Raw genomic sequence first — 72,089 nt, 5'->3', positions numbered from 1 at the left:
AGGTTTTTCCAGGATTCCAGGTAAAGTGACAACCCTGCAAATAGTCTTGGCTACAAAAACCAATTGCTTATTTAGAAATAAATTCACAACTGAATCATATATTTAAAGTAAAACACACTGATTTTGAATCTTTTTTTCTAATTTTCTGCATTTTTTCTGTTTTTCTATTTATTTTTGTTAAAATACTAAGAAATTTTTTTTCATATATAATGTTATGATAACATCAAGCAAAATTTCAAAATTTGAAAACATACAGTAGACTTTATTTTATTTTATTTATCTTAAAAATTAAAAAAAAATCCTGAATTTCTATTTGACTTTTAATTAAAATTAACATTGAAAATTCCTAAAATCATATTAAAAAATAGGACTAAGAACCTTTAAAAATTTCTAAATAAATTAAACTAATAGAAAAATCTTAAGATTAACTAATTCTTAATTGAAAGCTACCTTTTTGTAATAGAATTCATTTATTTAGTTCCAAAGTGATGGATACTAAAGTTTTGTTTGGTAGCTTGTTTTGCTTACAAATGCAAATGCAATTTGATAAAAGCTTTTCTGTCTTATGTACTTTTTAACATTTAAAAAAGGGGTAGCTTGAGAAATATGCAAATATTTTCATAAATTTAGGAAATCATTTGCATATTTTCTGAGTACGAGTGTGAAGTTGGCTTGGTAACGTTTTTCAAGATTTTTTTTAAATGTCCAATCTTTGAACCCAATTATTTTCCTTATCTTAATAGCTAATTAATTATTTTTTTGTGTTCTAGAGAACGGTCCTTTGCTTTTGATTAAAAAAAAACATTGGGTTGGGGACTGGGGTTTGAATTTTAGTTTGAGAAAAATAGAAAAAAATAGTTTTGTTATAAATTTTTACTTATCTCGAATTTAAGAATAACATTTTCAAAGTTTTATTTTATTTAAACCCTTATCCCTAAGAGTCTAGATCAGACATGTTAAAATGCTAAGAGTTACTATGGTAATTTAGCAATGAAGCGTATAAACTTTGGTTTGTATTAAGTTAGTAATTTCACACTCGATTACACAAAGCACTGCTATTTAACATGTTTGGTCTAGATAGACCCTTACCATCCTTGCCCAAACATAAATAAAAAATATTAAAAAAATAAAGTTTTATAAATTAAATGAAAAATAACATGAAAAAGGTTTTTTTAGTTGACTCAGAAAATATGACTTGCTACTTTTATTACATTTAACCTTTTTTATAGCAAAGACAATCTATATACATAAATTATTATTTTTAATCTATCCAAGACTTAATTAATTTTGTTTTCAAAGTTTAGTCTGTCTAAGTTTATTTTATTAGTATTATTAGTAAACTTATTAAAGTAAAATTATTACAAAATTAAATTGTATTTACTAAGTATAAAAGTTAACTTGATAGTTAATACTTAAAAACGATGCTCGAAATAAATATGGAGTAAGACTCAAGAGTCAAGAGTCTTCCTTTATCAAATAAAAGTCAAAAACTAAAATTTTAAAAACACCCTACTCAATTGTTTATAACGTCTTTGAATTACGATAAAAAACAGATTAAATGATAAGTATTTAAAGAATATATACAAAATTTATAGCACATTAATAGTCTACAAGTCTGCAACAGCGTTTTTTGGAGTTTTATTTCGTGATCAAAATACTAATTAGCCAAAAAATACTAATAAAATAAACTTAGACAGACTAAACTTTGAAAACAAAACTAATTAAGTCTTGGATAGATTAAAAATAATAATTTATGTATATAGATTGTCTTTGCTATAAAAAAGGTTAAATTTAAATAATAGAAGTAATTATTAATAACTCGTCCTGGCAAGGCAAATTTGCAAGTAAACAATATCTTAGTTTTAATTAAACTTTGAAAAAACTTCGTTCAATTGAGTGTTACGGATAATAGAAGCAAAAAATTGTTTGTTATAACAGTAAATAGAAAAATCATGTCGGTATAAAACATAAATTCATATTTTCTAGTATTATATGACACATGTAAGAAAAGTATGTAACATTAAATTGTAATTAAAAATGTTAGGCTAGCTGAAAAAATAAAAATATACTTTTTCAATTTGTTACGTAATTTGAATTCTAATAAACGCTGCAATTTTGTAATTTTAAGATCTAAATGATTAAAATATCTTAAGCATAACTAGTTTTTCTGTAGTTTAGACTAATTTTAATTCCGAACTATATTAAAAAAAGTATCATTATGATGCCTTAGCTTCACATTACTATAGTGTAAAACTTGTATGGGAATCTCCCTTTGTTGATAATTGAAATAACTTCAAGAAACACATACATAAAATTACAACAAGCATGCCAATTAGTTAAACTAATAACATTTGATAGTCGTCTTTTTTGACGAACTTTTTCGACGAACTTTTGCTAATTTGCATATATCAAGCCAAACTACCGACGAACTTTTTAAAACTTGTCAATCTTTACGAAATAACTTTTTAAATTTTAGAAGTATGTTTTATTAATCAATATTGACAAGTCTGGACAGGACTCACAAAACCTAACCCGAAACGAGCCACCTAGCGGTTATTTTTTTTTATGATAAAATAAAATGTAAAAAAAAAATTATAATTAATATAAATTAAAAAAAGATGAACATCAATAAAATTAATAATAGAATAAATATATATAATCGATCTATATCATAAAAATTAATAATATAAATAGACAAAGGAAATAATAAGTATAACTATTAAATATTAAAATTAGAAATATTTAACTGTAATAAAATAATAAAATCAATAATAATTGATAAAAAAGTTTATTAATAATCGGTAAAATCTAATGCAATGATATAAACTTATAAATAAAAATAAATAAATAAATAAACATATGTAGAAAAAAAAAACCCTAAAAATAAGAAAATTTAATCGATAATGATATGAAAGTTTATCACCATTCACTTTTGAGTTTAGGTTATAAACCTCTTTTTATCAAACTCCCAATTTTTACCCCTTTCTTATACTCTTAAACTATTGTAATAAGTACAACTTTTTAATCTATATTATTTTTTTATATATTTTTTTTAATTTAGTGTATTAAAAATTTTACGGTCTTCAAAAATTTTATATTTAAAAAAGCCTATGCTTACTTTTGTTAAAGTAAAAGCCATATTTCTAAACACTCTCACACAAACAATTCTTAACATAAACAGTTAGAACTTTGCAAATATATTGTTTAATGAATTGGCTACGTTAAGCTTTTTTTATTTTTGCTTTAAATAAACTAGAAAAATTTTTACGGTCTACCAAACATTTTAATTTAAAAAAGCCTATGCTTACTTTTGTAAAAGTATTAGCCATATTTTTAAGCATTCTCACACAAACAATTCTTAACAGAAACAGTTAGAACTTTGCAAATATGTTGTTTAATGAATTGGCTACGTTACGCTTTTTTTATTTTTGCTTTAAATAAACTAGAAAAATTTTTACGGTCTTCTAAACATTTTACTTTAAAAAAGCCTATGCTTACTTTTGTTAAAGGAAAAGCCTATGCTTACTTTTGTTAAAGTAAAAGCCATACTTTTAAGCACTCTCACACAAACAATTCTTAACAGAAACAGTTAGAACTTTGCAAATATGTTGTTTAATGAATTGGCTACGTTACGCTTTTTTTATTTTTGCTTTAAATAAACTAGAAAAATTTTTACGGTCTTCTAAACATTTTACTTTAAAAAAGCCTATGCTTACTTTTGTTAAAGTAAAAGCCATACTTTTAAGCACTCTCACACAAACAATTCTTAAAAGAAACAGTTAGAACTTTGCAAATATGTTGTTTAATGAATTGGCTACGTTAAACTTTTTTTATTTTTGCTTTAAATAAACTACAAAAATTTTTACGGTCTTCTAAACATTTTACTTTAAAAAAGCCTATACTTACTTTTGTTAAAGTAAAAGCCATACTTTTAAGCACTCTCACACAAACAATTCTTAAAAAAAACAGTTAGAACTTTGCAAATATGTTGTTTAATGAATTGGCTACGTTAAGCTTTTTTTAATTTTGCTTTAAATAAACTAGAAAAATTTTTACGGTCTTCTAAACATTTTACTTTAAAAAAGCCTATGCTTACTTTTTAAAAAGTATTAGCCATACTTTTAAGCACTCTCACACAAACAATTCTTAACAGAAACAGTTAGAACTTTGCAAATATGTTGTTAAATGAATTGGCTACGTTAAGCTTTTTTTATTTTTGCTTTAAATAAACTAGAAAAATTTTTACAGTCTTCTAAACATTTTACTTTAAAAAAGTCTATGCTTACTTTTGTTAAAGTAAAAGCCTATGCTTACTTTTGTTAAAGTAAAAGCCATACTTTTAAGCACTCTCACACAAACAATTCTTAAAAGAAACAGTTAGAACTTTGCAAATATGTTGTTTAATGAATTGGCTACGTTAAGCTTTTTTTATTTTTGCTTTAAATAAACTAGAAAAATTTTTACGGTCTTCTAAACATTTTACTTTAAAAAAGCCTATGCTTACTTTTGTAAAAGTATTAGCCATACTTTTAAGCACTCTCACACAAACAATTCTTAACAGAAACAGTTAGAACTTTGCAAATATGTTGTTTAATGAATTGGCTACGTTAAGCTTTTTTTATTTTTGCTTTAAATAAACTAGAAAAATTTTTACAGTCATCTAAACATTTTACTTTAAAAAGGCCTATGCTTACTTTTGTTAAAGGAAAAGCCTATGCTTACTTTTGTTAAAGTAAAAGCCATACTTTTAAGCACTCTCACACAAACAATTCTTAACAAAAACAGTTAGAACTTTGCAAATATGTTTTTAAATGAATTAGCTACGTTAAGCTTTTTTTATTTTTGCTTTAAATAAACTAGAAAAATTTTTACGGTCTTCTAAACATTTTACTTTAAAAAAGCCTATACTTACTTTTGTTAAAGTAAAAGCCATACTTTTAAGCACTCTCACACAAACAATTCTTAAAAGAAACAGTTAGAACTTTGCAAATATGTTGTTTAATGAATTGGCTACGTTAAGCTTTTTTTATTTTTGCTTTAAATAAACTAGAAAAATTTTTACGGTCTTCTAAACATTTTACTTTAAAAAGGCCTATGCTTACTTTTGTTAAAGGAAAAGCCTATGCTTACTTTTGTTAAAGTAAAAGCCATACTTTTAAGCACTCTCACACAAACAATTCTTAAAAGAAACAGTTAGAACTTTGCAAATATGTTATTAAATAAATTAGCTACGTTAAGCTTTTTTTATTTTTGCTTTAAATAAACTAGAAAAATTTTTACGGTCTTCTAAACATTTTACTTAAAAAAAGCCTATGCTTACTTTTGTTAAAGTAAAAGCCATACTTTTAAGCACTCTCACACAAACAATTCTTAAAAGAAACAGTTAGAACTTTGCAAATATGTTGTTAAATGAATTGGCTACGTTAAGCTTTTTTTATTTTTGCTTTAAATAAACTAGAAAATTTTTTTCGGTCTTCTAAACATTTTACTTTAAAAAAGCCTATGCTTACTTTTGTTAAAGTAAAAGCCATACTTTTAAGCACTCTCACACAAACAATTCTTAACAGAAACAGTTAGAACTTTGTAAATATGTTGTTAAATGAATTGGCTACGTTACGCTTTTTTTATTTTTGCTTTAAATAAACTAGAAAAATTTTTACGGTCTTCTAAACATTTTACTTCAAAAAAGCCTATGCTTACTTTTGTTAAAGTAAAAGCCATACTTTTAAGCACTCTGACACAAACAATTCTTAAAAGAAACAGTTAGAACTTTGCAAATATGTTGTTTAATGAATTGGCTACGTTAAACTTTTTTTATTTTTGCTTTAAATAAACTACAAAAATTTTTACGGTCTTCTAAACATTTTACTTTAAAAAAGCCTATGCTTACTTTTGTTAAAGGAAAAGCCTATGCTTACTTTTGTTAAAGTAAAAACCATACTTTTAAGCACTCTAACACAAACAATTCTTAAAAGAAACAGTTAGAACTTTGCAAATATGTTGTTTAATGAATTGGCTACGTTAAGCTTTTTTTATTTTTGCTTTAAATAAACTAGAAAAATTTTTACGGTCTTCTAAACATTTTACTTTAAAAAAGCCTATGCTGACTTTTGTTAAAGTAAAAGCCATACTTTTAAGCACTCTCACACAAACAATTCTTAAAAGAAACAGTTAGAACTTTGCAAATATGTTGTTTAATGTATTAGCTAGGTTAAGCTTTTTTTATTTTTGCTTTAAATAAACTAGAAAAATTTTTACGGTCTTCTAAACATTTTACTTTAAAAAAGCCTATGCTTACTTTTGTTAAAGTAAAATCCTATACTTACTTTTGTTAAAGTAAAAGCCATACTTTTAAGCACTCTCACACAAACAATTCTTAAAAGAAACAGTTAGAACTTTGCAAATATGTTGTTTTATGAATTGGCTAAGTTACGCTTTTTTTTATTTTTGCTTTAAATAAACTACAAAATTTTTACAGTCTTCTAAAATTTTACTTTAAAAAAGCCTATGCTTACTTTTGTTAAAGTAAAAGCCATACTTGTAAGCACTCTCACACAAACAATTCTTAAAAGAAACAGTTAGAACTTTGCAAATATGTTGTTTAATGAATTGGCTACGTTAAGCTTTTTTTATTTTTGCTTTAAATAAACTAGAAAAATTTTTACGGTCTTCTAAACATTTTACTTTAAAAAAGCCTATGCTTACTTTTGTTAAAGTAAAAGCCTATGCTTACTTTTGTTAAAGTAAAAGCCATACTTTTAAGCACTCTCACACAAACAATTCTTAAAAGAAACAGTTAGAACTTTGCAAATATGTTGTTTAATGAATTGGCTACGTTAAGCTTTTTTTAATTTTGCTTTAAATAAACTAGAAAAATTTTTACGGTCTTCTAAACATTTTACTTTAAAAAAGCCTATGCTTACTTTTGTAAAAGTATTAGCCATACTTTTAAGCACTCTCACACAAACAATTCTTAACAGAAACAGTTAGAACTTTGCAAATATGTTGTTTAATGAATTGGCTACGTTAAGCTTTTTTTATTTTTGCTTTAAATAAACTAGAAAAATTTTTACAGTCTTCTAAACATTTTACTTTAAAAAGGCCTATGCTTACTTTTGTTAAAGGAAAAGCCTATGCTTACTTTTGTTAAAGTAAAAGCCATACTTTTAAGCACTCTCACACAAACAATTCTTAACAAAAACAGTTAGAACTTTGCAAATATGTTTTTAAATGAATTAGCTACGTTAAGCTTTTTTTATTTTTGCTTTAAATAAACTAGAAAAATTTTTACGGTCTTCTAAACATTTTACTTTAAAAAAGCCTATACTTACTTTTGTTAAAGTAAAAGCCATACTTTTAAGCACTCTCACACAAACAATTCTTAAAAGAAACAGTTAGAACTTTGCAAATATGTTGTTTAATGAATTGGCTACGTTAAACTTTTTTTAATTTTGCTTTAAATAAACTAGAAAAATTTTTACGGTCTTCTAAACATTTTACTTTAAAAAGGCCTATGCTTACTTTTGTTAAAGGAAAAGCCTATGCTTACTTTTGTTAAAGTAAAAGCCATACTTTTAAGCACTCTCACACAAACAATTTTTAAAAGAAACAGTTAGAACTTTGCAAATATGTTGTTAAATAAATTAGCTACGTTAAGCTTTTTTTATTTTTGCTTTAAATAAACTAGAAAAATTTTTACGGTCTTCTAAACATTTTACTTAAAAAAAGCCTATGCTTACTTTTGTTAAAGTAAAAGCCATACTTTTAAGCACTCTCACACAAACAATTCTTAAAAGAAACAGTTAGAACTTTGCAAATATGTTGTTAAATGAATTGGCTACGTTAAACTTTTTTTATTTTTGCTTTAAATAAACTAGAAAAATTTTTTCGGTCTTCTAAACATTTTACTTTAAAAAAGCCTATGCTTACTTTTGTTAAAGTAAAAGCCATACTTTTAAGCACTCTCACACAAACAATTCTTAACAGAAACAGTTAGAACTTTGTAAATATGTTGTTAAATGAATTGGCTACGTTAAGCTTTTTTTATTTTTGCTTTGAATAAACTAGAAAAATTTTTACGGTCTTCTAAACATTTTACTTCAAAAAAGCCTATGCTTACTTTTGTTAAAGTAAAAGCCATACTTTTAAGCACTCTGACACAAACAATTCTTAAAAGAAACAGTTAGAACTTTGCAAATATGTTGTTTAATGAATTGGCTACGTTAAACTTTTTTTATTTTTGCTTTAAATAAACTACAAAAATTTTTACGGTCTTCTAAACATTTTACTTTAAAAAAGCCTATGCTTACTTTTGTTAAAGGAAAAGCCTATGCTTACTTTTGTTAAAGTAAAAGCCATACTTTTAAGCACTCTAACACAAACAATTCTTAAAAGAAACAGTTAGAACTTTGCAAATATGTTGTTTAATGAATTAGCTACATTAAGCTTTTTTTATTTTTGCTTTAAATAAACTAGAAAAATTTTTACGGTCTTCTAAACATTTTACTTTAAAAAAGCCTATGCTGACTTTTGTTAAAGTAAAAGCCATACTTTTAAGCACTCTCACACAAACAATTCTTAAAAGAAACAGTTAGAACTTTGCAAATATGTTGTTTAATGTATTAGCTAGGTTAAGCTTTTTTTATTTTTGCTTTAAATAAACTAGAAAAATTTTTACGGTCTTCTAAACATTTTACTTTAAAAAGGCCTATGCTTACTTTTGTTAAAGGAAAAGCCTATGCTTACTTTTGTTAAAGTAAAAGCCATACTTTTAAGCACTCTCACACAAACAATTCTTAACAAAAACAGTTAGAACTTTGCAAATATGTTGTTTAATGAATTGGCTACGTTAAGCTTTTTTTATTTTTGCTTTAAATAAACTAGAAAAATTTTTACGGTCTACCAAACATTTTAATTTAAAAAAGCCTATGCTTACTTTTTAAAAAGTATTAGCCATACTTTTAAGCACTCTCACACAAACAATTCTTAACAGAAACAGTTAGAACTTTGCAAATATGTTGTTAAATGAATTGGCTACGTTAAGCTTTTTTTATTTTTGCTTTAAATAAACTAGAAAAATTTTTACGGTCTTCTAAACATTTTACTTTAAAAAAGCCTATGCTTACTTTTGTTAAAGTAAAAGCCATACTTTTAAGCACTCTCACACAAACAATTCTTAAAAGAAACAGTTAGAACTTTGCAAATATGTTGTTTAATGAATTGGCTACGTTAAGCTTTTTTTATTTTTGCTTTAAATAAACTAGAAAAATTTTTACGGTCTTCTAAACATTTTACTTTAAAAAAGCCTATGCTTACTTTTTAAAAAGTATTAGCCATACTTTTAAGCACTCTCACACAAACAATTCTTAACAGAAACAGTTAGAACTTTGCAAATATGTTGTTAAATGAATTGGCTACGTTAAGCTTTTTTTATTTTTGCTTTAAATAAACTAGAAAAATTTTTACGGTCTTCTAAACATTTTACTTTAAAAAAGCCTATGCTTACTATTGTAAAAGTATTAGCCATACTTTTAAGCATTCTCATACAAACAATTCTTAACAGAAACAGTTAGAACTTTGCAAATATATTGTTTAATGTATTGGCTAGGTTAAGCTTTTTTTACTTTTGCTTAAAAACGTTTAGATTAAATTTTACGGTCTTCAGAACGCATTACATTTAAAAACATATTTAAACATATGTAAAGTATAGCCTCATACAGTTAATTACAAACTTTACACGTTTGTACAAGAAGTATTTTTTAGGGTGCACTAAACTTATTTTATTTTGACTTAGTAAGTTTTAGATTACGCAGAAACTAAATCGAAATTTAAATTTTAAGTAATGTATAACCTTGCTTTACAAAAGTATTTTAATTTTTAAACTATTTTGGTTTTTAAATAGACCATTTTTGTACTCTTCTACTTTTATTCAGTCACGGATTGTAAAATTCTTTTCTCTGCTAGAGTCATCCAAATTTAACCTCAAAAAGTCCAGATATCATAGGCTCAAAATAAAAAGCTTGTACTTAATTTTTTTTTTTAACTTATTAACTCTTATAATAAAATTACTTAGCTTTTTAAAAAAAAGACTGTATTAAATAGTTACTATATCTAATATTTTCTTATAACCTAATAGGTTCAATTTTATAGTTTTTGAAGTTAATAATAATAATAAAGTTTGTGACGAGTTTAATATTTGTATAAGTTTTTTTGTTAACTGTTGAACAACTTGTTTCTAACAGGTGCGGTGTGTTTGCTTATTAGAGGAAGCATTTTTGATCATCAAATAGAAGACGAGTTTTTATCGATTTTGAAGTCTTCAAAAATTGCTTTTATTTTAAGCGGGTCATCGACTAAACTTATGGTAATTTTGTTTTACTTTGTTATATTTTTGGTACTAAGTGTAGAAGCTTAAAAAATAATTAAATTTTTCGTTTACTAATAAAATGAACAGTTTATTGACAAAAAAGAAGAGAAATGGGTCTGCCTAGATGGTTGTGGAAAAACTTGACAGATCTATCCAAAACATTTTAAAAGAAGTATCAGCTGATGCTTATGAAGAAATGAAAACAAATATAAAAATTGTAGATCTATATTTGGAATTTGAACAGAACACTTTATTTTCATCGGTATGATATAGTTTTATAATTTAGATATATCTATCTCTGTTATTAAAACAAAAAATATTTAAAAAAAAATTAAAGTTAGATTTTTTTATAATGCATAATTTTCAGCTGGTAGAATCCTTTTTTGAGGGAAAAATAGAAGACCCAGATTAAATAATTCCAACATTTGAAGAGATTCGAAATAATACCGCGTTAGAACTTTTATACAGAACTGGTTTGTCATCTATTTTTTAGCCTGGAAACCTTATGTATGATTACATTCCTTTTAATATCGTTTATATAAGATTCAAAGTTTATAACTAAAACAAATATGTATATTCCTAAATAGGTCCAGATGAAAACCCATATTGTTGGAAATGTGGGATGAAAACAGATGAAGAAGATGATCCTAAAATAAAATGGGTAAAACAAATATATTTAAAAAAACTAAATAATACATTTATTTCTATTAGTAATTATCTAAATGATAAAAATATTTGTTCTATAATATTTATTTACAATATTTAAAATAACTTCTAATTATTTTAGTTTGTTTATAAATAATTCATTCAAATATGATTGTTTAAACAGGTAGGATGTAGTGAAAAACTATGCAACAGATGGTACCATACTTCGTGCTTAAATTTAGAGGTTATTCCAAATGATGAATATTATTGTCCATTATGCAAAGAAGACTAGTTGAAAAGAGTTTAGAAGCAGAAAAATTTCAAGCAAGAACAACCAATTACAGCTAGCATTTTTCAATACAAATCTAAAAAAGACCCATTCATTTCCTTTTTCTTTATTGCTAGCAATGATCAAAAATCAATTCTACTTCGGTTTTAATGTAAAAAGTTCATAGGACTGTATAAATGTTTCTAAATAATTTAAAGCATATATAAAATAAGCTTGTCCTCGTCAATACATTAAACAATATATTTACAAAGTTCTAACTGTTTTTTAAAAAATTATTTGTGTAAGAGTTTTTACAAATATAACTTAAAGTTTTACAAAAGCAAGCATAAGTGTTTTTTAATGTGAAAAATTCTGAAAACCGTAAAAATTTTTTCTAAATAATTTTAGGCAAAAATAAAAAAAGCTTAACGTAGCCAATTCATTAAACAACATATTTGCAAAGTTCTAACTGTTTCTTTTAAGAATTGTTTGTGTGAGAGTGCTTAAAAGTATGGCTTTTACTTTAACAAAAGTAAGCATAGGCTTTTTTAAAGTAAAATGTTTAGAAGACCGTAAAATTTTTTCTAGTTTATTTAAAGCAAAAATAAATAAAGGTTAACCTAGCTAATACATTAAACAACATATTTGCAAAGTTCTAACTGTTTCTGTTAAGAATTGTTTGTGTGAGAGTGCTTAAAAGTATGGCTAATACTTTTTAAAAAGTAAGCATAGGCTTTTTTAAAGTAAAATGTTTAGAAGACCGTAAAATTTTTTCTAGTTTATTTAAAGCAAAAATAAAAAAAGCTTAATGTAGCCAATTCATTAAACAACATATTTGCAAAGTTCTAACTGTTTCTGTTAAGAATTGTTTGTGTGAGAGTGCTTAAAAGTATGGCTAATACTTTTACAAAAGAAAGCATAGGCTTTTTTAAAGTAAAATGTTTAGAAGACCGTAAAAATTTTTGTAGTTTATTTAAAGCAAAAATAAAAAAAAGCGTAACGTAGCCAATTCATTAAACAACATATTTGCAAAGTTCTAACTGTTTCTTTTAAAAATTGTTTGTGTGAGAGTGCTTAAAAGTATGGCTTTTACTTTAACAAAAGTAAGCATAGGCTTTTTTAAAGTAAAATGTTTAGAAGACTGTAAAAATTTTTTGTAGTTTATTTAAAGCAAAAATAAAAAAAGCGTAACGTAGCCAATTCATTAAACAACATATTTGCAAAGTTCTAACTGTTTCTGTTAAGAATTGTTTGTGTGAGAGTGCTTAAAAGTATGGCTTTTACTTTAACAAAAGTAAGCATAAGCTTTTTTAAAGTAAAATGTTTAGAAGACCGTAAAAATTTTTCTAGTTTGTTTAAAGCAAAAATAAAAAAAGCGTAACGTAGCCTATTCATTAAACAACATATTTGCAAAGTTCTAACTGTTTCTTTTAAGAATTGTTTGTGTCAGAGTGCTTAAAAGTATGGCTTTTACTTTAACAAAAGTAAGCATAGGCTTTTTTAAAGTAAAATGTTTAGAAGACCGTAAAAATTTTTGTAGTTTATTTAAAGCAAAAAAAAAAAAGCTTAACGTAGCCAATTCATTAAACAACATATTTGCAAAGTTCTAACTGTTTCTTTTAAGAATTGTTTGTTTGAGAGTGCTTAAAAGTATGGCTTTTACTTTAACAAAAGTAAGCATAGGCTTTTCCTTTAACAAAAGTAACCATAGGCTTTTTTAAAGTAAAATGTTTAGAAGACCGTAAAAATTTTTCTAGTTTATTTAAAGCAAAAATAAAAAAAGCTTAACCTAGCTAATACATTAAACAACATATTTGCAAAGTTCTAACTGTTTCTGTTAAGAATTGTTTGTGTGAGAGTAAGTATGGCTAATACTTTTACAAAAGTAAGCATAGGCTTTTTTAAAGTAAAATGTTTAGAAGACCGTAAAAATTTTTGTAGTTTATTTAAAGCAAAAATAAAAAAAGCTTAACGTAGCTAATACATTAAACAACATATTTGCAAAGTTCTAACTGTTTCTTTTAAAAATTGTTTGTGTGAGAGTGCTTAAAAGTATGGCTTTTACTTTAACAAAAGTAAGCATAGGCTTTTTTAAAGTAAAATGTTTAGAAGACCGTAAAAATTTTTCTAGTTTATTTAAAGCAAAAATAAAAAAAGCTTAACCTAGCTATTACATTAAACAACATATTTGCAAAGTTCTAACTGTTTCTGTTAAGAATTGTTTGTGTGAGAGTGCTTAAAAGTATGGCTAATACTTTTTAAAAAGTAAGCATAGGCTTTTTTAAAGTAAAATGTTTAGAAGACCGTAAAAATTTTTGTAGTTTATTTAAAGCAAAAATAAAAAAAGCTTAACCTAGCTAATACATTAAACAACATATTTGCAAAGTTCTAACTGTTTCTGTTAAGAATTGTTTGTGTGAGAGTGCTTAAAAGTATGGCTAATACTTTTACAAAAGAAAGCATAGGCTTTTTTAAAGTAAAATGTTTAGAAGACCGTAAAAATTTTTGTAGTTTATTTAAAGCAAAAATAAAAAAAAGCGTAACGTAGCCAATTCATTAAACAACATATTTGCAAAGTTCTAACTGTTTCTTTTAAAAATTGTTTGTGTGAGAGTGCTTAAAAGTATGGCTTTTACTTTAACAAAAGTAAGCATAGGCTTTTTTAAAGTAAAATGTTTAGAAGACTGTAAAAATTTTTGTAGTTTATTTAAAGCAAAAATAAAAAAAAGCGTAACGTAGCCAATTCATTAAACAACATATTTGCAAAGTTCTAACTGTTTCTTTTAAAAATTGTTTGTGTGAGAGTGCTTAAAAGTATGGCTTTTACTTTAACAAAAGTAAGCATAGGCTTTTTTAAAGTAAAATGTTTAGAAGACTGTAAAAATTTTTGTAGTTTATTTAAAGCAAAAATAAATAAAGGTTAACCTAGCTAATACATTAAACAACATATTTGCAAAGTTCTAACTGTTTCTTTTAAGAATTGTTTGTGTGAGAGTGCTTAAAAGTATGGCTTTTACTTTAACAAAAGTCAGCATAGGCTTTTTTAAAGTAAAATGTTTAGAAGACCGTAAAAATTTTTCTAGTTTATTTAAAGCAAAAATAAAAAAAGCGTAACGTAGCCAATTCATTAAACAACATATTTGCAAAGTTCTAACTGTTTCTTTTAAGAATTGTTTGTGTGAGAGTGCTTAAAAGTATGGCTTTTACTTTAACAAAAGTAAGCATAGGCTTTTCCTTTAACAAAAGTAACCATAGGCTTTTTTAAAGTAAAATGTTTAGAAGACCGTAAAAATTTTTCTAGTTTATTTAAAGCAAAAATAAAAAAAGCTTAACCTAGCTAATACATTAAACAACATATTTGCAAAGTTCTAACTGTTTCTGTTAAGAATTGTTTGTGTGAGAGTGCTTAAAAGTATGGCTAATACTTTTACAAAAGTAAGCATAGGCTTTTTTAAAGTAAAATGTTTAGAAGACCGTAAAAATTTTTTCTAGTTTATTTAAAGCAAAAATAAAAAAAGCTTAACGTAGCTAATACATTAAACAACATATTTGCAAAGTTCTAACTGTTTCTTTTAAAAATTGTTTGTGTGAGAGTGCTTAAAAGTATGGCTTTTACTTTAACAAAAGTAAGCATAGGCTTTTCCTTTAACAAAAGTAACCATAGGCTTTTTTAAAGTAAAATGTTTAGAAGACCGTAAAAATTTTTCTAGTTTATTTAAAGCAAAAATAAAAAAAGCGCTTAACGTAGCTAATACATTAAACAACATATTTGCAAAGTTCTAACTGTTTCTTTTAAAAATTGTTTGTGTGAGAGTGCTTAAAAGTATGGCTTTTACTTTAACAAAAGTAAGCATAGGCTTTTCCTTTAACAAAAGTAAGCATAGGCTTTTCCTTTAACAAAAGTAAGCATAGGCTTTTTTAAAGTAAAATGTTTGGAAGACCGTAAAAATTTTTCTAGTTTATTTAAAGCAAAAATAAAAAAAGTTTAACGTAGCCAATTCATTAAACAATATATTTGCAAAGTTCTAACTGTTTATGTTAAGAATTGTTTGTGTGAGAGTGTTTAGAAATATGGCTTTTACTTTAACAAAAGTAAGCATAGGCTTTTTTAAATATAAAATTTTTGAAGACCGTAAAATTTTCAATACACTAAATTAAAAAAAAATATATAAAAAAATAATATAGATTAAAAAGTTGTACTTATTACAATAGTTTAAGAGTATAAGAAAGTGATAAAAATTGGGAGTTTGATAAAAAGAGGTTTATAACCTAAACTCAAAAGTGAATGGTAATAAACTTTCATATCATTATCGATTAAATTTTCTTATTTTTAGGGTTTTTTTTTTCTACATATGTTTATTTATTTATTTTTATTTATAAGTTTATATCATTGCATTAGATTTTACCGATTATTAATAAATTTTTTTATCAATTATTATTGATATTATTATTTTATTACAGTTAAATATTTCTAATTTTAATATTTAATAGTTATACTTATTATTTCCTTTGTCTATTTATATTATTAATTTTTATGATATAAATCGATTATATATTTTTATTCTATTATTAATTTTATTGATGTTCATCTTTTTTTAATTTATATTAATTATAACTTTTTTTTTACATTTTATTTTATCTTAAAAAAAAATAACCGCTAGGTGGCTCGTTTCGGGTTAGGTTTTGTGAGTCCGGTCCAGACTTGTCAATATTGATTAATAAAACATACTTCTAAAATTTAAAAAGTTATTTCGTAAAGATTGACAAGTTTTAAAAAGTTCGTCGGTAGTTTGGCTTGATATATGCAAATTAGCAAAAGTTCGTCGAAAAAGTTCGTCAAAAAAGACGACTATCTGCAACAAAAATACGTCTAAAATCCAATAGTGTGATCACTGTCACCAATGTAAACTCACAATTAGCAGTTGTAATTTTAAAATAATCAGTGTCTATCAAAACTATTAAACTTTATAAAAACAATTAGAAAATGCTCATAAAAAGAAAAAAGTTGGCTGATATGAAGAAAAAGAACATACTAAAAAATGATATTAATATTTATAGTTGAACAAAAATCAATTATTATAAAAGTTTGTTATTAATATATTAACACAAAACTCAAAAAAAAAACAGTTAGACGAAATTTAAATTTGAATTAGCATTTTACTTTTACCTCGTACTTGTAAAAAAATTATTATTAAATAAAAATATATAAATGAAGTAGTTCTTATCTTCTAAAGTCTAACACAGTAACAAAAGTAGAATATTATTTATTCTACTTTTCTGTTTTAACAATTTTTTAGCAGTCACCCTTTCATTAACTACTAGACAACCACAAAAATAAAATAAGAGACCAAGCATAAAATGGTGTAAATTAACATGCATCAAATTTTAGTACATATAAGACATTATTGAAATATATGATATATTTAAAAGCACTCTAGATCTTTTCCTTGTAGTGATTTAATAAAAATAACTTATAATTATATCTGAAACTATCTTTTAAAAAGTTTTTATAAGATTCTGGGATACTAGACCAAAACTTTAGATCCAAATACTTAAAGAAATTTAGGCCAAGTCTTGTTTTATGTCTTTCAGTTATAAAATTTAAATTTTTTGGAAACCTTGTATTGTGTGAATAAACAGAACTAGCAATTGTAAATCTATTGTGTTCTACATCAGACCCTGTTATAGTATTACGAATCAACTTACAAATTTTAAATTTATTCACATCTTTTAATTTCACCGCACCAGTTTTTTAAAACATGGGTTTGTTGTGGTCAGGACATGCTAACGACAAACATACCTGATAATATTTTTGCATACAAATAATTAGTTTTTAATAACATATTGTAACCTATATATAGATAACTTAAATTATAAACTTGACTTATACTAAATAATCTTACTCAATATTTAGGGCTACTTTATATAAAACTAGGCATGACAATGAATTTACCTGTTGTATTAAAGAACAGTTGCGAACACTAACAAATATATAACTAACATCATACTTTAGTAACTACTTTAAATGTAGTCAAAACTTTACACACCAATCAATCTAACAGGACTATACTTTAAGAATGTATGAAACAAAATAAGAATCAACTACTTTGGGTTTAAATAAAAATTAATATAGAAAGTAACATTGTTAAACAAACATTTTAAATAAAACAAGAAAACAATATATGTGTTTATTCAACATGAACAACATCTTTACTGCAGCAGGCTGTGGCTAGGATCCCCCACAGCTTTCTGTGGCTGATTTATATAGCAGCCTTCTTAACTTTTTGCAACATTGCATCAGTAATTTTTGGTCTGCACTTTATTTTCTCATTTTTCAACTGTATTAAACTTGCACCCGTAATAAACTTGACATTGCGAGCTTTCTCTTATCTGCTTGAGTGAACTTTTAGCTCAAAACTTCCAACCAAATCTAAACAGTAATCAAGTGCAACTTGATATCCGGTTACAATATGCAACCCACTACACTGTAAAACTATGGAAAATCAAAAATTAAGGCTGGCTTACACCAGTTGTGCTGGAGTTTATTTATTTTATCTTAATATGTGTCTTATTTTTGTTTTTTAAGTTATCTTTAAAATGATTTAAAAATTTTCGAAAAATGATACAAGTAAATTTTGAAATTAATTATGATATTCAACATTAGGTTTACTTATTGATTTCACTCTTTTTCACTATTTTGTGATTTAGTGGCACCTTACTGGTGCATGTCTCTTAAAGTGTGTACCTTTCAATTTCTGTACTTTTTTTCAAGCTATTGTAGAAACTTGGAACTGTTAGTAAATAATTTTGTATATCAAATAAAAATAGAAAAAGTTTCTGTGAATATTATTGAATAATATATGCTCAAATTTTTTATACAATATAACATTTTATAATAAGAGTTTAATTATGAGAAATATTTTTTTTGTATTTATTTTCAGCTCATACTTTAAGCTAATTTCTAGATATTTGAGAAATGTCAAAAATAGTCAAAGAGTCCAAGAAAAAAGCATTTTTGGCTTTTAAAAATGAAGATTATGAATCTGCTTTGACTCACTCACAAGTTAGTGGTTCTTAAATTAATACCATTTACAATTATATGTACAGCTCTTTGAAATAATTTTTAACGTTTAGCTAAGTTTGAACTTAAATAATTACTTCTAAATTAAAATGATATTGTTTATTACTTACTTCCAAGTATATATCAGGGTTGCTTTACACTCAGGTTGACTTAGAGTCAGTATGACTGAGGTAAATTTAGGCTAGTTTTTTTTTGAAAAAATAAGTTGACTTAGACTAGTTTGAACTTTTGCTAAAATATAAGCCTAGTTTTTTATTTTAGTTTTTGTTTTTATTATGTCCTTTTGTTATTGTTTTGTTATTTTAAAATTATTGACAGTAGTTTCTTTTAGTCTTTGGGTTAAATATTTTTATTTTCATTACTCCCAAAAACTTAGACTGATTCAGGCTAACTTGATGTAACTAAGACTAGTTTTTGGTCACTCAGGTTGGTTTTTTTCTCCAAGAGTGGAAAGCCTGATATAATAGTATAAGTTTATATATATAAGTTTAATGTATCATATTCATAACAAAAATATTTTATTTATTTCATTAGTGTATATCATTAAATTTTATTTTACTATCTGATTGTGTATAAAATTTTTATCTTTTAGAAAACTAAATTTTATTTAACAAACTGTCATAACTTTCTTATAAAGTTCTATGACCAAATTAGTAGGAGACACTAGGAAATATTAAACTTTTTGCATTCAAAGCAAAAAGGAGTCAATAATCTTAAGTTTACAATTTACACTGTGATTAACTTTTCCAATTTTTTTTATTTTCTTTACTGGATTTTCCTATGTTAGGAATTTCAATTGAGTATTTTCTGTTTGACTTAAATTTTGTTTAGGTTTTTTTTTCAATTTACTTCAAAACTTTTTAATACATTAGATAATCAAATAGATTTGTAGGGTAGTGGGTTTTATAATTTTTTCTCGCAACTTAATGTTTTCTTGGTTGTTTATGGTGTTAATACATCAGGTATTTTTAGCTCTGTAATCTAAGAATCTTTCAAAAAACTTATTAAATCTTACATTATTTGATATATACTAACATGGTAGTTTTAGCATTTCTGATTTATTTAAGGTTGGTTTGATGCTTTTGGTCTTAACCTATTTACATGCTGAAACATCTAAAGTAGTCTGAATGCCTTTCTCCGGTGTGCATTTTCTTGTGGCTTTCCATATTTTTTTTCTGCAAATGACTTGCTGCAGGTTTTGAATTAAAAAGGTTGCTCTTTGTTTAACCTTGTGTTTGCTACAGAAATGCAGTTTTTCTATGAAAAAAATTGTTGCAGTATTTGTAAAGAAATTTTTCAGTTTTGCATGCTGCTCCTTTAAGTGCGTCACATGATCATGCTTCTTATTGAACACTAGCAGGGTTGCCACTTGGTCAGGAAAAGTCAGGAAATCAGGAAAAGTCAGGAAAAATGAAAAAAAAAGACGTAAGTCAGAAAAAGTCAGGAAATTTAATAAAATTAAAAAAAAGCCAGATTTTGTCAGTTTAAATTTACAAAATTCCTTGTTTTCCAAAGCCTTCAAATGGTAAAAATTAATTAAAAGTCCTTTAAAGTCAGAAACAAATTCCAAAATTTTCCTAGAAATTTACAAAAATGTTTAATTTTATTTCCAATGCCTTCATCTGGTATAAATTAGTAAAATATCCTTTATAAAACTGCAGAAATTTTCTATTAACATATTGAACAAGTACCCTACTTGAACAAGCAGATTTTGTAAGCTTTTTAGTATTGATGATCTGTAGCAAGGACACTTCCATAGTGAAACTGTGATATATACACAAAAGTTTATCTAGCATAACTTAGAATCAAAGTGTTTGTTGTTTAAGTCAATAATTGAGTTCTTTATAACTGAGCAGTTAGTTTAGTATTTTAAATAACAAGTTAAGGCCATAGGGGGGGTCCAACATTTTTTTTTTTACAAAAATTAACTTGAGCTTTTATATAAAAGCTTTAAGTACAAACTATAGTCCAGTTTTTATAGAATTAAAAAATATCATTTAACTTTTGAGATATTTAACTTTTTGTAAAAATTTTCCAGTATAAACGTATGGACCGCAAATTTTTTGGGGTCAATTTTCTCGGAAATTTAAAAATTCACTAAGAATCTATCTCCTCCTTCATTTTTCAAGCAATCTTCTTCAAGTTTTCAGGAAACGTTCCTTATAACAAAAGGAAAAAACGTTACTTTAGAATTTTAGTAATTTAAAAAAATAAAAATTTTATCACAAAAATTGAAAAAAAAATTTTACAAAAATTTTTTCAATTCCAAAGTAACGTTTTTTTGTTATTGTATAAAGATTAGACTGTAAAAGTTTAAAGAAGATTGTTCAAAAAATGTAGGAGGAGATAGATTTCAAATGAAATAGTCTTTTTTCGCTTATTAGTTTTCCCTTCCCACAGGGAACCTGTTATGCGGCCTGACTTTGACTGGTCATATCTCAAAAAATAATTCGAACTTTTTAAAACAATAAAAATCATCTTGAAGCTTAGAAAGAACTCTGTAAAATAAGATCAACTTGTAAAAAACATGGTTTACCCGCCCCCCCTATGGCCTTAATGTGTATACTGAAGAGAAATGCAGACCAGATTAAGTAAACCATATCTTCATTAGATAAAGAGGTTGAAGTGCTAATAAAAAACGGAGAAAATAAATTTTAGTATATACATTAAAAATAAATAGTATTTAATCAAGTTCTATATTGTTTTAATGTTTTAACTGTAAAAGTTTGTTATTGTTTTAAGGTTTTAGTTGTGAAAGTTCCTTATTGATTTAAGGTTTCAATTGTAAAAGTTCCTTATATGTTGTTTCGTTTATCTAGATACATTTATGCTAGGAAATGCTAAAAAATTGTGTCTTTTTTCAGACAAGCTGTGTTTATAAGGTAAATAAAACAAGTATTTTGCTGATAGAGCTGTTTATTACAAACATCAATCATACACAGATGGTTTAAGTGATGTACTGGAAGTTTGATGATAGAATTCAGCAGAAAACTGTTGTTTTTAACCTGTATTAAAATTAGATTGAAAGCTTAATATAGTTTCAAGTGATAGATTATGTATTTTAGAATAAGTTTAATTTAAGAGTTTGATTTAGAAAAGTCAGGAAATTTTTCTCAGCTTGATCAGTGGCAACCATGCATTAGGTTCTTATATATAGTAATTTTGAAATAGTTTTATTTTACACTACTTTGAAATGTACACAAGTGAATTTTTGGAAATACCGAACTATTTCTTATTAACATTTGGAAGTTATTTGATTGTTTGTGGATTTTTAAAAGTGTAAGTTAGTTTAAGGTTACAAAACTGCTTGTTACTACTGATATTTTTATTTCTACTTGTTGAAATAAAAGCCCTTAATGATTATATTATCTGTGAATTCGTTTTGTTAAAATAAAATTGGAAAAAATATTTAAAACTTTATTTTGAAATAATAATAAGCTTTCTATTTCTAGCAAGACTATTTAAGGAAACAAAATAAACAAATAAAAAACCTAACTACACTAGCAGGGTGTCTAGAAATAAATTTTTTAATCAAAAAAAAGTTTATGAATTGTTAATCAGAATATATTAACAAATAAAGTTTCTTTAAGCTATAACAATTTCATTAAATTTTTTTTAGATGTTAAATTAATTATTACTAAAGTACTTTCTAAAAAAGAATGCATTCAAATATAGTTTGTTTTTAAACTATGTAGAAAAATAGCTACTTTATGATTTTAAGAATATACTACTTTATAATTAGTTTTGATTTTTTATTTATTTTTAATCAGTTAGTTTTTGTGTAATGTAAGGCTTGGCAGCTGAAGGAGCTGCCATAACTTGAGGAGGTGGTCTATAAATTGGTTCTTTACGATATTGCTTTCCTACCTTCCAAGCTTTAGGTTGAGATTGTACTTTCTTACGATTATCATTAGTCTGCAAAATAGGCTTCACTAAATTTATGTTTTTTATTAAGTAAAAGTCACTTTGCAATTTAAATGCTGAAACTAAGTTATATGTACATTTTTTTATGTTAAGTTTGATTTAGTTTTGAACAATAACTAAAATATAATTAACCTTTTTGGGGTAAAAAATTTAAATAAAAAATGTCAAGAAATACATTGCATTTTTTTATTAAGTAGAAAATTTTTCAAAACACACTTATCAACTACTGTTGTGTTTAACTAAGCTATAAAATAACATGTATAAAAGCTAGATAATGGATATGTCATAATGGTTTTCATAGCTTTTTATTATTATCATTTACGTTTATATAGTTTTAAAACCTGATGTATCTACTTCATTGTAATATCTTTTTACCATTTTAAGTTTTCTATTTACTTACTAATGCTTAAAAGTCTTGTGTATTTAATTTTCACTAAATTTTTTATCTAAACAGTATTTCTTCCACATTTTTTATTTAAACTCATTATGACGTATCAATTATCTAGCTTTTATACATGTAAATTTTATTTTTTTATAGCTTAATTAAACACAACAGTAGTTGTTAAGTGTGTTTTGAAAAATTTTCTACTTAGAAAAAGATGCAATGTATTTGTTGACATTTTTTATGTAAAACATGATTAATATTTTTTTTCTGTAGCTGAAAATTTGAGATTATAAGCAAAAAATGTATATGTATAGATTTTAAAATTATATTTAGAAGACTTATTAAAAAATTTTAAAGTGCAATTTATTCTTTAATTAAGTTTGGCCTCAAAGTTTCACTTAAGACAACATATATGTGTAAAATAGAGCAAGTTTACAAACAGCTTAAAGTGATATGCATAAGAAGGAAATATAGTATTAATTTAATGAATTGTAACTTTACTTATTTTATCATTTGTGCTGTGAGTTAAGCTATTTTTCCTTTAAACTTATATGTTGAAAACTTATTGTATAAAAATGTATTTTAATTATTTCTCATTGATTGATCTTTTACTTTACAGATTAAGCTAACAAATAAAACTGTAAGATAAAAAAGAACTTTTTTTAAAGAGTCAATATTGTAGCAATAACTCTAACTTAATTTAATTTTTATATAGATCACTACTATTGTTTTAAGCATTAAAAAAGTGAGCATACACTAAGTTAAAAAATTATGACCCAAAATTGTTACTGTTAATAAAAGTACCTTTTTCTTTTTTAAAGTTTTAGTTTTCGAAGCTTTAGATTTTGAAAAATTATTTTTTGACTTTGTTACTTTCAACTTTGACTTGTTTGTCTTTATTTTAATTGTTTTCTTGCAAAGTTTGTTTAAGCCTTTATGCTTTCGCTCGTTTTTAGAGTTTTTTTTCTGGTTCATTTGAGCGATTACTCCTACCCACCAGTTTCTGCTCTGGCTCTTGCTTGCTCCAATCTTTTTTATAGGAATCTTTCCATGAGGTGTTGCTGACTTTTTTTTTTGAGTAGGCATTTTGAAGTAGTTAAGTTAAGATATATTTTAGTTTGAAAAGGTAAGATTAATCAGTTGTTAAAAAGTTGCTATGACAACAGTTATTTTTGAATTAAATTGAATAACTTGTTTAAAAACGCTCATGTTTAGAGTTAGACAAGTTTTTATTCGTAAAATATCTTTCCAAAATCGGTTCAGAACACATAGTCAAATGATTTTGTGTTTTTTAAAGGTTTCATGTAAATAGATGATAACTAAAAGGTTTTATATGAGGAATCTTTTGATTAAGTATTTTGTTTGGAAATATAATATAGCACAATTATAAACTTATAATAAAACAGGTGGTAGCGATTTTTTTATTGTATGTATTAATTTAAAGTATTCCAAGTTCTAACTACATTGCATTAGAAAGCTTCATAAACAACTCCCTAAAATTGTGTTACTAGTTTAAGACAGAGAAGCGTGTGTAAGTTTTTTTAAAGCAAGTACTTCTTAAATTGTTGTTGCTTAGTATAACGCTTTATAAGAAACTGTTGTGCGTAATTAAAAGTTTATGTATTTTCAAAAACTCAATATACTTTCATTTAAAAAAAATGTCTAAACTAAACTGTTCTAGATATACAGCATTTTTTTAAGTTGTTAAGACCATACGGGACAAACTTTTATTAACTTCAATGATGTGCTTTTGATATTAAACATAATATAAATAAATAATTATTGTAGTTGTAAAAAAGTGATAGAAGATGATATAAATTTTATCAAGATGCAATTTGAAACAGCTAAAACCTTTTGTAATAACTGTTAATTATTTTACCCAATAAACGACTCTCTTTTTTTTTAGTTACTTTAAGCAGGATTTCGAAACTTCCAAAAATAAAGAATTTTGAATACTAAAAAACTTTCGTTTGTTGTAACTTACAATGTAATGCTCGAGTAATTGCGTGACGATTCACTCACAGAAATCTTGCAACTATGGTTAAAGCCACTCGACATAGAGAATTAGTAAAATTTCTTAACGGCTGTTGCGAAACAGCATTTAAGAGCGAGTGTGGCGAGAGATGATAATTTTGATTAGCTTCGAATTTAACTTGGTCATTTTTCGTGAGAGCATTTTTCTTCTTCGCATTTCTTAAATTTTGTTGCTAAACAATTTTTATAGTTTAGATTAGTTTTATACAGTAATCTCAAATCGTACTAATAGATTTGTTTTAGATAGTTGATAAAGTTATCACTTTTCCACTAAAGACGAAAACATTGGCGAAAGCCTACAGAGCCGAAGGCTGGACATTCGTATGCCTTGAGGCAAGCTCAAGTTAGTTGGTATGATCAAACCTTATGCAAAGAGAATCTTTTCCACTAAAGAGAATCTTTGGTCGAGTTATACTCTTGAAAGGACCACTACTTAAATAAGGAAACTGCTTTCAGAATGAATTACTAAAATATTTTTTTATTTGTTTTAAATACTAAATCAACAATTTATAAGGTGTTGAGCAACTAATGTTGTTTCACTAAGTCGGTCTTAAGTAGTTAAGTTTTAAGTTACTTTAGTTATGAACGCTTCAAGTGACTGCTCTTCAATATTGAAGACTGTCTTCAAGTGAATTACCGAGATAAGAAATCAGTTTAATTATGCTCTTCAGTGACCTACAAACCCTTCTTTGTATATGAAAGTTATTTTGTTTCGTTACACTTTTTGTATTGTAAAATAAACTTGAGTGATGAGTTACAAAAGCCGTTTGTATAATTTTAGTTCTGAAAAGCAAATTATTGTATTATTGGACCTAGTTTTTTATAGATTATTCTTTGAGTACCTATTATGTATTATTAAGATTACCGACATGTTTGCTTTAGCATAAACAGCTGTTTGCTTTTAGTGTAGCTCTATTAACAAGAGGGCAACGACGTTATCAGCGTCAAGCTTCTCTAAGATGCTTACTAAGCACGTCACGCTTACGCAGAACACTTATAAGACTTAAAGTACTAGTAAACCTACTTAGTCAAGTTATCCCGAGTCAAACACTATAACTAGACAATATTGTCAAGCTTTTAACCATAAAAAAAAGTGTTAATAACCGCTAAGCTTATAGAATCTTCATAATGACTCTGGTTAAAAAAAGAGTCCTTCTGGATTTTTAATTTAAAACTATGTATCACAGAAATGTTGTATATATTTGAAATACTACTATTGAACTAGCAAAAGTAATAATTGTGAACGATTTCAGTATAAAATTCAAGCTAAAGTTATCTAATGTCAAAACAATTTTATTATTATAATCTTCTGTTTAAAAACTTTTATGCTATTTTTAAGCACTTAATATTTTTGTCTTTCGAGAGGTATGTTACAGTCTTATGGATTGTCTTTTTTGTATGTAGCAATACTTTTTATATTCAGATATGAATCTTGTAGTTTTAGCTCTTAAGTAATTGAATACTATATTCTATTTTAGACCTAACTTTTTAGATTGAATTTTGATTGACTACACGCAGTCTGAATTTTATTTTGTTTATAACAAAATAAAATTTTTTGGGTTATGTTCTTTTCCATAACTCTATCTTTAAACTCTGTCTCTGATTATGTAACTTATTGATTTGTACTTTTAATTAACGCTAAAAGATACTTAATGGTTCAGGTAAAACTATTAGTTAATGTGTCTTTATAAGCTAACTTCGCTGAGGTGTTCAGAAATTATGTTTTTTAAAATCAGGACAGTTGAAACGAATCTGCAGTGAAACCTTGAACGAATCTGCTCTGCTTTAATTTTCTTAAAATAGTGCTTTTGATTTATACCCTTTTCATTATCTAAAACTAAGAACAAAATCTATACATACTGGTCTAAGTTTTTAATATTTGACTATCATTACCTCATGAGTTTTGTTAATATGACTAAAGCATAATCAATAATAAATTTGGTCGATCCCTTGATAAGTTGTATTAACAAATGATTTGTTCCTAAATTTGTAAGAAAATTTTACCATTGTATGATTTTAGTCATGAATACTTTTTATAGTAAATTTTTCAATATTAAGTTTATTTGCGTATATAACTAAAGTAAATTGATTATCTATCTAAAATTTAGAATGCATTAAACTATGATGCTTCTAATCACGTATGTTTGCTGATTGCCGGCGGATGTTTAGCTGAACTTGGCCAACAAAGTGAATCGTTGGAAAAATACAAGAAGGCGCTAGAAGACAATTCAAAGCAAACCGAAACATATAAGGGCATAATTCAGCTGTTTTGTAAATACTGGACAGGAGTTTTGTCTTTAGAAAACCTTGAAATTTTATCAAAGGCATACAGCTGTCTTATACAAAGTGTTTCAAGGTGAGTTATTTCTTTGTTTTGATGTTACAGTAATTTTAAAACTTTTAGGTAAATTAAAAAATTTATAGTAACGAAGCAGACAAAAAAGAAGGTTACACTGTTGGCTTGTTAAACACACTAAAACAACAAAACAAAATATCAGAGTTAGTTCTTCTTTTAGAAAATGCTCTTTTGGAATTTCCAGAAAATATCGAAGTTAAAGCTAAAGCTATTGAGGTCTTTTATGAAAACTTGAATCAAATTAATTCTTCAAACAAAACTTGGGTTCGTTTTTCTTTAAAAACTCCTATAAAAACAAGTGGCTTAACCTAGTTTTAGTTTTAAGTTTATAAAACAAACGCTTAATTAAAAAGTTATAATAAATGTTTTTCATTTGGTCAGTAAGTGTCATAATTTGTTTGATTTTTTAAAACTTGAGTGCTTGTTAATTTTTTGATAATTTTTTTCTTCTTCACAAGAAGTTACATGTGCAAAATATTATGAAAATAATTCTGTAAAACTTTAATATTCAATGATAAATTTTAAAAATTTATCATTGAATCTTTCTCCTTTTTTAGTCGAGAACTTTGATTGCAACCTTTAAAGCAAAAAGTACGCAAAACTTTAATATAGTATTTTATTTAACGTTAATTGTCGATCATCTCGAATTTAAAAAGTACTTCCTCTGTCCGCACTGACTACTTTACTAAAAGTTTAAACACTTATTTTCAGAAAGAATCATATTTAAATGAACTATTGTTTAAAAGTTTCAGCTTAATATAAATATAACGCTATAAAAACAAGTTAAAATTAAGTTTTAATATTTTATAATTTATACTTTTCAAAAGATTACGATATAAAAATAAAAAAACATAACTTGTTTATAAATTTTTCCTGGTTCGTATTGTAAAAGGAGCTTTTTATAATATCTTACATTCTATTTTTTTTAACTAGTAATGAAGCTTTACTTTGAAATAAAATAATCTGTTATAAAAAACCTACTCACTATGAAAAAATGTCAAATTAATTTTTATTCTCTACGTTTTAACATGAAAAATATTCTTGACTATTTTGATTGACTTAATATAGCGTCTATACCGGAGATTGGCAGCCTTTTATAAGTTTCCGGTAAATTTTCTTAAAAAAAGATGCTCGCGGGCAGTAGTAATTTAAACAATTGTAATTATTTTAATAATGGCAACGCATGGTATTTTTATTAGGAGCTACGGAAAGTTTTTAAGTATTTAAAAAACCTCTTAATTTGATAACAGTTATAACAAATCATATGTAAAAAAAGTTTGTTTGGCAAAAAAAAGGACTTAAACAGTTTTGAAACATTATGTTAAGTTTTTTATTTTTTCAGGTGGAGCATTGCTCTATCCCACACGACCTCTCCTGATAAAAACTAATATTTAAAACCAAAAACGTAATCAAGTATTCACTAGTAACAACTGTTTATTAAATTAAAGGCTGAATTGTTTTTAACAAAATAAAACACTTTTATGCTTTAAAAAGTGTGTTTTTAGCTAAAAAGTACAACGCTGGCCACCCCCAGCTCTAGACCGAAACAAAGGTTTCTCGTGACTATGTCTAACTGATAAAGTCCTAACAAGGACGAAACCGGTCGTAAATTGTCTTTGAAACTATTGTTTTTGGTCGCGCAATGGAGTTTAGTTCTTATTAAACTATTTTAGAAATAACTTATCAAAATAGTTGCTTTATAATTACTTAATCATACTAAATAATCTTTTTATCAAAACTTTCTGTACTTAAATAAAATAAAAGTTTTATGCAATGATGTATGTACTTATAATATTTAATTAGGTCTCAAGTAACCTATCAACTAAAATTTACTACAAAAATTGGCTTTGTACCTCGTATACCCTTGAACAGTTCTTGTTTAAGTTATGGTACAATAGTTTATATATCCCTGTTTAACTAAAACGGTTCATTATTACTTATTATACAATTTTTTTTTACAATAAAAATATTACAAATAACTTCTAACATATAACTTTTATGATCTATTTAAGTATTTAATCCAGTTTTCTTTAATTCTACCGTTTTTTCGATTTAATATTTTAACTTTATTTTGACATATAAGTTTAGTTTATATTTTGTTTTATTAAAAGATAATGAAATGTGCCAAAAAAGTATCAATGCTTTGTTCTGAACTGTCTAAAGTTGAAAAGGCGTTTGATATTTTATTAAAAGTTTTGAATCTAAGTTCTGAAAAAACTAAAGTTCAAATAGAAGATGTTGTTGAAATTTGCTTGAAGCTGTTCTCACAAGTACCTGCAGCAAGCGATTGTGCTTTTGAAATATCTGTTCAAAGTTGTTAGTATACTTATACCTTCTTTTACAGGCGCGAATTCTATTTTAAAATATGTTTTGTTTCGTCTAATTTATTAGTTTTTGTATAAGAATCTGTTAAAATGGTTATTAAAAAAAGGTTTTATTTTTAGTAAACGAATTAACTATAATATATATTAATGCTTAATGCTTAAATAATTCAATATAAATAAAAACTACCATGAAAAGTTTGGAAAAGCTGTAAAATATTTATTAACATTTTTATTTAATTGTTATTAATGGTACTAAAGTAAAACAACATTTTAGTTTGAAGTTTATATTAATTAGTTCAAATAGGAATTTTTCTTTGTTTATAAAACATTTAGTTTTTTGTATTCATGAAGTTTTGTAATTAACAAGTGAGTTGCTGTAAAAACTTTTAGTTAAGAAGACTTCGTAACATTTTATATGTGAATTAGTTTTAACTTATCTTTAAAAGTTTTTAGCTAAGCTAGGACTATGTTTTTTGTGCAATATATATTTTTAAAATTTGTACATTAAAACACATATAATTGTAATGATTTAATCGTTTTTAAATTAAAAACAGCCGAATTTATTTTTGACCCGTGTCTTTTCGATTCTTACGAAGGAAAATACAAAAACTATATAGAAGCACTAAAGCTAATCAATGAAAATGAAACTGAAAAAGCAAATAAAATTCTAAAATCTAGCTGGTACAAATTTGGGAATTTTATAAACCTATGGGAAAAACTGAGTGATATGTACATAAAACAAAAAAAATATGGAGTAGCTGAAAATATCATAAGGTAATTTCTTGTTATTTTATCGTTTTGAAAACCAAATAGTACTTTTAAAACTAAAAATTTTAGGTCTGGATTAGAGTTACACAAAGAATTAGAAAAAAGAAATAATCCAACTTACTTTAATATTTCGTCGTTAAATGATATAAAATTTCAGTTATCTTTCAAGCTAGCATTTTGTTTGTCTAAATCAGAACTTAATGTATCTAAGGAAAAAGCTGTGTCGATTTTAGTAAAAGTTAGTTTAAGTAAATTCATTGCATTATACTTTTTTAATTTGTAACAAACGATGACTAAAAGTTTATATTAGCTGAAATTCGTTTGTTTAGTTAAAAATAGTTACGTTGTATTGTTGTTTTGAAGCAGTATAAGTAAAAATTAAGCAAATCTTAACTTAGGAGTTCTACTATAGAATGTATTATATATTAACGTTTGGCCTAAAAATATCAATATTTTTTAAAGTTATTTAGTATAGTGTTAAAAATTTTTGTTTTAATAATTTATAATTTAGCTTTTAATAATTAAAAAGTATTAATCAAAACAAAAAGTAACACTAGTTGGTAAAGTAGTTTTATTTGAAGTGTTTATTATTTTTATTATGTATTTTTACTTTGTACTCTTTCTCATGCAATAAATTGTACAAAAACTTTGAACATTAATTATGTTAGTTAAAAAAGACACTAATAAAACTACATTAGTATTATTTTTAATATACTATAATGTTTATTTTTTATATTGAGTAATCAGGAAGTTATATAACTATAGAATATTGATTAATATATATTTTTTTCAGAATTTGATCATGTTTTAATATAAAAGTTTTTATTTCGATGTAATAACAACTAGTAAACAACTAAATAACTAATTAATTCTTTACTTAACTATACTCCTAGTAAATACGACATAAAAATTTTTCATTTATTAAAACAGTTATTACTAACGTTAATTTTATTGATCTAGAGACCATAAGAATTTAATTTTTTTAATGTAAAAGTTTAACACTTTTATATAAAATTTATTACAAAACTAATTTGTTTTAGATACTCTCACTCAATTCAAAGTATAATGAAAAAGTTTATCTGAATATCATTAAAACCTTGGTCGAACTGAACAAACATGAAGATGCTGAAAAATATATTAATATTGCAATAAGCGAATACGGGCTAAATTCAGAGTTAAATTTTTACAGAATAAACCTTACTTTTAAAGTATGTTTTTAAAAAGTTCTTAATAGTCATTAATTTTGTTTAAAACTTGTTTGTTATTTAAATGTTATAAATTTAGCAAGTTTTAGAACTTTGTTTTGTTTTTTATATTTTTTTACCTAACACTCGTAGAACTGTTTCAAAATATAGTGCTTGTTTTTTTAAATTCATTAGCAGGCTCCCACTGAGTAAGTAAATTACCTTTTATTTTAACTTAATGAATGTCATCTAAATTATGTCTGAAACTTGTATAGATTATTAAGGTGTTTTTTATAATACTAGCACTTTAGTATCACTTATTCTTCACTTTTACAACTTATCTAAAAGTTTAATTATTTTGAAAAATTTAAAATAAAGAAAAATAGTCTTTAGAGTTTATTAGTGGCACTCTAATAATAAACATTGTCATATTATTTCTTTTTGCTTTACGAATGTTCTTTATTTTTGAAAAGAGCGAGCTTATTGTATCTACGTTTGATTTAATAATTTGTTACTTGTAGTAAATTCTACGTGTCATGGTAATCTTTAAAATACACGCTAAAGACTTTGATAACCAGCTAAACTTAGCTAAATATTATCAGTAAAATTGTATAGAACTATAAATCGAGAAGTTATTATAAAAAGTACACAAATAGTTTTCACCGATACAGTAGATCAATATAAAATAGTTGTTATTCTGGATGTAAGATATCATAAACGTTGTATATTAACTTAGTTTAAAGTAAAATCTACAGTCAAAAAAAGTAAAACTCATGTCTGATATTTTTTTAAGCTATCAAATTTTGTAGCAGATTACTGAAATAAAATGTAGTTTTAGAAAGTTACAGTTGATTAATAAAAAAAGCTCGAAAACAAGAATTTTAAATTTAGTGCATCAAACTAAAAAAAATGCTTGAAGTTATTACGTACTGTAAAGTACAGGGTTGCCAAAAAATCTGGAATCCAGGAAAAATCTGGAATTTGAAAATTTAGGCTAAAAAAGACCTTGAATTTTAGGAATTTTGAAAGAAACCTGGAATTTTGAGTAAAATCCACTAAAAAACCTGGAGTTTTAAACAACTTTTAAAAGTTAAGTAGTAAAATTTCGATTTGACACAAAAGATCTATCGTATAGCTATAGATAAAGTTTTTTTTGTCATCATCAAATTTTTTTAATATTAAAAAACACATTTAACGAAGCTTTAAGATATCTTTTCAATGTCATTATACTATTTAACATAGGTTTTTTACCTTAAACTTAATTTAAAACTAAAAATAGACCCTAAAATTTGTAATTTTAAAACCCTGGAAGAAATTTTGAAATCATGGAAAAAATTTGCCAAAAACATTTGGCAATCCTGAAAGTATTTGAAATAGATAAATTTATACATTTTACTTACTTTATTAACTATAAGTTAGTTAGGTACTAGACAATAGATTTATAATTTGTTCCATAAAAAATACGTGTTTGTTAAAATTTTGAAAAAAAAAAGTCAAATAAAACAGAGGGGAAATGTTGAATTAGCCTTAGAAGAATCAAAGCAACTTGTCAATACAGACGATAGTTCGTACTTAGCTCATTTTTTGTACGGAAAAATAATGTGGTACGCAGACATTGAAAACAGAAAAGACAGAACAAAGTGCTTTACATCGTTTTTTAATGTTGGTAGTGTTTTAACCAGTTTGTTTGACTAGAAAAAACATAAAAAAGAATATGTACTACTTTTAACTTATAATAACAATGTTCAATATGTTACGAACACAATAAAGCAATATATTCACGTATTAGTGTTTAATATTAAATATATACTGTTAAAAAAGTATTTAAAAAAAGCTATAATGTTTTTTGTAGTGTACGTGCATGGGAAGTTTTTGCTTTGTAAAAAAAAGTTATGAATAATAAAGTATACAATTTACCTTATTTTATGTTCAGAAAGTACTTCCTAACCCTATTAACAAATAAAAATTTAAATTAACTAAAAAGTACATCCTAACTAAGTTTGTAGTAACTTTATATGCAGTTATATTTATCAATTCTACAAAAACTCTCTCTTTGTCAATTTTTCTTTGTCTTAAAAATTTCAGGGTCTTTAATTTAAATAACTTTAAAACCTTTAATTAATCTTATTTTTAGGCAGCCCACAAGAACAAGGAGTTTAATGAAGTGTTCTTATACTTAGGTCATTATTACAATGAAGTAGCAGGAGATAGACAAAGAGCTTTAAAGTCTTATCAGAAAGCTTACATTTTAGCACCTGGAGTAAAAGAAACTGGAATTGCATTAGCTGATATTTTGATACAAACAAGTAAGCATACATATTTAATAAATGCTTGTAAACATTTAGCCTAAGAATTAAAAGTATATTTATATTTTGATGTTTGATAGATTAATTGTTTTAGTGTAAAAAATAACTACATATATTTTTTTATTCTGTTATTGAAAATGTTTTGTTTTGAACTTCAAACTTGAGAATCTGAAAACTGCGATTTAAAGTTATTCTTATTTTACACCATTTAGTTTAGTAAATAATTAAACATTAAGTGTTAGTACAATTTTAGTCTTAGCAGAAGTTTTTTTTAAACAAATTAGTTTTTATTCGTATCTATGTAAAAGGCTAATAAAAAGGTATTTAAAGTTTTTTTTGTCAGAATGGGCATAGGGGGGTTAACACTTTTTTTTTTTTCAAGTTTAGTCTTATTTTTTACATAAATAGATAAGCTACTTGTCACTTTTAACCGCTTGTTAAAAAAAGTAACTTTTAAGATATAAGCGAACAAAGTTAGAGCATTCAATAGGTTCCTTATGGGAGGCGCAAACTAAAAGGGCTTAATTAGACTATTTTACTAAAAATCTATCTTCTACCTTCAGTTTTCTAGAAATTGAAAAAAAATTCAAAGTAATCTTATAACTTTAAAACAACTTGTAAGAAACAAATTTTTTAAATTTTGTAAAAAATAAACAAAAAAAATTGATTGTTTTATATTTTGGTCATAATTTTTTTATGACAATTTAAAAAAAATCTACTCCCTACAAGTTGTTTGTAATAATAAAAAGTACATTTCCTGAAAATTTAAACTTGATTTCTTTAAAAATGAAGGAGTAGATAGACTTTTAGTGATTTTTTTTTAAATTCAGAGAAAATAGCCCTTTAAAATTTTCAATTCCATACGGTTGTATCGGTTTTTTTTTTACAAAACTTGTTATATCTCAAAGTTTAATTGAATTTTTTTCTGTTCTGTAAACACTATCTTATAGTATATACTCTAAGCCAGGGTTTCCCAAAGTGGGCGGTACCGCCCCCCTGGGGGGCAATAATTAGTAAAGGGGCAAAAGGGGGGCGATTTAAAAATTTTGAAACCTACACTAGATATTATTGAGTTGCAGATAAAAAGCAAAAAAAAAACGGTCTTAGGTGTATTTATTAGTAATTTTGAAACTTACACTAGATATTCTTGAATTGCAGATGAAGATAAAAAAAAAAGGTCTTAGGTGTTTTAAATGGTAGTCTTGTTGGAGGGGGCAGTAGCCTATTTAATTTCTTCAAAGGGGGCAATTTGAAAAAAAAAAGTTTGGGAAACTCTGCTCTAAACTTTGAAATAAGAGCCAATAATTTTTTATTTTTAATGTTGCCCTTAATGACTTTATAAAAAATGTTTAATGAAATTTTGTTGAAAAACCAGCTACTAAACTTCAAACATAGCAAAGAACGTTTAAAAATAAAAATAAAAACCAATGTTTTTCAGACAAAGTTGAAGAGGCTATTAAATTGTATGAGGACATAACAACAAGTTTACCTAAAGAAAGTTGCAAGTGGGCTTGGTTGAGACTTGGCTTGTGCTATTTAAAATCAGTAAATCAAGCAGAAAAAGCAGCTAAATGTTTTCTATCTGCTCTTGAAGCTGATAGCAATGACGCGTAAGTCAAATACTGGCATACCCAGGTTTTTTAAATAATTTTCTTAAATGCTTCCGATACAGTTTGCTTTTTTATTTTTCAGATACTATTTGCAACTTAATATAACCAGTATTTATTTTGATCATCATCAACAAAGTTGAGATGTTTTGCGCCATCAATTATAAACAATAAACTTCACCTCGCGACCAACAACAACAGCATCCGAGACGATCTACAACCGGTTTCGTCCTTATTAGGATTATCAGACAGGCATAGTTTCGAGAAACCGCTGTTGATATCTAACCACGCGGGCTATCATCAACAAATGGCGACTGAAGTGAATACTGGTTAAAACTGGTCGAACGAGCGTAGATTATAATATCACAAAAAGCTGACAATGCCTCAAACATTGAGCTGTGAACGATTTAGCCGCGTCAATTTTTCGCTTTTTTACTCAAAAACGGTCACTTCAGTGCTTATGTACTTAAGCCCATTTGGTTAGATATCAACAGCAATTTCTTGCGACTATGTCAGCCTGATGATACCTAATAAAGACGAAACCGGTCGTATACTGTTGATGTTGGTCGTGTAGGCAACTGAAGATTGTTGCTTACTTAATTTATTTGGTACTAATACTCATAATTAAATAAAATACTACTTTATCTAGTTACTTGATGCTATTATAGCTTAGTTTGTACAAATCAGACATACTGTTTGAGAAATGTATTTATTATAAAAAAGAACCACAAAACACTATTATAAAAAGTAAATTTAAAGAATACAATTACTTTTACTATTGTAAGAATTAAAACTTATAGTAATTAAAGTTTAATTGAAAAATATACTGAAAACTTTTACTAATATTAGGACTATATAAAATTTAAATATAACTTGAAATATTTTAAAACAATTAAAGCTTTTTAAAATAAAAACTCTTAAAATTTAAGTAGTCAACATACAACAATAAAATATACATGAAGTTTTTAAAGTAGTTATAAATAAACTTTAAGCACGATCTCAATACAAACTCTATATACTAACAATAATACAAGTCTATATTTTTGTTTTCAATGTTTTTAATGCAATTACATAAGTATCTTCACTCCTCATTCTGATTGCTTAATTTTTTATCATTCAAAATTCTACAATTAACATTCAAATAATAAAATGGCATATGAAAAATGCATTTCATTACAGTCGTGTGGTAAAGTTAAAATTTTATTATCTACTTAACATAATAAATGAATCGATTTAAATAACCACAAATTTATCGTGGTAAAAGTAAACAAAACTTAAGTAAAACTATGCTAATTAGGTTTTTAGTTAGTAGAGTTACTTTACTATTTGGTGTAACTTAGTATTTAATTTAGGATTTCATTTTCGATCATTATGGTCTATGGCTATAAATTTTGCTCTTTTTACATCTTTTTAGAACTTACTAAGTTTTGGAACTTTTTTATTTATTTAAACTTTGTTTGTAAACGTCATAATATCCTAACCCTATTTTAAAAGTTCTTTACTTTGTAAGTTTTTAAGAATTAAGTTTATTACTTTATATTGTTTAGTCTATATCGAAAACGTATGTGTATAATAGAAGATAAAAATAAAAATAAAATAAGTAATTTCTGCATATTTATATTAAGTTCCAAATGGATTTTTAAATGTTTATTTTACAATGTGATATTAAATTCCGATAGTTAATTAACCTACTTAAAAATTTTTATTTAGTAGAAGCTCAAAAAATAAACAGTATAACATTATAAAGTTACTTTTATTACTTTTGTTCGTCTTTTAGTGTCTGTTATGAGTGCTTGGGTGAAAGCTATGTAGCAATGGGTAGCTATACCTCAGCATGGAAAGTATTTAATAAAGCCAAGGAACTAAATCCTAATTCACTATTCTCTGCATATCAAATGGCTTTTGTTAATCAAGTTTGTTTTTAGTTCTCGTTACAACAGCTATTTAAAATGGATATTATAGTACTTTTGAAATTTTTTCATGCGTTATTGAAGTATAAGTTTGAAAGCATCAATTTTAAATAAAGATGTGCATATTAAATATTTTATTTACAACCAGGTTTCGGTGGCAAAAAGTTGCGACCTTTTTAAGTATAATAAAATAGTAAACTGCACATAACAATGTTGCTTATCTATAATGTTACTTAGAAACTTATTCATGCATGAAAATCTAAACAAAAAACTAAAGTGTTACATATTCGAAAATTCAAGCTTATCAGTGCATAATTAGGTAAAATTAGTAGTAATTTTAAAACAAATTTAATTTAATTAGTGTGATGAGTGAAAAAATAAATAAACTGAATTAAGAGCTTAAAAAAATTTAAAGATTATACCTAAAAATTTATTTAAATGGAATTGAAATCTATCTAAAATCGGAATTTAAGCCAAGTATCAACAAAACATTAACAAAGCTCAAAGTCACTAAAAATTAAAAAATATAATTTGTATTAAGTTAATGTAACAGTCAAAATTTAAATAGATTTAAGAACTATCTAAAAAAATGTTTCTAAATATTTAAGCATTATATATTAAATTTTGAACTTGTGATACTTTTTTGTGAACGAATAAACCAAGTTTATTGAACTAATAGTTAAAGTAGTATTAGAGATACAAGTGTTTTTATAAGCGATATATACAGGTTTCTTACTTCCCTGGATTTCCCTAAATTTTTATTTTCTAAAAATAATTGGATTTCCCTGGATCAAGTTGAAAAAACCGTGAAATTTAGATTTACCTGACTTTTACTTTTTTTGCCTAATGCTGGAAGTATTTGTGATAATTGTTTTAGATCAGATAATTTTAATGTTTAACAAAGTTTTTTTGATTTAGAATTTTAAAACTAAAATAATTTAAGGGGATAATATACAGTGTTTTTAAATCTATTTTCTGTTACTTTATATTGTGTAGAGATGAGTAATAAACGGTAAAGTATTTAAGATATAAGAAAAGGTTAATTTTTACTCAATGAGTAGTTCTTTTTTTAAAAATACTGATAAGTGTTGTTTTTGTTTAGAAATTAAAGCATTCTCCAAAGTTAGTTTTTGTTTATTTTTATATTGTTGGTGTAAAAAAAATTTAGGAAACTTAAAAAGTTCAATTTTATTAGCTTTTACCGTTTTAAGTATTTTGTTTTTTGAATATATAAATGTAGTACTTTTATTAAAAGTAAGATAAATGTTGTTAATATTTCTCAGTTATTAGTTTTTTCAGTTTAAAATGGATAGTGCTTATAATTTAGTAAGTCTACCTATGGTATTAAAATTTTAAACTAAAATGTTAGACTTAACAGGTTTTTTGAAAAATGTATAGTAAATTAGTGTAAAAAGAAATACCTTGTATGTTTTTATGAGTACAAAAGTATTAAGGGTAGTATAAGTTTTATATTTTTTGGAATTTATTTCGTCAAGTATAAGTTAATATCAAGTGTATCACCTGCAATATAAAAAACGCTTTTATGAATCATGGCTAGATTTGGATAAATTTAAAGGATGGTTAAATTAAAAATCGTTGTGATACTTAAAGATTATTTCGTCATTGGTGTAAATTTACAGGGTCTTTATCTACCATAGGCAAAAAACTCTTGTTAAGCATTTAAACACCCAAAATCACTGTGTTAAACACTAATATAACACCAAAGTTTTCCCTTTATTTCCTTTAACTTTTTTTAATAATTTTGGTGGGAATCTTGTATATATGTATAAGTTGATTCAAGTAGAAAAGATAATTTAGAATTTTAATATGCTTTAATATTAAAATATTTTATCCCAACATATGTTTTTTTTCTTATGAGTAAAACTAATATAGAGATATTAGTTTATTTTTTGTCAATCAGCTTAAGAAGTAAAATGTTGAAAGTTTTAGGTTGTTTAGAATAATTTGAACAGCTTTTTAGTTTAACATTTTAAAAAAGAAAACTATATAAAAATTAATGGTTTTAATAGATTAAGTAATTAATCTAAACAATTTAGTATAGTTTGAGAATTTAAACTAAAACCACAATAGTTAAAACACTGCTTTTCAGTTAGTTACAAAACAAAGAAGTATGAAATTTAAAAAATAACTTCTGTTTGTTTTTCCCAATTTCAAGATTTTTATGAATTGTTGTTTTTTGTTTTATATAAAGCTTGTTTTACTTGTTTAGCTTAAGATTAAAATATAAAAACCTTATCAAGATAATATATGTCTTTAGGTTCAATTTCAGTATGATGATGCAATTAGGGACTATCACGTTGCGTTACAGATAGACTGTACTTTTGTACCCGCTTTAAAAGGTTGAGTTCTTTTCCTTAATAAAATTACTACACTTATTTACATTTTTAGTTGTTCCTTTAAGAACAACAAACATTTTAGTTCACTATACATTTGTGAAAACTATCCAAAAATAATAAGTAGTACTGTTTTCTATCTAGTAAAGCGTTTGTTTATAAAATATTGAAAGTAAACTTAAAGTCTTTTTTTTACAACTATTAAGTTCTTACTTATGCTAATGTTTTACTTTTTAATGTTCATTAGCGTAGTTTTCTTTACTAAAATTTACTTGATAGGAATAACTGAATCTTATCTCTCATTAGCAAGACAAATGATTGGGCAAGGTAGAGATATTACAGCCTTAAGTTACTTGAATGTTGCTATTCAAAAACTTATAAATGCGCTGAATGAAAAGTCTGTTTAAAATTTTCGTTTAAAATACTATTATTTTTTAAGTAATTTTTAAAGAAATTGCAGAAAATCTATCATAAAACCTAACAAGTTTTATAATTTTATGATGTAAAATAATTACGTTGACTTTTAGTTTTAATAATTTTTGAGCTTTTGTTGCACAATTAGGCTTATTTTAAAATTTGTTTTGTAATGTTTCAGTGAAACATTTTCATGCTTGTGGAAATTATTGGGAGATTGTTGTTCTTATGTGGCAAATATGTCTTCAGATGAAGTAGCTTTGCTTATTCCCATATGCTTGATTGAAGGAAATCTAAATAAAAACGATAAAACTTGTAAAGTTGGAAAAAAAGAGGTAAAAATTAAGTTATTAACCTATAAAATTAATGTTTATTTATTATTTTGTCATTTGTAATCATTATTATCATACTTTAATATGATTAAGCTGTACAAAAACCATACGTAATAGTTTTAGTTAGTCAAAAAATCAAAATATATTCAGATTTATAATTTTGTGCTGTGCTGATTATGAGTCGTACTTTTTAAATTTTGCTTTCAAATTAGCTTTTAGTATACTTTTAGTAAACTTAGAACTATTTAGAAATCTATTTAAATTTACTTAAATGTTAGTTACATTTGAAAAATATTTGCTGTGTTTAACAATGGTAAAACAGTTTGTTTTAATGATTTTGTGATGCATCATGACAAAAAGTTTACATCAAAATTGTTAACAGGCACTTAGGTTAAGTGTTGAGTATTACACGAAAGCAATGCAGCTTTGCAAAAACAATGCGGTGCTTATGAATGATCTTGGTTTTAGTTACTATAGGCTTGCATTGGAGCAACAACCGGAAGACTTCGAACTAGCTAAAAACGCTTGTTTCAAAGCTTTCTCGGTTATTTATCAAAAAATATTTTTATTACTAATACATATATATATATTAAAGGTTTTATACAAAGTTCTGATCGATAGTGCTCGACAAATCAAATTGGAGCTTAATATTTATTTAATTATATAAAGACTATAATTTAAACAGCTGTTTCACACATTGAAATGTAAAATTTCATGTGATCGTCAGTAAGTTACAGTTTATTATAATAGTGAACAGAAATTTCGATTTTAGAATTTTTTATAATAATTATGACGTAGTAATGGTACAGTTTATTCTACGATTAGTTGAATTTGAAATACGCTGTGAATGTTATTCTATGCTTTTTAGGAAAGTTTAAAAAGGTTATTTTGGAAGAATATTTTAAGCTATTAGAAAAAAGCTATTAGACTCCCCAACAGCCTAAAAAATTTTTTTTCTAATAGCTTAAAATATTCTTCCAAAATAACCTTTTTAAACTTTCCTAAAAAGCATAGAATAACATTCACAGCGTATTTCAAATTCAACTAATCGTAGAATAAACTGTACCATTACTACGTCATAATTATTATAAAGAATTCTAAAATCGAAATTTCTGTTCACTATTATAATAAACTGTAACTTACTGACGATCACATGAAATTTTACATTTCAATGTGTGAAACAGCTGTTTAAATTATAGATTTTATATAATTAAATAAATAAATATATATATATATATATATATTATCAATTATTCTTTAAACAGATTTTAAAAAGGGCAGCTCTTTTAGGCAAAAACAATCACTTGATTTGGAACAATCTAGGACTAGTAGCTAGTAGCAAGTTTTGTGATGTTAGTTAATCGTGTATAAGCTGTAGATGACAATGTTTGATAATTTATAAATGATTAACAGAAATCATTGAGTTGAATTTGTATAAATTGTCTACTGAACTAAACAGACAGTAAATAAAAACGAACATTTTTAATAGAGTTAATAATTAAAACTAACACTATTATGATAGCAGATAAACATAATAAATCATTACGTTAAAGTTATTTAAATGTTTTAATGTCCCAATTCTTTGTTAAAATCAATAGAAAAAAAACAGGAAAAAACTGTTGCTCAGCACAGTTTCATCACATCGATTAAGTGCGAGGCAAACAACTGGATTGCGTGGTGCAATTTAGGAGTTTTATATCTCACAGCATCCAAAATACAGCTTGCTCATCAAGCATTTTCAATTGCACAGCGGCTCCAACCTTCATTTGTTAATAGCTGGGTTGGGCAGGTAAAATAAATAATTTATTTAAGATTAGATACAATATATAATATAAACTTTGTTTCGAAACAGAGTAGGTTTATTTAACCATGAATATAATTCAAAGGTATACTATGTTTTCAATTATTTCCTTTTAATTAAGCAATAGTTTTACTGTTGTCACAGAGAAATTAAAATTAAAATCTTTAATTGTAGTAACTAAATTCTAAATAAGTCTGAGCTTCTAAAACTTTGAAAAAGGCATTGAAATCTTTGATAGTGATAAGCTTTATACATGAAGTTTTACTTAACAACAAAAATTGAAAATTTGGCATAAAAAAATACTTAGCTGTATTTACAATTGTATCCTGTAGTACTTAAAGTTATTTTTTTTGTAATTATTTATAAATTACTTTTTTAGTCAGTAAAATTTAACTTTTATTAACTGTTAGTTAAAGTTAGAATCTGCATTATTTTAAATCAATTAGGTTCTAAGTTTTTAAAATTTACAAACAATACGATTTAGGCACTGATAGCAGAAGAAATAAAACCATCAGAAGCAATGGATCTTTTTAGACACTCTACTGAACTGTCATATAACAGTCAAGCTATATCTGGTATGAATTAATGAATCAGTATTTTATGGCTTTAAAACAGCAAAATTTTGTATAATTACAATCGGGTATTTATTTTTAAATATAAAAACTTAAATTGTTTTACTGAAATAAGGTAATAACAAATAAGTTACAACAAGTTAAATAAGTTAAAACAAACTTATATTATTTATTTTTTAATATACAGTTTAAATGTTAAACTGTAACCTGTTTTTTTCTTTTTATGTTAATTTTTTCTTTTTTAAGAACAGTTTACGATAATTAAAAAAAAAAAGAAGCTTTTATAGTCGGTATTAAAACTTTTATTAAGTGTTGTTTTTAAATATTACTAGTAAATTAAAACGTATCATTAATTTGAAGGATTTTTTCAAAAGATCTTTGTCAGTCCAGGATCTTAAAAAACAAAATTTCATAAGGCCTGTTTAGGTGTGCAACTTAAACACCTATTAGTTTGTTAATTCTTTGTGGCAATGTTTAGAAATTTAGAGGTGCAAATTTACTACAGACTTTTAGAAAAATTGTTATACTTGATTTTGTTTTATTATTATATTTAGCTGTTTTAGAAGATCTTTAATTTCTATTGTTTACTTATTCAGTCTTAATTTAGCTTGTTTTGTAAACTTCTTTAGAGGTAAATTTCAGTTAACTTTTTAAGCTCAACTGTTAAATTTAAACTGATGTACTTTTTAGCTTTGTTTGATAATTTGAAGGTAAGTCATTTATTGAACTTACTTGCAATTACTTGATCTAAAGTTTAATTTTACTGTTAAAGCTACGGTTTGGTTAATTTTTCTACTTAAAAAAAGTTGATCAACTACATCCAATTTTCGTTAAGTCATTTATTGAACTTACTTGCAATTACTTGATCTTAAGTTTAATTTTACTGTTAAAGCTACGGTTTGGTTAATTTTTCTACTTAAAAAAAGTTGATCAACTACATCCAATTTTCGTTAAGTCATTTATTGAACTTACTTGCAATTACTTGATCTTAAGTTTAATTTTACTGTTAAAGCTACGGTTTCGTTAATTTTTCTACTTAAAAAAAGTTGATCAACTACATTCAATTTTATTTTAGCCTTACTTGTCTTATTTAACAGAAACCATTTTGATTTACCCTTAGAGATATGCCCTAATGTATTTGTCTTAAAGTTCTGCTTTAGAGGATATATATCTTTCTTTGTTTCTTTTTAACTCATTTTATCTTCAATAAGTGACTATGAAATTTAATTGAAAATTGATTTGATATCCCATCTCAATTTATTTTTACAATAATACGTCTTCCTTAAAGCTTCGAGGTTAAGGTTAGATAATTATTTGTATTTTTTTAATATTAAAAAATACCGCGCAAATAATGTTGTATAAAATTAATTTAGAATCCGAAAAAAAAAAGTTAAAGACATATTATTTATAACGGAAATAAAAGTAGAGTTTAAAAGCATATCTCAATATATATATATAAAGACTGTACAAGTATTCAAATCAGCTCAATACTACTGAGTACAATAAAATTATAAAAAAATATTTAAAAAATAAAGGATTATCGTAAAAATATCTTAAACATCTCTCTTTTCTAGTGATTAGTACTAATGTTGTACTTCGATTATGAAAGCTTTCAAATGTTTAAGTTACAAAATTATATTGGTTATTATATATGCTTTTTCAAACCTTTTTTAGCCGTAATGTATACTAAATTGATTTTTTCTGTTTATGAAAATATAGAATTTTAAATTGAGAAACTTAGGGTACACTTGGTGGTTGTGTCACACTATTGCGAGTTACCCGAAGTCTGTTCAAAACAAACAAAATGCAAACGAGTTGAGGAAAATCATAACCACTATACCAAAAGTGTGGACGTTTTGTCTAAGAAGTTTTGATCGGTAAATGATTTGTTTTAGTTAATTTTTTTTTATTAAAATAAAACATATAGAAGTTATTATATTTACAACTAGTTTGAATTTGTGGAATTTGTTAGAAAATTCATGCTATGTTATAATTGTTTGAAAACTTAAAAAGGTTTTTATTAAATATTTTCAATTTAATTTAAATAATTTATAGCTTTCAGTTTGTAAAAAATATATTCTAAAGGTCTGCTTCTTGGATGGCACTTGGTTTTCTATTTGAGCAAGATAACTTGTGGAGAGATGCAGAGGTAGCGTACAAAAATTCATACAAGCTGTTAGGTGATAAAAAAAGTGACAAAATGTCTATTAACATTGCAATTACTTATGCAAAAACATTAAGGTAAGCTTTAAAATCTCTAAAAAATTCTGTTTGATGTTCTATTTTTAAAGATTTTTTGGGTAGGTAAATTGTTTTTGTTTGTTTAATTATTCGATCTAGATTTTTTTTAAGAACAATTTTTAAAGATAACATAGTTAAAGTAGAAGTTGTTTCATATTAATTTTTGTCTATACAATGTGATTACAAACAATGTTGATTACAAACAATGTGTTAAGCAGGGTTGCCACTTTACCTGTAAACCTGGAAAAACCTGGAGTTTTACAATTTAAGCAAAAAAAAAACCTTGAAAAACCTAGAGTTTTTTAAGTTTGAGTTTTTGTTAACTTTAATAAAATAGATAAAATTAAAATAATTTTAGTTTTTATCACTTATAAATCTGTAGTTTTAGCTAACTTTGTTGTTATGAAAACAATAACGTTTTAACATTAACTTTTTGTTGATATTGTTAGTGAGTGGAAGTCATTAGGAAAGAAATAAAAATATTTTTTGTACTTGTAACAAAAATATTTAAATTTTTTTACAGAAAAATATGAAGTGAACACAAAACTCTTCAAATTTTTTTAAACAAAAAATGTAGTAAAGTAAACGATGCACATTTTAATGTCATTCTCCACTACTTTAGCACAAAATAAATTTAATATACTAAAAACAAATTAATTTTTTCTTAAAATTAGAATTTTTTTTTTTAAAACCTTGAAAAGTATTACAGTTCTTATTCACTTATCCGGACGCTCACTTATCCGGACAGTTTCAGTCAGAAGAAAATTCAAAATTTTTTTTATAAATTCTATAAATAAAACATTACAAAAGTTGTTAATTCAAACACTTTTTGTTTAAGATGAGATACATGACTATATATATATTTTTAAAAGTTATATAAATTCGACGCACTTAACATACCAGGTTTTAGAAATGGACAAGAGTTCTAAAAAAAGAAAACGAGTTGCACTAACCATTAAAAACTAACTAGAAGTGTGAAAACGGTAAAAAACTATTTGCCAAAGTATTTTATAATGAAGCAGTTCAGTATAGGCAGGTCAACTTTGTACGACATTTCCAAAAATGAAGAAAAGTTTAAAAAGTTTAAAGCAGAAAAGGAGGAGCTTGGATTAATTAAAGCCACAAAAACAAAAAAAGTAGCGGGAGGCTGGTTTAAAAAGTTGGACAGCGCCCTTTATATCTGGTTTCGTCGGGAACGTGAGAAGGATAGTCCAATAACTGGTCAAATACTCTTATAAAATGCCTCTGAATTACACCGTTTAATTTACGATGAACATTCTGGGTCATTTTTAGCAAGCATTGTTCAAATTCATATTATGTTATGAAAAAACTGATTTTTTGTACCTTTCCGGATTTTTGGTTATCCGGACATGTTTATAGAAAAATCTTGCCCAACGTGTCCGGATAAGTGAATAAGCACTGTATTTAGATTAGTTACAATCTATGTTTATTTTGATGAAATAGCAGTTTCACTTGCTGTTTTATTTAGTTAAAAATGATAAATATAAAATCATTCAACTTAGGCAAAGTATTAATGTAATGAGTAATAAAATAGCAAGAGAAAATAAAACTGATGTAAGTAGTTATCATGATGGGATAAATAGTATGTATGAGTATGGTGAGAAGAAGTCAGTTTTATTGCAGTGAGCCTTAAGTGAAGACCTTCCAGATGTAGTTCCAGAATTAACTTTATTACTATTTATATTTTTATTTTGAAGTTTTATTTGTTAACAATGTTTACTTTTTGCAAATAGTTTCTGATTTCCATTTAAATAGTTAAATATCATTTTGTTCAAAACGTTCTTAAGTATCTTTCTCTAGGATTTAAATTGTTTTTAAAAGCTACTTTTATATTTAACGATTTAAATTTTTTTAAAGGTAAATGTCGTTTTTTATTTTTATTTTTCCTTTCCTACAACTTAGGTTCTGTTGATTTAAAGTTACTTTTTGTTTAGTTTTACTTTAAAAATTGTTGTGAAACATAAGTGTCAATAAAAGCAAGTAGAAATCAAAAAAAAAAGTAAGTTATAACAAATTTTAGTTCTGCATACTTGTTAGATTTTATTTCAGTTCTTGCACTTACTTCTAGGACTTAATTCATGTTTAATTTTTTTTAAATATTTAAACTAATTATTGCAACTTTAAAAATTTAAAATAATAATTTAATGAAATAGTGTAACAAGAATTATTAAAAGATAACACGTTCAAACTAAGAAAAAATTTAAGTAGACTTTTAGCTCTTTGTATTAAACCAACATAACGGCTTTTGAACAGATTCTTAGAAGAATTTAATACAGGTTCCATTAAAAAAAATAGATTGCAATACTTACAGTAACTTTGAAATAATTTATATCTTTTGAACAGAAATTTTTTTCTACTAAATAACAACTTACTACTAAAAGTTATCAAAAAAAGATGTGCCTTCAAAAATCTGGAAAATTTTTTGAAAAACGAGTGGCAACTCTGATTTATTCTTAGTATTCTATTTTCAACTACTTCCAAGTTTTCAAGTTATTTATACTTCAATAATCATGTTTAAATTCGCAGTCGAAACTCTAAGAATATTGAAGCAGTAGAAGTTTATAAAAAAATCAGTGGGAATGAACAACTAAATTTCTGGCATTATATAGTACTTGGATGCGTTTTAAGCAAAGCTCAAGAGAATAAAGAAGCTGAAATTGTCTACAATAAAGTAATTTTAAAACATTGATATATATATATATATCAATATAGATAAATATATCAATATATATATATTTACAAAACGCAAACAAAGACTGTAATTTAAAATGGGAAATACTCTGCAGAACTAAAACAAAACCGAAAAACAACAAAACATGCCATTTATGTTGCTTACAAAAGTACGAAATCGAAAAAATTAAAAAAAATTTATCATTAAATAAAAGAAAAGAAAGGCAGCAGTTCTGTCTCCACAATCAAAACATCTTTTTTAAAAGTACAAAAACCACTAATTGATAACAAAAAAAAAACAATAAAGTTACACCAAAAACAAGAACAAACAAAGAAAAAAATAAGTTAACTTGTACATAAGTTGATTTTAAGATAAATTGACTAAAAATATTCAATTTTATTTAAAACGTCATGTGTTTTTTGTGTGATTCTTTAAAATGTTTGCTATGTACTTTATTTCGTTCTGAAGATATGTGTTAAACATTGAAACTGAGTAAACTATACAAAAATTAGTTGTTTTTTATATTATAGATAAATAAATAAATATATTTATACCACATGTTTTTGTGTTAAAACTTTATTCCGACTAACGACGTTTTACTGATCTCAAATAAATTTAAGAACAGATCTACGGAGTCTCAAAAATCTCTAAGAAGCTTAAATTAATTCTTAGAGCTTTTTTAAGACTCCGTAGATCTGTTCTTAAATTCATTTGAGAGCAGTGAAATGCCGTTCGTCGGAATAAAGTTTTAACACAAAATCATCTGTGGTATATATTCCGATAAGCTTAGCTTATCAGGATCTCTAGGATTTAACGCCTTTTAACGTTACATCTTATATATATATATATATATATATATAATAAGGTTAATGTTTAAACTTAAACACTTTCAACTGAGCCCACTTGAAGGGCTTTTAAATAATTTATTGAAATGGCGATTTTAAAAATTCTGGAACATATGTTTCATAAAGCTTTAATTTTTCATAAAGCTTTAATCATCAGCCAGTTAAATTCAAAATAAAAAGCACTGTACTAAACAAAGATACAAAAGTTATGCAAAAAAACAAAAAACAGTATGACGTAATATTGTACATTACAAATATTCAGTACAAAAATCGATCTACCTTCTAACTAATCAAACAACTAAAATCAACGAAAACAACAGTTAATTGACTATAAAATTCTTATTGGTTCACTGGTTTGGAAAAACAAACGTACAGCTTTTTTAAGTTTGATGTAGTCGATTTTTATCCTTCTATCAGCGAAGAATTGGTAATAAAATCACTAAAATTTGCTGGTATTTATACTAGCGTACCTACTGAAGACTTAAGTCTAATAAAAAACGCATGTAAATCAGTACTTTATGAACAAGGAAACCTGTGGCAAAAGAAGAGAGCAAATAACACCAGCTCTCTTTTTGATGTAGCGCAGGGATCGTTCATGGGTGCAGAGTTATGTGAATTAGTAGGTCTTTTTTTGTTAGATGGGTTGAAGAATATCTTTGGTTTAGAAAGAGTTGGGTTGTACAGGGACGATGGTCTAGCTGTACTGCCCAATTCTTCTGGCTTTATAGTTGAAAGCTAAAAAAACAAACGCACGCCTTCTTCAAGTCTATGGGGTTAAGAGTCACTATTGAATCACCAATGTTGACGACTGACTACCTGGATGTGAAGCTCAACTTGCATGATCTCTCCTATATGCCTTATAAAAAGCAAAACGCAAAAATTATGTATATAAATAAATATTCTAGCCACCCAAAAAATATTATAAACCAAATACCAAAAATAATTAATAAACGTTTAAATAAAAGATCAAGCAACGAAGAAAACTTTTTAAAGACAAAACAAGATTACGAACTAATAATGAAAAAATGCGGTTACAATGATAAACTTAATTTTGAAACAACGGAGCAAAAAAACAAAACGACCAATAAAAGTAAAAGAAAGCGAAATATAATTTGGTATAATCCCCCATTCTGTACTTCAGTTAAAACAAACATCGGCAGAGAATTTATAAATCTAGTAAAAAAACATTTCAACAAAAATAACCCATTATCAAAGATATTTAACAAACATAATATGCGAATCAGTTATTCATGTATGGCGAATTTGGAGAGATTGATTAAGTCACATAATCAAAGGATTTTAAACAAAAGTAATTTAATCAAAAATCAGTGTAATTACGCCGGTGGCTGCAAATACAATTTGAAGGGGGGCAATTGCCGGTCAGAGAACATTATTTACAAGGCAACAGTTAACTCTGACCTTGAAAAGAAGTTCTACATCGGCTTATGCTCTACTCAATTCAGATTTTGGTATGCCAACCATAAAAAATCCTTTAAAGGTGGTGTATACGAAAATGAAACTGAGCTTTCGAAGTATGTTTGCGGCCTTAAGCGCAAAAACATTGATTTTAAATTAACTTGGGAGGTGATAAAAAGAGCACAGCCAATAGCAGATGGTAACAACCCTGTTTGTAGGCTGTGCTTAAAAGAATCAACAGCCGTTATGTATGCGTTAAAAAAGGAAGGTTGTTTAAATAAGAGGAGCGAATTTATATCGTCTTGTCGACATATAAAAAAGCTTCTCTTAAAACACAACAAATTTTGAAGCATTTTATAGTCAATTAACTGTTGTTTTCGTTGATTTTAGTTGTTTGATTAGTTAGAAGGTAGATCGATTTTTGTACTGAATATTTGTAATGTACAATATTACGTCATACTGTTTTTTGTTTTTTTGCATAACTTTTGTATCTTTGTTTAGTACAGTGCTTTTTATTTTGAATTTAACTGGCTGATGATTAAAGCTTTATGAAAAATTAAAGCTTTATGAAACATATGTTCCAGAATTTTTAAAATCGCCATTTCATTAAATTATACATATATATATATATAGAATTAAGTTATTTAACTTGATAAATTAAATCTTTCACACTGAGCCCACCTTAAGGGCTTTATTAATAAAAAAGTTTATTTCAAGATGTAAAACTCAAAGGGCTCGAGTGAATGAATAGTATATTAATTCAGAAATTATTCAGAATAGTGATTTCTATTTATGCTGAGTTTTTTAACTTTTATTTGTGTTTTGTTTTGTGCTTTGTTTTAAACTTGTTTTGAAGCTGATGAGTGCATAGGAACGAAACTCGAGTCCTTTGAGTTTTACATCTTGAAATAAACTTATATATATATATATGTATATATAGTTACATCAAAAAGAGAGCTGGTGTAGCGCAGGGTTAGTTTATTGGTGCAGAATTATGTGAATTAGTAGGAATTTTTTTGTTAGACGGGTTAAAAAATATTTTTGGTTAAGAAAAAGTTTGATTGTACAGGGACGATGGTCTAGCTGTACTGCCTAATTCTTCTGGCATTAAAGTTGAAATGCTAAAAAAACAAACGCACGCCTTCTTCAAGTCTATGGGGTTACGAGTCATTGTTGAATCACTAATGATCACAACTGACTACCTGGATGTGAAGCTCAACTTGTATGATCTCTCCTATATGCCTTATAAAAGGCAGAACGCCAAAATTATGTATATTAATAGTTGTTCTAGCCACCTAAAAAATATCATAAGACAAATACCAAGTATAATTAATCAACAAATTAATATTTTAACAAGATTATATAAAAGTGTGAACGTATAAGTTATTTAAATATTACCTCAAATCGAATTAACATAGTAGAAAAATCTATGAAGTTCTCAAGAAATTTTTGGCATCTGAAATAAATTGGACAATGAATGTATTTAACTTAAAAATTCTATCTATAACAGTTCTAGTAAAAATAGTTTATTTATTTTTTCAGGCTATTAATCTTTCTGAGAATAAAACATCTTTACAACAAGCTAAAGTGTCATTAGCTATGCATCTGTGGAAATGTGGAAAAATTGAAGAGTGTAAATCAATATTAAATGAAGCAGAAATGTATGGATACATAAATACAATAGGTATCTTAAATGTTTCATTTATTTTTGATTTTGTTTATATATTGAAACTAATAAATGGATACTTAAAAACCAATTTCAATTTATTGAAAACTTTTTATTTAGTTTTTACACAAATGATAAATTTAAAAAAGTGGAACTAAAGTCATGATTTGTACTAAAAAACTGTATATCAATAATTTTTATATATTTTAATAATCATTTTATAGTTAAAATAAGATCGAAAACATATAAAAAATAATCTCTTTTGATTTCAATTGGTGATACAAAGATTGTCATGTAGATTAAAGATTAACTATTGTTAGTTGTAAAGAATTTTATAACTTTACCTTACTTTTTATTTTAACTATTTGATAATTTTAAAAGCTAAAAAAATACCAAAAATTTTGAACAAGCAGCTGTTTTGGAGGAAAATAAAGAAATGGAAGCTAGCATGTGGATGATGCAAAGTGTCAACGATTCTGAGAAAAGTTTGTCTGACATTACGTCACAGCTTTGCGGTTTGTATAAACTAAAAGGACAAGAAGAGTGTGAAAATTTTGCTCGTGAGCAAGTTAGAAGGTCAGCCTTGTGTTTATAATCGATTGACGTGATTAAAGACTTTTCTTATGCTACGAGTTTGATCTCGTATATAGTACTACTAGCAGAGAATGAAACAAATTTCTCATACTTATTTTGAGTTGACTAATTTTTATAGAGCTATAACTAATACAATTAATTTAATTAGAATAAAATTTTCTATCTGAATTTTTTTTTAAAATAAAAGCATACTAAATACTTAAATTTTTACAGAAATCCAGAAAGCTGGGAATTGCAAAACTTGTTAACTGAGGTTTTGTCAATGAGTAAGTCTAAAAACTCTGGACTAATAAGAGAATCTTCTAATGAAACACTAAATAAGTTTTATGAGGCACAACTATTGAATAACAAAAATTCTAATAAAAATGAATATAATTTAAAATTGAAAAATGAGTTGTGTAAGATTTCTGCCCCACTTCAAAACAAGCATGAACTATTTAGGTTTGTTTGAAATTTATACTTTAATCTTTAAAGTTGCTCAAATAAATTTACGTATTTCTGAATAATAAACATGTATATTATGTTAAATATTTTATTATTATTTTAATAAGTACGATAAAACAGTTTAAATTTGTTTTGGTTTTAGTTATATTTTTTTGCTTGAGTATGTTTTCTTATGATTTCTTGCTATAGTACACTTATATACTATAAATTATATTATTAGAAAATAATTAAATATCTGTACTTCGTAGAAGGAAAACAAATATATTATGTTTACGATTTTTAAAATCTACTAGTACAACGAAAATATTTATTTGATTATACAGGTCTAAAGAAATTCAAAAATTTGTTCATAAATATCCTCATGAAAAGGAGTCCTGGGTGTTATTGGCTGCTGCCCTACAATCTCTGAATGTCATAAAAAAGTTAGTTTTTTAACGTATTTGAAAAATTAAAATATTTATATAACTAATCAGCTATGTTAATTATTTTTAAGAGACATTGAAAAAATTATGACAAATTTTTTAATAAAATAAAACGTAGTAGTACTTAATTTATGATGCACAGGTTACAAAATAAAAACAACAAATCTGAAAGTTTGTGTATAAAGAAAGTTTTATCACAATGTGACTCTAACTTACTTAATGTACGGAAGTTAAAAGAATGGTCTTGTTGTAATATGGTTCATCAACAACTCATGGATGGAAATACTATCGATATGAAAAACATATCAGTTAGTTTTGTTTTTTATTTTTAATTGCGTAATTTTTTTAAGTATTCATACAATTAAAATTACAGGAAAGTTTAACGAAAGAACAAATGGAAATGTTTGAAATTTGGAGTAAATTTATTAGAAATAGCCGTTATGTTGCTAGTGGTGAAGAAACTAATAAGCTAAAGTATTTTAGTAAATCTGAAAGTTCAAAGCAGGTTTGAGTTTTTATTGTTGTCTGTACTTTATTATTTTTAACTTATATAACTTAATGGTTGTTTTAACATCTTGTTTTATCTTTGTTTATGCTAAACTAAAATATTGTATAAGACATTTATTTCAGTTAGTAAGTATCAAATTAATGAACATATAGTATTAAGATTATATAAACTTTTTAAGTTGTTTAAAATCTTGAGTGTATAATAATATAGTGCTTAAAATGTTTTTAAACGTTTTGTTTTAATATACTTATGGTACGTACCAGTGGCCTAGCGTGGTATTTTGGTAGGGGTGCGCAAGTTTTTTTTCTCAAAAAGTCCCCTACTTTTATAATCAGCTATAAAAAGATCTTTTTCTAAGTAATATAAATGAATTAAATTCATTAAGTAAAATAAGTACGAAGTAACTGTTTTAAAAAATAATTATATATTACAAAACTAAACAATTAAAAAAAAGTATAAATTTCATTAGAATTACTTATACTTACACAAATGTAAACTTACTTATTAAAAATTGTTTTTACTACTTACAGTAAACTTTATATCGTTAAAAATGAATATATTCAATCAAACGAAAGTATATGTTTTATTTACGAAAAAAATATCAATCTTTTAAATATACAATACAACAGTGATAACAACACCTCATTGCATATTATATATTACACAAAATTATTTTTTAGTAAAAGAAAGTGAAATTTTATAAATTGAATAGATTGCTTGCTTATTTAATGTAAGTTAGGTGTTAATGCTAAAAAATTAAATCTGAATTATAACAAAGTTAAAGCAAGGTGAACTTAGCTTATTGCTTTTTTTGAATTTTAATGAAATACAAATCAAAATTTGTCAAAAAAGAAACATAAAATGAAAAATGTAGAACACATGACATAATGAAAAACAGTTTTATGGCAAGTTTGAAACGTAATGACAGTAAAACTGATTACCTAAAGAACAGATATCTATCTACAAAATATATGAATATCTGAGTATCTACAAAAACTATTTTTTTTTATATAAGATAGCTAAATATTTTTGAAAAAAATAACAAAATAAAATCTAATTTAAGTCAGACAAAGCATAGAATTTGTAAAACAAATTATATTTCTTTTAATAAAGTTATTTTAAAAGTACAGCTTTTAAATAAATGTGTCATTATTTGTTTTTGTTGATAATAAAAATATAAATAAAACCCTTTATGACTCAACCAACAATATAGTTATATTTATATAATTTATTTAGTACAACTAATTCACAATTTTTCAAAATAAAAAGTATAAAAATCAAGGCCGTAGGGGGGGTGGGTAAAAAAATTTCATACCATTTGAACTGCAATCTAGAGAAATAGCAATATTTGGTGTTGGTCTGCTATTTTTCAATTCAAGCTTTTTAACTTCAGATAATTTTCCTATCTGAAATTTTTTTAGATTTGCAACATTCCATACAATATTACTTTGCATATTTTTTTAGTAATAATCTAAAAATCGGTGAAAACAAATTTTTAATTTTTTTTAGTAAAACACATTTTACAAAATAGAACAAAAAACAATTAAGTTTGAAGATATCAGGATTGCCTTGCCACTCTTTGAGTCAAAATAACTGTCCTGAGTTAGTTTAATAATGTCATGTGTCTTAAGCATTTTAAATTCTTTTAAAAAACTTTTTTTATTGTTTTTAAAATAATAGAAACTAGGCTCTACAACAACATAAAATGCAACTAAATTTAAAAAATGTCATATCTACTCTAAAAAAAAATTCAAGAAAGCTTTTAAAAACACTAAAACTACCCTGAGTTAAAAAAAAAACAAATATATCCTTAGTGAGCCTAAGCTTAAAAATACTTAAAGTATTCTGAGTTATCCTGATCTCTACTGAGTCATACTAAAGTTTTTCAAAACTTCATAAAATCCTGAGTTGTCCTGAGTGTGTGGAAAGATTTACTAAATTTTTCTGATACAAAACAAAATGTTTAAAAGATATTTTTTTAAGGTCAATTGTTTCAATGCTTTTAAAAATTTACAAGAAATATAACTTTTCACTTATCTTAAATTCAGTTTTTCTAAGATCTTTAGAGAATAGCATTTTTTAAATATTACGAACACTTGGTAGAAAGAAAATGTTTTTAAATACCATTTAAAATTTAATTTATAACTAAATACACTTATATTTAAAATTAATCAATTATGTTTTTTAGATTAAAAATTAATTGAAAAAGACCTGTTTTACAAGTTGCTATAAATTTATTCATGATGTGACTGAAAATTTTAAAATAACTTGCTACAAAAATTGATTAATTTTTAAACTTTATGGCTGATAGAATAATAAAGTTTGATTTATTTGTTATCTTAATAAAAAAGAAACTACTTTTAATTAAAATTTTAATTTTAAGTAAATATAAACAATACTTTTTGTATAGTGAGATTAACACTGTAATCACAGTAAGAACTGTTTGTTTATTAATTGTTTTAACTTATTTATTTACTTATATTTTTTGTTTTTTGTTATTTATTTTTTTAAATTATGTTGTTAACATTTTTTATTCTTATTATCAATCTATTTTTTTATTAGTAGTAATTTATTGCTACTTTTACTAAAATATTTTTATTCTTGAATCATTATCACTATAAATCAGGTTTAGCTTTATGGTTTGTTAGCAAAATGTTAGTATTTGTCCTTGAAGAAAAAACTGTCATAAATTTATACTACTGCGGTGCACAAACTAGTTGCGTACTTTTTGAGTCTAAATTCTTATGAAGTCAATGAAGTTATAATACGTTTCCTTATGGAGTTTTTCATCAACATCGGTGCTCATTCGCAATTACGCACCGAATCAGTATACTGGGTAATTTCCCTAACTTGTCACTAATTGGTATTCAAAATTTCGTTTTACTCTTCGAATACTAGATAAACATAGCTGAACAAAGACAAATTAAGCAGAAATATAAACAATAAAGGATAAAAATATTACATTTTTTTAATACCTATTTTATCTATTTTTGGGTGGCACGCATCCGCCAGTGTCCCATCCCACGCTACGCCCCTGGTACGTACTAAATAAATATTAAGTACAACAAGAACTTTACGCTTAATTTTTAGAAGCTTAATAAATATATTTTTAAAAATGTTATTTGTTTCTTAAACAATGAACTTGAACTTTTTGGAAACTATGAACTTGTGTCTAGTTCAATCCTATTAAATACAGAATTTAAAATATGATATAGGTAAATCTTCCGAAATATAAGATTAATATAAAACTTGATTAATTAGCAGAAGAAAAGAATTAAAAAAGGTCTTGGTTCATTTAATTTTGTGCTACTGAAAAAAAGTTGTTTAAAAACCATCAAGTATTGAGAATTTCATGTATACTGTTTTTATGAATTATTATCAATTGATAATAGTAATTGGTAAATTCACGCAAAAGTACTATGGGTAAAATAACATATTTCAGTTAGCAACACATGTTCTGAATTGCTCTTCCAACCACAATACCGCATTTGAACTGCTAGAAAGCGGAAATATAAATGACCAATTAGCAGCATTAAAAACGTGCTTGGATGCGGATGAAAATGACGCGGATGGAACTTTGTGGCTGAAAGACCGAGCTTCGTCTGTCCTGCAAAAGCTCAACAACAGGGGTGACAATGACGACGCTCCCCCTCTTCCTCCAGTTGTCATGGCAATACAGGCCCTAGTGAAAATAAGAGAGGGAAACTACAGGTTTAATTTGTGAATTTAAAACGTGAATTATGTAAACGAATGAGTGTCAATTGAATTATTTATTTTAAAAACTATACTTACTTGTTAGTAGTTAAAATTGGTTGCAGTGTTTTAGGTTTTAAATACACTATCTTAATAGAAGGTTGCTTATGTGTAATAGAGTAGATAGGGTATAGAAACATATAGATTAATATACAAATTCAGTGACTAATCTTTTATTTTCATGAACTAAAAAGCACAAAGATACATGACTACAGTTGAACACAAATGATCAAAGAATACTAATAAGTATCTTAGAGCTTAAGTCAAAGAAGCACCTTAAATTTATTGTGTTTGTAAACAACATATTAAAGCACATCGCTTTCACCAATTACTGCAAGAAATTGTAAATAAAATATTCTTTTAAAAGAATTTAAGATAATGTAACTCCTTGTAATAACTTTTTTTTGTTTATTTTTATAATATTTGTTTTCGATACTTGAAAGTTACAATTTAATGATATTTGTTTTTACAAAAAATCCCATATTTATTCACAAACTTTAAAATTATAAAATGAAATGTTGATTTAATTATAACACTTATGTCAAAAACTAATTTTGCGCTATAAAATAAATTGAAGAAGGTATGATTTTTAATTTATGAACTGATATTTTACCTAGCTAAAAATATAAAAACAGTATCAGGATTGCCTTAAAGCCTGGAGTTTGACAATTAAGGAAAAAAAACTGGAATTTCGAAGAAAATATGTAGAAAATTTAGAAATGTTGGCATTAAAAAACATTTTACAGGTAGAATAATGAAAAATAGTTAAGATACAAAAACCTATCATATACAAAAAATTGTACTATTTAAAATTTTATTTATATACTTTTACTTTATTTCTAAAGTAACAAACAAAGTTTTCGACTTGTATTCAATGAGAAAGTTGCAGGTTTATTGATTCACAAAATGCTTATAATTTTGTATATTATAAATCAAAATTAAAGTAGCATTACAGTATCTTTTCAATATTTTATACTATTCAAAACAGTTTCTTACGTTAAATTTATTTTTATACAAAAACAAAAAGAACAAAAAAAAGTACTTATAAAAACCTGGAAAAATGTTCAAAAAACTTATTGCAACCCTTTTCAATATATTTTTTTTAAATAAAAAAATAGTTTGACTTAAAAAAAACTTAGAATTAGTTTATTTATTCGTCAAAATAAACTATAAATGTTGTATTCTTTAAGCAGTCCTGTAAACTATTTGTTTTTGTCATGTTTTGATAAAATAGTATTATAAATATGGAAATGTGAAAAATTGTTTTACTCTGTTTTTCATATACTATATAATATTTTTCTCTGCTTATGGCGTATTTTAGATAGTTTTTAACATTACGTTTTTATTATATGTTTTTGTTTTAAGAAAACAAATAGAGAGATCTCAACTGCTGGAAGAGAAGTTTTTATGTTAAAACTTATTTTGTATAGTTAAAAAACTATACACTTCTATATTTTTGATCACAAATTATTTTTATAATATGGTTTAGAAAGCTTATTAACAAAGGAAATAAAAAGTTTTCGATATTTAGACTATTTAAAACAGTATTCAGAATTTTTTGATTGATATGTTTTTGTATATTTAGAAAATCAAGATACATCTTTACAAAAGTGTTTAAAAGTCTAATCATTGATAAAAAAACTGAAGACTTATCATTATACTTTACTGTTTGGTACCTATACAGAGGCTACGTTGAAAAAGAAGATGACTTAGAGCTAGGGGTAATAACAGAATTTTTATTTAGTTTTGAACTCAAGTTATCTTATTATTAACTTTTTGTTATTTAAATTAGGTTTTAAAAGTTATTTTTAATCTACATGTTTATTAACAGTATAGCTTTTTCATACCAAAATTGTTCAAATTTAGTTTTTATGGTTTACGACTTGTTATTTGTCAGCTTATTTAACACCTTATTAAAATATATAATTGATAATCAACAAGTTTATATTTTCAGCGACTGCGGGATGCTTGGAAAGAATTTGATGAAAATGATCTACAAAAGTTATCTCAAATTTTTATTTAATAGATTTTTTTTCAATTATTGAAATTAGGGTCAAACTTAAAGGTTCTATAATTAGTGTTTAGATGATAATTCATTATAGCCAATAAATTTTTTTCTAGGTTTTCCAGTTAGATTTTTATTTAAATATTCGTAAAACAAAGCTTACTTTTGTATTGTTTTAAAGTATTTAAAATCTTATTAAGTTTGGAAAACTATCATTTTTTAGATTATACTTGCATATTTTTTATAAGTGAATACAATACAGTTTTTTACGAATAGTAAGGATTTTTTTGGATAATATTTTAGCAAAATAAGTATACATAAAAAACGACACATTTTAAACTAACTGTAGGGTTAAGTTTTATACCTAAATTTTAAGTCATTGCTCAATTTTTAATGTTTTTGTGAATTTTTTTTTAATTGGGTGGTTACTACTATTTTAATTTTTGTTATATTTTTTTATAAAGAAATATAAATTTTTTATAGTTTAACTTTAATTTCAATGAATTACACGAAAAAAAGACAATTTTACAACTAAAATATTAATATTGAGTATAAGTTTTTTTTACAGAAGTAGTTTAAGTATTTTATGTAATAGATTAATTTCCTTAAAAAAGTAAAAAAGCTTATTTATATCCTGTCAAGTTCATTGTTTTATAACAGGCTTTTCAAAAGTATTTTTTATGATCGCCCCCCTTTTGAATAAAAAATTGCTTCTATGCTGGTTAATAACTCATTTTATTTTCGGTTTACTTGTTATTGGCACCAAGGGAGCGATATCGCCTACTTTTGGAAATCATGTCCTATGCATCCGACAATTTAATTGAGTTAAACAGACTTTTTTGTCTAAATCTTAACTTGGGGCCAAGTATTGAATATCCAGCTAAAATTAGTAAAATAGCAAGCTAAAAAGTAAAATTTATGTCTTCCAAAAGTTTTTAAATTGCCTCCTTATTCATCCCCTTACCAGTTACTGCCCCTTTGCTAACTAAAATCGCTAAAAAAGAGGGTGTATCACCCCTTTTGGAAACCTGACCTTTTGGAAACCTGATTTAAAAATAACAGGTACAGATGTTATACAATGATGATTTAAAATATTTATTTAAGAAATACTGTGAAATTTTATTTACATCAAATATTTCTGCTTTTTAAAGAAATTTTATATTTTGTACTCTCTTAGTTTAAACTATACAATATACCTTAGCGGTCAGAAACGTGCAGAAAATTAGCATTTTAAAATTTGAAGAACCGAAAAAAGATAAATATTAAATACGCAAGTTTGGAACGTTTGAGCTTCATGTTTCTATTCATTCTTGAAAAATCACTTTAAAATACCATTTAGTGTAAATCAAGTTTAAAAGCTTATAAAAAAATTAAATATTTTGTTAAAAGCATTTCTCAAAAAAAAAAAAAGCCGTGAGATTAAATTAGAACCGAAAATGCATGTTTAAAATAAAACACAAGATTCCATTTACCTTTTTTTAAAATTAATAACACAACATTTTACAACTTTATTATGAAGCATCATTTAAAACAACAAAAAAATTAAGAAATCATTTTCTAAAGTACTAAAGTAGTATTTTCTTATCTTACAAAGCTTATATAAATATTTGAAGTAAAAACATTATTCATATACCATGTACTTTCTTCTGTAAAATATGCACGGTTTTTTGATTCTGTGCTTGGTCTTTCTTCTAACAATTTTGATAGAAATTATTTATAACAGAAACTATTTTTAACACATTAGAAGATTTTAAAAACTTTAAATAAACTTTTTAATGATCTAGCTGCTAAACTAAAGTGTACTACAATGAGAAGCTAGCTTTAAGACTTGGGATTGACATCTACTTCAGTCGACGAACCACATTTACCAGAAAAATATTTCGCGGTCCGCCTTTGTTAAAAAAGAACCTCGCTGGACAAGACGTTAGATTATATCCAAGTAATGCACGATTCGATAACTGAATTTTTTTTCGTACACTAGGTTCTTGATCCTAATTTTATTTGAGCGCTTTTTTCGTGAAGTTCTTAACTAATAAGTTATTATTATCAGCAGATCGCATAATTAAAAATAGTTGTAGTGTAAAAATTGTCATTTTTAAAAAGATATTCACCAACCCTACTCAAGACCATGGTTCTCCGCTAGTAGGTTTTTAGAAGTAAAAAGACATTTTAAGTTTTCTATTTAGATGTTAAACTTAACACAAGTTTTAGATAACCCAAAAGCACTCAAAAAATGCGTTGTAATAGTTTTAATGTGAAAAATTAAAAAAGTGTTAAATCACAAATGTTTATAATTTTTAGGGTAATTTAATTTTTAATAAACTAAGCACAACAAACTAAGTACTAACAAAAATGATTAAAGTATTTAAAAAAGAATTATTGAGTTATTTTGGAAATATTTTGTTTAAACTCGTTAAAAATTACTTATATAAATATTGTATAAAATAATTGTTTTATCACCCTATGTTTTAGGTATAAGGCTAAACTTAAAAAACTAACTCATTGAGAATTATTAATGAAATTCTTCAAAAATTGTTAGCTTATTTCTAAAACATAAGGTGGTATAATGTTGTTTTGATTAGTTTAAGTGTTTTAAGTTATAGGCTGGTGATACATGCATATAAACAACAATAAAGATTTTTATATACTGTAGAACAAAAATAACATATCTAAAATTCTAAATGTTGCTGATAAATTTTACGTTTAGATATTTAATCCTACAACATTTTTTTTGTTTTATAGTGTATAATTTGTCTTAACATTAACAAAAAAGATGCTGTTGTTTTATTATTTTAATGAATGGACTTTTACACAATTAAATTATTAATTTTTAAGTTATGTAATGTAAATAGTATTCAATTTTGTTTGTTCTAAATATATGAATTGCCTAGTTTTTAAGGCATATTTTCTAAATTGGGACGCGCTCAATTCCAACCCGTGCACAACTCTCTTCTGTCAAATTCCCACCCAAATAAGTTACCAACCAACAAACTATGTACGTCAATTTTACACAGCTTAACTTTTGCATGCAGAGTTTTTTTACACAGTGTCGGTTTTGTATAATTGTCACTTTCTATTTAAACATTTATTATAACTGTACTTAAGCAAGAAAGAGTTATCTTTGCATGGCGTCAAATTTTCACAGATTTTTTTTTTGCGCCAGTTTTCATTTTTGCACGAGTGACAGCTTTGCACGATTAAATGTTTTTAAACTGATATGAAACTTGGTTGACAATTTTTTTTATTACGTTTATAAAAAAGTTATAATTAAACTAAATTGTATTATAACTAAATTTAACCTATTCAAAATATGTGATATTGTTAAACTTAATTTAGATAAAGGTTTAAAAATATGTTTAAAAAAAAGTAAAATAACATTAAATGCCAACTAGTTTCTTTTATAGATTAAATAAAAAGTTGTACAAAATTATATAAAAAAAGAAAAACACTAGATTTAGGGAACGAGCTGTTTTATTTAAATTTTGTTTTTTTCTAACTATCTTTTCTATTTTTACTTTGATATTTATTATTTTATACTACTAGGTCCGAATATCTATGCAGAGTTATATGCTGTTAAAGCAGTATTTTTCAAAAGAAAGTCTTATAAAAATTTACCTATTCAAAAAAGTTTAACTGCTGACAAAAGAAAACTACATTTTTTTTTACTTAAGATACATTGAAAAACTTATACCATACTTTAAAGCTTACTGTTAATTTTAGTTTTTAAGATTACTACTTGTCAAAAAAAAAAGCTTAAGCAACTTTAGCTTGTTATTTAAAAATTTTATTTTAAATATTTAAAAAGCTTCAATTTTTTTAAAGCTAATACCGACTTACTTGTAAAACAAACTAAAACTGAAAGGCACACTAGAACAGGAATTAGTACATACATTCTACAACAAAAAATTTATTTGTTATGAGTTTCTTAAACATAAACTTGTTATAAGAAAATGTATAACAGTATCTACACACGAATTTTGATAGATATTGTGTAACAAAAAATTAGTTAATTTAAACTATTGCTTAAAACTGCACTTACATACGATACAGGACAAACATATATAAAATAAAACAATTTCAATTGTTCTTAGAATAATTGTTATTTTTATGTAAAAAGACTAATGTGTACTACTAGTTTTAAATTAAGTCTAAAAAGTTGTAAAATTGAATTAATATCTTATTTCTTGATTTAAAGTAGAGCAGCTGCAGGGCTAAAATTTTTACTTACATTTAAGGCAATGCTGTAAATCTCACTATATTGAAATAAACATAATAAGTTAAATTTACTTTAACTGGTTTGCCACTTTTTCAGGCAAAAAAGCTAGCCATAGTGACAAAAAACTAGCCTAAGTTTATACGAGAGTTAGAAAAATAGCTAATACAAACGAAATCTAAAAAAACTGTCATAAGTTGCCTGAGATTTGGAAACTTTTCAAACTAGCCTGACTTAGTCTATGTGACTGGCATAGTTTATTTTTTTTATTTGCATAAGTTAAACTTATCAAATTAATAATATACAAAACTTAATCGATTCCGCATCAAAATTAAGCATACATTAAGTCAGTGTTTCTAAATATGAGCATCTTACTACATTCGAGTGCACAGTAGTTAATCTAATGTATATAGAAAATTTGTTTTAAACTTAAAAACTTAAAAGATAAAACTTAAAAAAAACTTAAAAGGTGTTGTAATCAATAAAATAACTTATGTCCTGTACAAGACTTTAAAAGGTATCCCCGGTTAATGACTCGATAACCGAAAGGTTTATTGTGCACCAGGTCCTTGGACCAATTATGTTGAGCATTCTTTTTTGTATTTTTATAAACTATTCAACTATATATCTTTTTTCATAGTCTTATGTTTTTTGAATATTTTATCTTACAAGTATAAAAATAGTGATAAAACAAAGTATAGTAGAAACTTTTTTATAAATTATGTATCAAACCAATTACCTAAATTATGAAGGTTTGACATTTTAGCTAGTTACTGTGAAGTGTGTACAGATTTTGTACCCATTGAAAAACACTTACATTAAATAAATTTATTTAAAAGTGTTGCAATAATAACTTACTAAATCAAAGATACACAGAAATAGTCCAAATCCAAAACCTTTAGTTTATTTCCACAGTTGTTACTGTAAAAAAGAACAATTTTCTAAACTGAGAAGAAAAACTGCAAAAATTCCATTCTGTTTTTTTCACATATTTAAGTCTAAGCAGTAATTTTTTTAATGGCTAAAAGCGTAATTCAAGAACTTGAAAGGAAATTAATCAAAGTTATGTTATTAGCGAAAAAAATCAATTCGAAATGTAATTTTGATTAGCAGGCCGTATTTGGATGCTTGAGGGCTACAAATTTACACTGTGTGGACTGCAGTTTGCCGACCCCTGCTATTTTCAGTCCAACGCACTGTTGGTTCCACTGAGCAGTTCAGCTTACGGGTCAGATCCGACCTACGAATATTTTTTAGTTTAAAAACAACTAGTGCAAAAAAAAAACGTCATTGAGCTTTTTACAGGGTTCGTGCGCGTCAGGCTAAATCAGGCTAAGTCAGGCTAAATCATTTTTTTTGAAAAAAATTGAAAAACGTCAGGCTAAATCTGTTTTTTTATTTTAAAGTTTGAGAATCTCAGTTTTTCTCAGTTCAAATGCTTGAAAATTTTTGATTATAAAAAATTGAGAAACTTTTTAAAGATCAAATTGAAATGTGAATATATTTCTAAACAAAGATTTAGTTATTAAAGTCAATATTTGTAAATATAAATGCTTAAGACCTTTTTTTGAATTTCTAAAAAGTTTTTAAGAATCTTCATTATTTTGTTTTGAGTAGATTATATACGTCATAATTATGAATCTTCATAAAAAAAAATACAGTTTAAACATTACAATTTAGTTCAACAACTTAGCTGTTTGTTTGAATTTGTTTACGTCAGCTATGTTTTTCAGAGCTTAGTTAGTTGAACTGTTTTAATTTCTAATTTAAAGGCACTATACCAAATACTTTTTAGATTAAAACTCTTAGCAGTTTAATAATTTGTTTTACTGTTTGTTTAAAGTTATTAGAGATATTCACAACACTAAAACTTAGCTTTAAGATATAAGTACTTAGTTTTGTGGGAGTACAAATTTTAGGTACAATTAATTTTTCTTTACAAGTACAAAAAATTAAGGGTTTTTTTATTTAAGTTTAAGCTTTTTAAATCCGATACGACGTCAACAATCACTGTATTTATTTAGATTTTAGGATTTATAATTATGTATCAATTTTAAGTATTAGACAAAATACTGTAATAAAAGTGTTTGCTTATTTTAATACTTAATACTCGTGTAAGCGTTTCATTTTAAATTTTAATAAAACACGACAATGCACGGGGTATAGGGGGGTTAAATCACCTTTTTTACAATTTAGTCTTTTTTTATTGAGTTGTAACTAAGCTACGAGTTGCTTTTTGCAGATTTTTAATGCTCAAAATATTTTTGAGATAAAGCTGGTTGAAGTCAGAGACTACAATAGTAGTAATCAAGTAGTTACCAATACCTAAATTGACTTCTAAAGGGGATTTTCCTTACTTTGAAAAAATGTCAGGCTTTATTGTTCTTAGTCTGGCTAAATGAAAAAAAATTCGAGCACGAACCCTGTTTTTATAATAGGTATGCATGTAAAAATATGCTCTTAACTTCAATTTTGTTAAACAGTAATTTTTATTGAATCAAAGTTTTTTTTCAGTTTGAAGAGGATTTAAAATTGGGCGATTTGATCTATAACTTAGCAAAACTTAGTAAGAAGGCGAAAAGTCAAATGTGAAATCAACTAGTAAAAAGGGTGGTTATTGTTAACATTCTACCAAGCGGACGTGTTTATTAAAATGGGTTTGAGAAACCAGATCTATAGTATCAAAAATAATTACCAGTACAGTAAGCACCCTTTAAAAATTCAAAAAAAAAAGTTTAAGCCTTTTACAAACAAAACCAACAAAGATTATAAATTCTTACTACATACATATGATATGCATATATCATGGCAGATACTCTTATTATTTATCGTAAATTATAGATTAATTTAACTAAATTACATTCACATACTGTTAATCATTAGTGAATACTTTTTTGATTACTATGAGTGTATTTTTTCAAAGACAAACTTAAACAAAATACGTAAGAACCAAAATATAAAACTGAATTTTTTTCTTTAAATTTAATACAACGAAAAAACTTTTTATTGTTACTCTTTTTGACTATTTTCTATATTTTGTACACTACACATTCTACAGGGATTAATTATACAGACTTTTTTTATTACAAATCAATGATTAACTACATCAGCTTATGCTGTATAAAATTTTTACTGTAAAGAGAATTTTAAATATTTTTTATTTATATACCATTTGCAACTTAATATCAATAGGTTCATTTTGTTTTTTATATTTTATTACACAAAGCTTTTCAAAATCATACAAGATTTCTTTGTCAAGTGATAAATTTTTAATGAAATTTGAAAAAATTTATCGTTGAGTGAATAGCTTAAAAAATAACTTTAAATCATGACGTATGAATAAATTAAAATAAATACAAAAGTTAGAGATTTAGTAATTAAAACTAAAGGCATGTTTATTAATAGATTGTTAATAATTTTATTTTACCATTTAATGCTACTTGCGTATTTAAGTTAGGTCGCTCTTCTTCAATCAATATTGATTCCAGGCTGTAAAGTTCGCTTTTCTTACATCGTTTTAAAACTTTAAAATTTTGAACAATGTCAGAGTTTTGACAGGATGTGCAATTAAAAAGATGTTCAAATATTGCGCTGTTTTTATCTGTTCCGCAGTGGTCTGTAATTCGTCGGAATATTTGCCGTGATGTTTCTCCAATGTAAGAGATGCTCTGATCTGCAGAGCAGGTATATTTATAAATAACATTTGCGTCAAATACTTCCGAGCATTTACAATAATATATATATATTTACAATTTGTAAATGCTCGGAAGTAATTGACGCAAATGTTATTTATAAATATACCTGCTCTGCAGATCAGAGCATCTCTTACATTGGAGAAACATCACGGCAAATATTCCGACGAATTACAGACCACTGCGGAACAGATAAAAATAGCGCAATATTTGAACATCTTTTTAATTGCACATCCTGTCAAAACTCTGACATTGTTCAAAATTTTAAAGTTTTAAAACGATGTAAGAAAAGCGAACTTTACAGCCTGGAATCAATATTGATTGAAGAAGAGCGACCTAACTTAAATACGCAAGTAGCATTAAATAGTAAAACAAAATTATTAACAATCTATTAATAAACATGCCTTTAGTTTTAATTACTGAATCTCTAACTTTTGTATTTATTTTAATTTTTTCATACGTCATAATTTAAAGTTATTTTTTAAGCTATTCACTCAACGAAAATTTTTTTCAAATTTCATTAAAAATTTATCACTTGACAAAGAAATCTTGTATGATTTTGAAAAGCTTTGTGTAATAAAATATAAAAAACAAAATGAACCTATTGATATAAAGTTGCAAATGGTATATAAATACGTTCAAAAACCTTCGTATAATAGTAAATATTTTTTAACTTTGATAAAATGAAATTTAAAATAATCAACTTTTTTGATAAAAAGAATCATTAATTCCCCATCGGTCAGTTTGTTTTTTTTATTTTTTGAAAAAGATCAATTAATTTAACCCATTATAAACCTTTACTTTTAAGTAACTTTGATAAAAAATAGCAATTTGTAAACTTAGATATTTTAAAACTAACTTAAAAAAATTTAATACAAAAATATTAAAACATATTGTTTATTGCACGACAAAAAAAGCTCTTAAACTATTTAGTTTTAGGACCTGGTTCACGAAGGAACCTTTCGGTAATCGAGTCGATCACCTCTTGAATACCTTTTAAAAAAATTTTTTACATGGTTTTAGCATTGTAAAATAAAGAAAATTTTAGCATGCTACATTTACAAACTATATTTTATTGATGTCTGCTCCTACTTGTTTAAAAAAGGACAGGTGGGTATTTTTTAACAGAACGTGGAGATTGCTAGAAAGTATATCAAGTTTAAATAGATTGTTATAATATAAATTACTAGATTGCATTTCATGTAAACACAGATTATTACTTTTAAGTATTTTAGTTTTAGTATTTCAATAAATATGTATACATTAAGTACTTAATAAAATGAAATTTAAAGCAGATCTATGAAAGATGTTTTGAGTAAAATAAACATCAAATAGTAATGAATGTGGAAAATAACTATTTATTACCAGGTTTTGGTGGGAAAATTGTTACGTCGTTGTCAAATGCTAACAAAATAGTAAACTTTAATATGAACAGTACTATATTATTATTTTGTATAATATGTTGTGAGTATTATTAATATCATATTGTGAGTATCATAAATTTCAGGCTAAGTGTAAAAGTAAAACTAAATAAAGTTTAACTAAATAAGTTTAAAACGATGAGAAGTTTTATTAACAATAATCTTAAATTTTAAATCTAATTTTAGGCATTTATAGGTTCATTAATTTATACAGCTTAAAACTCGAAGTGGGAGCATACAGTCTACGCAAAAATTAATACTTAAAGAGAGTAGTTTTTATTTAATAAAAAAAATGTGTTCATATATTTAAAATAGTTTATTAGGTGAAAATCATTAATACATTTACAATAAAATTATTCTAAATTTTTTTTTCATAGTATAACTTGTATATTGTAAATGTAAGAAAATTAGTTTAGTTCTTACAAACTAATATATGTTTACTTTTTGTTTTGCAACTTACTTCCATGTTGTCAAAGTTTAAATTCATTCATTAAAAACATTTCATTAGTTCTGTGTCTAATAAAAAATATTGGAAACATATTTTTAGTTTTCTGAACTTTTTATTTTCTTTTGAAAATAAACTAATTATACTTTTACTTTTAATCTTTTGTGTCAGCGAACATTAGCAATAATGTCGCAGTAATTACATTGTAATAATAATAGTAATGAGTAACACTCGACATTAAAACTAAAACAACAATTTGTTCAAAATACTATAGATAATTAGACTTGTTTCTATTATTAACGCAACGTTGTAGTAATAAACAGTTTTTTTATTACTTGATTTTTTTTGTCTTTATTTTTTACCATAAAAATGTATTTGTTTTTTGAAATAAATGTTAAGTTGTTTGTTCATGTTTGCTGCAAGCATAGTGTCAAGAACCGTTTAAGACTACTGCTTTATTTACCAAGTGCAAACATTAATGACAAGTATGTTTTTTACCAGACTAAATAAAACTTAACTACATGTAAATATTTTTTTCTTTTTATCTAACAGCTGGCATGAATTTAAGCACATTACTTGCGACATGGTAATGAAACTAGTTCATAAAAGTTTTTAGACTTTTTCAAATTCAGCCAAATTTTATCTCTTCAGAGTTTACAAACTTACCTAGTGTGTTAAAAAAAGTTAGTTTTTATTTTTTTATGAAGTCAGTAATTTTGGTAATCATTTTATGAAAATAATATACTTGTTTTCGATACTACTACTTTTTGGTTTTTATAAAACAATAAGAACTACAAATATTAAAACTCCTAAGATTTCAGTTTTATTTTTCAGCGGTAGTTTTATTTGTGAATTTATTTTATATCAATCCTTTTAGTTTAACAAAAAAATAATTCATTAGTAATAAACTAAACTTGAAGATAGTAAATATGATTCCAATAAGATCTAAAATTCTAAAGTATACATAATTAAGTAAAAAAAGCTTTGCTTAACTAATAATTTATTAATCCCTCGCAAATTTTTTCTAAAATAAATTGAACAAATCAATAATAAAGGAAAATATTAAATCTCATCGTAAAACTATTAAGATTTTTTTGTCAACCTGAACTATAGCAAAACTTCACTAATCGATCTATTAATATAATAAACGATAGTTTGATTTAACTATTTTACTTTAAATTTATTTAACTAGTATATCTAACCAGTGGTTTTTAGGCTTTTAATCAATAGTTCTCAATTAATTACTTAATACAACATTATTTGAGAGCACTAAACTTCTTTTTCTTTATGGTAAGGTTTAGTTTTGTTAGTGCTTTATCTACTACTAATAGCTATAAAGGTAAAAAAGAAGTTGATTAGGTGTGTAAAATGGACTGTAAAAAAAACAGACGCAAAAATATTTCTAGGACCAAACCAATTGCAAAACTTCCTAACGTAAAATATATTTACACACTAAATTGTGTTACAATATATACTTTTATATTTTTAACATTAACACTTTTTTACATTTTAAACTTCTATAAATTTTAAATCTTAAACAATTTGTTTGTTTATGTGTTGAAACTTCACTATTTATATAACAGTTCAGCTTCAAATTAGTGAAATAGTGTATGTACAATAGTATACAGATTTAGTTTTTATTTTTATTTAAAACTAATTTACTTTAGTTATATGCTAAAAACAGTTAATTTTAATGATTATTATGCAGATTATTATTTTGCAAGTTTTTAAGTCAAAAACTATATTTTTCGACATACCAGCAAAAATGATAAATAAATTTATAAATTCCCAATTGTCACAAAACATCTTTCGACATTATGGAAATATAATGACGAAAAATTACGTAAGGTTTAGTTCAAATATGACCTCACAGACAAAAGAAGTGCCTTATGAATCATCGATTCACCTAGAAAAGGTAACCACGTTTAACAAAAATTGTGATAGATTAAACTTTTAAACATTTTTATACCTTAGAATATATTATTTAGGTTTTTTTCCCTAAATTTGTTTACTTTCTTAAGTTAAACTGCAATATTTTTAATTATTTGAAAATAAAAACTCTACCGGAAAATAAAGATTCAAGTTATTATCTGTTTACTATACTACTTATGGTTAATACATACGAAAAATAAATCCTAAGTTATAGTATTTTTACGCTTTGAATTTTATAATACTGATCTCGGTATGTTTTTAGCTCAATTTATTTTTAAAACAGTACTTTTAAAAACAGTTTTTTCTAGTTCTATGGGTGTAAGTTCGATCTTTTCTACCTCGTTACACTTAAAAAAAACCCAATACTCTTTAATTAAAAAAAAAATCAAACAAGAATGGTTAATACAAAAGCTTATTTTAAGTAATATTTCAGTTTATGTACTTTATTTTCAATTTTATTCAATTTTTTATGTTTTAACTCTAAATTAGTTTAATGTACTTTTAAATTAAAATTTAAAAAAATTTTAGTACAATTTTAACGCAGCTTTAATTTTGTATTTTATTTACTTTTACTTAATTTTAAAAAAAATCTATACTTTATATTCAAAAAAAAACTTGGTTGTAAACTTAAAAGTTTAAAATGATAAAATTATTAAAAATCTGTCGAGTAAACGTACGAAACGTAATTTACAATAGAAACATATCTAGATTTAAAAGACAGTTGAGATACGTTTAGAGTTAGAATTTATCAACTTAAATACGTAAAAGTTAAATTAACCGTAAAAAGCTAATTTTAGGTTAACAATATATTGTTTCTAAAAAAAAATTGAAAAACGAAACAACTTACAAAAAAACCTTTTATTTTACCCTAGCAAGTTTATAACGTAATAAAGACTTTTTTATGTAAGAATAAAAAATACATACAAAAAGTTATTGTATATTATAAACATTAAGAATGCAGCTGGTGGTTCAGAAATGAAACTACCAGAAGAAGTTGATGCAGTTGTCATAGGAGCAGGCTCTCTTGGTTGCTCCACTGCTTACCACTTAGCCAAAATGAAAGCAGGAAAAGTTCTGCTGCTGGAAAAACATAAAGTAACATCTGGAACTACTTGGCACACAGCAGGTTTTTAGTGAAACTACAGTAAGAAAGCTACTTAAAATTGAAT

The 72,089-nt window shown here is 25.3% G+C and overlaps 2 protein-coding genes across 3 annotated transcripts in view; both read left to right on the top strand.

The window, feature by feature from the left end:
- The first annotated feature begins 18,034 nt into the window (after window positions 1–18,034).
- On the top strand, window positions 18,035–59,487 carry LOC145837930 (superkiller complex protein 3-like). Of its 2 annotated transcripts, none has more exons than XM_082945424.1 (30): window positions 18,035–18,342; window positions 26,812–27,059; window positions 27,128–27,323; window positions 29,171–29,375; window positions 29,938–30,157; window positions 30,221–30,389; window positions 31,192–31,359; window positions 32,842–32,997; window positions 33,470–33,641; window positions 35,080–35,251; window positions 37,026–37,161; window positions 39,437–39,518; window positions 39,792–39,909; window positions 40,108–40,261; window positions 40,641–40,802; window positions 41,524–41,610; window positions 41,868–42,047; window positions 42,544–42,634; window positions 44,373–44,508; window positions 44,717–44,872; window positions 47,420–47,564; window positions 51,368–51,509; window positions 51,905–52,067; window positions 52,299–52,526; window positions 52,853–52,951; window positions 53,094–53,259; window positions 53,325–53,456; window positions 56,902–57,170; window positions 58,798–58,933; window positions 59,167–59,487. In XM_082945424.1, exons 1-30 carry the CDS (start codon window positions 18,256–18,258, stop codon window positions 59,233–59,235), a joined length of 4,644 nt encoding a protein of 1,547 aa, XP_082801550.1. In that variant the 5' UTR covers window positions 18,035–18,255; the 3' UTR covers window positions 59,236–59,487. The 2 variants fall into 2 exon arrangements, with proteins under 2 accessions (XP_082801550.1, XP_082801549.1); XM_082945423.1 differs by having other exon boundaries at window positions 51,902–52,067.
- An 11,213-nt stretch (window positions 59,488–70,700) lies between these two features.
- Window positions 70,701–72,089, top strand: part of LOC145839417 (sarcosine dehydrogenase, mitochondrial-like) — a 14,213-nt gene continuing 12,824 nt past the window's right edge. The window contains exons 1-2 of the mRNA XM_082946989.1: window positions 70,701–70,903; window positions 71,875–72,046. Of these exons, the coding sequence (XP_082803115.1) occupies window positions 70,754–70,903; window positions 71,875–72,046 (322 nt within the window). The 5' untranslated portion in view covers window positions 70,701–70,753. The remainder of the gene's footprint in view (window positions 70,904–71,874; window positions 72,047–72,089) is intronic.

The sequence above is a fragment of the Thalia democratica genome, chromosome 6 (assembly GCF_965202585.1).
Source record: "Thalia democratica chromosome 6, ktThaDemo2.hap1.1, whole genome shotgun sequence".
Taxonomy (NCBI): Eukaryota; Metazoa; Chordata; class Thaliacea; order Salpida; family Salpidae; genus Thalia; species Thalia democratica.
Note: the sequence above shows the minus strand (reverse complement) of the source record. Positions and strands in the feature narration are given on the sequence as shown.

Coding starts and splice junctions, on each gene's coding strand:
- LOC145837930 (XM_082945423.1), top strand. CDS start 18,256: ATGTCAAAAATAGTCAAAGAGTCCAAGAAAAAAGCATTTTTGGCTTTT. Junction 41,611..41,867: donor CTAGTAGCAAGTTTTGTGAT/GTTAGTTAATCG, acceptor GAAAAAAAACAG/GAAAAAACTGTTGCTCAGCA. Junction 44,873..47,419: donor ACTTATGCAAAAACATTAAG/GTAAGCTTTAAA, acceptor TTAAATTCGCAG/TCGAAACTCTAAGAATATTG.